The sequence below is a fragment of the Setaria viridis genome, chromosome 4 (genome assembly GCF_005286985.2).
Source record: "Setaria viridis chromosome 4, Setaria_viridis_v4.0, whole genome shotgun sequence".
In the NCBI taxonomy this organism is placed as follows: domain Eukaryota; kingdom Viridiplantae; phylum Streptophyta; class Magnoliopsida; order Poales; family Poaceae; genus Setaria; species Setaria viridis.
In genome coordinates, this window is record NC_048266.2 from 10,859,884 (window position 1) to 10,931,775 (window position 71,892).

The 71,892-nt window shown below is 47.2% G+C and overlaps 2 protein-coding genes and 2 long non-coding RNA genes across 4 annotated transcripts; 2 read left to right on the top strand and 2 right to left on the bottom strand.

Moving 5' to 3' along the window:
- Positions 1-10,059: 10,059 nt before the first annotated feature.
- On the top strand, positions 10,060-23,152 carry LOC117853422 (uncharacterized). Its single transcript, XR_011898017.1, has 4 exons — positions 10,060-10,357; positions 10,476-10,560; positions 22,558-22,649; positions 22,781-23,152. It is a non-coding gene; the product is annotated as an uncharacterized lncRNA (long non-coding RNA).
- A 10,835-nt stretch (positions 23,153-33,987) lies between these two features.
- Positions 33,988-37,048, bottom strand: LOC117851495 (uncharacterized). Its single transcript, XR_004639559.2, has 3 exons — positions 36,595-37,048; positions 34,755-34,793; positions 33,988-34,303 (listed from the first exon to the last, which is right to left on the bottom strand). It is a non-coding gene; the product is annotated as an uncharacterized lncRNA (long non-coding RNA).
- Positions 37,049-37,643: 595 nt separating this feature from the next.
- Positions 37,644-41,816, bottom strand: LOC117854151 (uncharacterized protein At1g66480). Its single transcript, XM_034736448.2, has 2 exons — positions 40,853-41,816; positions 37,644-38,223 (listed from the first exon to the last, which is right to left on the bottom strand). The coding sequence occupies exons 1-2, from the start codon at positions 41,630-41,632 to the stop codon at positions 38,179-38,181; spliced, it is 825 nt and encodes a 274-aa protein (XP_034592339.1). The 5' UTR covers positions 41,633-41,816; the 3' UTR covers positions 37,644-38,178.
- A 12,146-nt stretch (positions 41,817-53,962) lies between these two features.
- On the top strand, positions 53,963-64,277 carry LOC140222563 (zinc finger BED domain-containing protein RICESLEEPER 2-like). The gene is made up of 6 exons (XM_072293406.1): positions 53,963-54,036; positions 62,113-62,703; positions 62,785-62,967; positions 63,054-63,141; positions 63,289-63,392; positions 63,854-64,277. Exons 1-6 carry the CDS (start codon positions 53,963-53,965, stop codon positions 64,275-64,277), a joined length of 1,464 nt encoding a protein of 487 aa, XP_072149507.1.
- Positions 64,278-71,892: the final 7,615 nt, after the last annotated feature.

Genomic DNA, 71,892 nt, shown 5'->3' on the forward strand with positions numbered 1-71,892 from the left:
TCACGAACAACTCGCTTGGATAGCCAGGGGACCTTCTAGCACAATCGTGAAATTTCAAGGTTACGAGATAAATGGTTATACATTTTACATGACAGCCGAAGACCAAAAAAGTACCAACCAAAATAGTGGTGTCTGTATAGATACCATCGACAACAATAGGAGCAAGGACTCGTATTATGGTTTCATAGAGGAGATCTAGGAACTCAAACATGGACCGTTGAACATCTCTCTATTTCGTTGCTAATGGGTGAAGCTAACTAGAGGTGGCGTAACAAAAGATCAGTATGGAATAACAATAGTGGACCTGACCAAGACTGGATACAATAATGAACCATTCATCCTTGCCAATAATGTGCATCAGGTTTTCTATGTGAAGGACATGTCTAGCAAACCCAAGAAAAATTCAGAGATAAAGAAAAACCATGGGAGCTAAAGTGCCACATAGTTCTTCCAGGTAAAAGAAAAATCATGGGAGTCGAGGACAAAATAGACCAGTCAGATAATTATGATCAGTTTGATGGCATGCCTCCATTCGCTGTCGAAGTTAACCCAAGCATCATGCTATCCAAAGAAGAGGCTCCGTACTTACACCGTGATCATGAGCAAGGAATATTTGAATGCACTAAATATGGTGCACCTTTATGTAATGCTCTATAGCCATCAGAACCTTTCAATTATATTGTAATGCTCTATGGTGAACCTTTATTCGATCAATATAACAATGTCAACTTAACCACATACATCAATTGCATTTTTTTGCATGTTAAAATTATTTAATTGAAGAGTTTATTGATGATAGTGATGCATTAAAATAATTATTTTAGAAACTTAGTGAACTAGTATAGAATTAATGACCGATTCAAACTTATTTTAAATATACTTGCTAATTTAATATATTTTTGCATGTTCAAAACATGTAAAGTTTTTATTTTTCTTTAAAAAAACTAGTGCAAAACAACTTAAAACATATATAAATTTAAATTACAAAAGCAGCGGGAAATGAAAGAGGGGGGGGGACTAAAGGGTGCTTTTTTTGATCTCCCGCGCGAAAAGCACCCTTTAGTCTCGGTTGAATTTTCAACCGGGACTAAAGCCCCCCAGTCCCTAGTTGAATTTGCAACTGGGACTAAAGGCCCTTTGGTCCCGGTTGCAAAGTCAACCCGGAACTAGGGGGGTTATAATTGTGGCGAAACCGCCCAAATTAACTTGGCTAAAATGCACTTAAGTCGCCTAACACGCGATCATGCACTTTAAGCAAGTCAACTTGGTCGTTCATCAGATTTCATCCGATAAACCACTTACACTTTAAGCAAATCATGCACTTGGCTTTTTTGAAATATCGGAACTCGTTGGTAGTTAATGTGAACAAAAGGTCATTTAGACTATAAACAGTCATGCACTTGGCTTTTTTGCATCAATATCCAAATATTAGGTATTTTATGAATTTATGGTCGATCAAAGTTCCAGCATGTAACATGCTTTCACTTGTAGTTATCTGAGGGCTTACTATGAGGAATCTTATTAGAGGCATTTCAATTCCTAGTATCTTGTATTTCAAATTTCAAGAGCAAGTAAGATAATTTTAATGTTTGGATGTAAGCAACGGTATATTTCACATGTATCTTATTAGAGGCTTATTGTGAAGATTTATCCTTCCTCGTTAATGGATCCCAATTATATTTCATGTGTGTCTTTCACAAGTTTCTTTTATACATTCTATGATTTCATGTTTATACATTAATTGTACTACTTGATATAATTTTTAAGTTAATGTATATATGATTACACGTGTGTTTAACTAATATCATTATTAGTTGAGATGGGAGACGAAGAGCATGCAAGGTATATAGTGGAGCAGATTATTGCTGGCGGTAGTGGCTCCAACGTTCCAAGAACCTACACTGAGGATGAGAGTAGCTAGACGGACATGTTCCTCAACATGTCCGGTGATGGCAATGATGAGCCTGAGCACGGCGTTGATGACAATGAGGAACAAAATCTTGCCGTGATGGAAGGTTCCAACGAGGTATATATCATTTTCATTGTTTTACCCCATCTATAATTTCATATTCGTTATTACTATGTACTAATTAATGAATCTTGAACTGTTAGCCTTCTTGATCGATGAAGGGAAATAAGCCACGAGGTCGTACATAGATAATGGGGGGAAGGCTTCACATCACCAAAGTGACAGAAGAGGGCCAGCCAATTGCTCTCGAAAATGTGGCTAGAAAGTTTGTGAGTCAATACGGGACTATTGTAAGGGACAACGTGCCCATCAGCATTAGAGAATGGAAGGGTAAACAAATATGATACATACGTGCTCCCGTAGACACCAAAGAATATGTTGTGGGAAGATGTCAAGAAACACTTCACATTTCCTAATAGTGTCGAAGAAATAGTTGTGAAAGACTGGATGCTGAAGAAGATGGCAACCCAATTCCAGACTTTCAAGAATAATCTGGATGCCAACTTTATCAAGAAGGGCCGAACTCTAGATTTGAATGACTTGCCAAAACATTGAAGATGCTAAAGTGGGAAAGTTGAAGGTTGATAGAGAGAACAATGAGCTCACTTTGGCGCTCGGGAATCCTGAACACCCAGGACGTTGCCGAGGTTTCGGGGTCGTTCTGTGGAAGTTTGCTTTCCGTAGGGACATCGACACATACAGAAACCGGAAGAGAAGAAAGGAACAACAAGAAGAGAGCTGGCGGCACATGTTAGAAGCTAAAGTGCATTCACAAGAAGTAAAAATGCAGGAAGAAATTAATCGGCGAGTGGCCCTAGCAGTTACTAAGATGGCCCAATCTAGAGCGCTGCCGGATCCCAACGTCGTCATCAGCCCTTCTCAACGCCGAAGCAACTGTGCTTCCATAGGGGTCCCCGATGAGAACATGCCAAGACTACCCATGGTTGCGTAGGACAACCAACGGTACCCTATGGATGACATCATTCAGTGCACCTCATGTGAGATGTATAGAGCATTTGGTAACATCACTATTAAGGTATATATATATATATATAATTTATGCAATTATCTCAATTGATCCACACCTCGGGAGTTTAATAACTTTTTTATTTCTTATATATGTATAGGTGGCGTACGAAAGTGCTTTACCAATCCTGCCAGGGCAGACAAGCCATGGCATGGAAGTTCCACCTGGCTACTCCAGCGTTCGCCTAGATCAGATTTGTGATAGTCAATATGAAGGCCTAGAGCTCGACCTCCCAAGAGGTGATGGGGAAAGGGCACTAAGAGATGCACTTCACGGTATCATTATATGGCACAAACGCTACATCATCATCCCCAACAAGGAGGCATCATTGCTCCCATAGATCCCCTGCAGCCACCATCTCCTCAGAACTCAAGACCGTCATCTCCAGCACATCCACCTCCAGGACCATCATCACCACCGGGACCGTCGCATCCTGCTCGATCACTGTCTCCATCTCCATCAAATCCTGGTGGTGCGAGCGACGACAACCAAAACACCCCTCCACGATCACCATCGCTGGGATTAAAATCTAGTGCGAGCAAGGAACCTGCAGCACCTCTTAAGAAGTCACGACCGCCGCCTTCCAATCCAAGGCAGCCAAAGGCAAAAGAACCTGTTAAGAAAACAAAGAAGTCTGAACCCATTCAGAAGCTAGCAAGCGATATGACTTCTGAGGAGTTGTAGGAGGCATTTCAAGCATATGTAAGGGAGTGGTTTGGAAAAAAAGTTGCAGAAAGAAAAGCAAAGGAGATGAAGCCTAAGCCGGTAGATCTAGCAAAATAAAAAAATTTATTGGCATGAAAATAGACTTTACTATCGAACTACGAGCATTCGTTAGTTAAGTCTCATCAGAAGAAAAAACGAGGAGAGTCATCTTCCAGTCATACTGTCCCCCAGCTCGGGGAGCAAGCAGATAAAGACGCTCAAGCTATAGCAACAATGCCCTTGGAATAACAAATTAGGGTCATTACATTTATGGAAGATATAGGTATGTCGCTTGCTGAAGTTCTAGGGCAAGCTGAACCACCAGCTCCAGAAAAGATTGTACCTAAATGACCTTTTGAGGTAGGCAAGCCTCTAGTAAATCCTAAATTGGTACAAAAGCTCTCTATGAAGATGTATGAATTCCATCAATGGTACATGGAGCAGTCGGCCAAGGAAAGGGTCGTGTTCGCTCTTCGTGTTAAACCGATTGACTTTTTCGGCGAAGGTGAGAAACTCCTGTGGTACCAATTCAAGGATATATATGAAGTGTACCATCAGGATGCTCTTGATGTCTCTCTCATCGACACCTGGGTTTTGTAAGTGTGTGGTTATCAAGATGTAAATTTTGGCTCAGATTAGTATTTTGTGTGTGTGCGTCGTCCTACTAACTTTGTCTTCCATTTTATGTAGGATGCTAATTCAGAGGTGCCGTAGAGAACCGTACTTCAGCGTTGGCTTCATGGATCCATCGCTCGTTAACCAAGATTAGATACGGGATCAACCAAAGCCTACATTAGATGAAATATACAATTTCTTGAGCAACAAAATTACAAGCAATACATACTACTGCTATACAACTTTAAGTAAGTGTGGGTACCATCTATTTTCGTTTTCCTTTTCCTTATCTAATTAATGTTAGTTAGTTCTAATATGAACATTTATGTATGTAGTTTTCACTGGATTCTCCATGTAATTATGATTGATAAAAGCAATGTTATTGTGTTCGATTCATTGAGGAAACCACCGGTGGAGTACAAAGACATTCAAGACATGCTAAACTTGTAATAATTCTAGACCTTTATCTCTATGCAAAAGTTTGTTTCCTAAATTGTCACCTAACACTGTATCATTCATTATTTTAATTCACAGCGCATGGAAATGATTCCGTAAGACTCACCATGGTGAATTCAAAGAAAAACTTACATTCACTACAACGTTCCCGGTACGTATAAGTTTGCACATTGTGTACATTCTATAACACGAATATTTTATAACTTGTTTTTTCGCACTAAAGTGCTTGAGACAGGAACAAGGCAATAATTTATGTGGATACTACGTCTGTGAGCACATGAACAGTTTTGTGTGGGACAAGGTGATATCGGACAATATAGTTGTACGTAAAATACTACTATTAATAATGAATTGTTTTCTAGCTCCTTATATTTAATTGTTCGTGTAACATTCCAATATTTCCAAATTACAGATGTTGCATATTAAAGAAGAACTCTTGGAGAAGGAGAGCCTTTTGGCAATCCAAGAAGGTCTCATAAGATTTCTGGTCCTAAAAGAGAATTTTATTACGATGGACATTCAGTAGCCGAATGGAGCAGCACCACAACGAGAGGATCCTAAGAATGAACAGGGTCAATTATTGTATATATAGTAATTGTATAAATACTAGTTTGATGTGTATAATATACTAAGAATTGTATATATATAGTACTATCATGAAATATATATACGACTTGCATACAATACAAGCGTATACGTGTAAGTAGTGTACGCTATGGATGTATACATATATATATATGTGAAGCAACAATTAGCATTAATATAGAAAAGAATTTAAAAAGGAAAAAAGATATTTAGTCCCGATTGGGAATACCAATCGGGACTAAAGGGGCGCATGCTTGCGCCTGCTAGCGGCCCCTTTAGTCCCAGGACTAAAGACAACCCCCTTTGTCCTGAATAGATAGTCCCAGTTCAATTTTCGGAATCTATAACCCTATCCAACCGGGAGTAAAGGTGAGTTTTCCACCAGTAGTCCGTACAACTACTAGACCCAAAATGAGAATAATTTGGTGGCAGTGATGCAGTTTGGAGATTAATTTGGTACAGTACTAGTACAACTACTAGTGAAAACCAAGTCAAAAAAATTGGACCAGCCCGAGCCCGTCCAGACAATTTATTTGATTTTATTTTCAATTAAAAAGATCCAGAAGCCCGAGCCTAGCCCGACAACGCCCATAGGATGATCATGGGTATAAATTTTCAGCTCAAAACAAATCAAGCTTTTTTTTCAACTCGGTCCACGAAATGCTCATGTCTACATACAACAATTTTAAAGAAGAGCTCTTGAAAAGCAAAACCAAGTAAGGATACGACTAATTAAGGGCTAAACCTCTCAAAAGACAAGCACCCATGCTTGGTGCAGATCTTCATAGCCATAATCTTCGGCATGCAACAAACCCACTTCAAAAGTAGCATGTTGTTCTTCTTTTGCAGGATGCTCCAGAAGTGTATCCAATAAGTTACCCTGAAAATAACCTACAAGTAAGAGTATAATATTTTTTTATCAAATGTCATGTCATGCATATTATGAAAAAAGTGTATTTTTCATCTCTTAAGTATTGCAAAAGTGTGGGATTCATCCCTCATGTTTCATTAGGAGCAAATCAGCCCTTCAACTAACTAAACTGGGGCATCATCCCCATCTTAGTTTAACAATAATTTAGTATTATATAATATCAGTTTTAGCCATATAATCATTTTTCTAATCACTACTTAGCCACGTCTTATTTTGCGTCAATCGCTATAACAATTCGGTGTGATTCGGTTCCATTGATTTTCTTTAAAAAAAATTTATGGGTATTTACCTAATTTTTTTCTAGGTTTTACTCATTACATCGCTAAACATTGACTCATCATATGATTATGTGGCATAAACTGCCATCAGATGGTGTAAGGAAAATGGCCCTTGACCATAATGATTTTGGTGATTAATGACAACATGGTCATTGAGACTAATGTGTTTGCAAGATGTACCATTGTAGGTGTTTCTAGGTCCCAAGGATGAATCCCAAATCCATCAAAATAAAAAGAAAAAGAAAGATTTAGAAGAATTCTATGACATCCAAATGATAAAAAAAACTTAGAGATAGTCTTTTTCTAAGGCGTATAATTGATGGTAGTGAAGTCGGGATAAAGACACGCGAAGACTTGAAGCGAATCCTGCTGGAAATATGCAGCGACACATTCCACCGATTCATACGGTGACCATTGGATAAGGCACCGAATTAGTCGGTGACATGAAAAACAGCAGCATGTTATAGCCATTCATCATCAGCAGCAAACATCACAGCAGTAACAAGTTTCATAAGATGGCATGTTATATCCATTCATTATAATTTGGCCTGATGAGTGACATTATGCCTTTAATCATCCCTGATGAGTTTTGATGAGTTTTCTTCTATATTTGGCATCCAGCATTGATTGATTGATCATATTCACCACATTGGTGGCCTTGTCCAGGTGTCCCTTTCACCTTCTGAAGCTCAGCGGCAGTCTCTTCAAGCTCCATGCTAGCCTTTTCGTATTTTTTCCTTCCACTTCCTGGCATCTTAATCGTTGTAAGGGTTTTCCATTTTCTTCAGCAATGCATCATTTCTCATTTTCTTCCTCGTGTTCGTCAAGGAATTGGTTGACTCCCCAAAGTATCTCTTCTTCAAGTGCAGTTCATAGGTTGTGTCATTGGCCTCCTTCTTAGCAATTCTCCATGCTTCTTCCCATGATTTTTCCTTCCTCTTCATTAGCTTCATCAGAGCACCTTTAGTCCTAGCATCCCATTCAGGATCAACGCACATTTCTTCCCTTCATTCTACAAACACCGATTACATTCATACAATTCGTCATTTACAACACTAACATCAAAAGTAAAAGCAAGGTTTATTAGAATTGAAACAAGTTATCGTTTACCTCGCAGCAGCATGCATACCGGCGTCCAGGGTTGTCAAATGTCCAATTATACCTCACATAGAAAGGCAACCCGTGCTTGCACTTGTTTTTAGGATCCACAACGATAACATCACGATCGGGCGACGGCGAGCTATAGCTATCAGTGACTCCAAGCACCTGTGGAAGCTAATAAAATACACGAACCTATCAAATTATAAACTACTCCCTCCATTTCAAATTGTCGGTCGTTTATAAATGATTTTTGCTATGCACCTATGGGAGCTGATTCTTTGAGAGAAGTGATTTTGTGGCTGAAAGTGATTCTCTAGCATAAACTCTTAAAATCAGGATGGAGAATCACTTCCTAAACTATAGCCTATCAACTTCTAACACCAATCGGAATGCAAATCTAAGGGTACAACAAAATTAGAATTTAGTATCTTCAACCCAGATCCCCAAATCCAAAAATCCCCTTTCCTAGGACGATAAAGGAAAGTAGCGGCACAAAATAGGGGATTGACCTGACCGGAGCTCCTCCTTGTCCTTCCTTCGCCACTAGGCCCGCTATGATTCGCCATTCCCACTGGGGGAGGTTGCAAATCTGCGCACCGAGGCTAGCTCTAGTCTTTGCCACAACCAACAGGAGCACGGTGCTGGTGAGTCTCTTGTAGTAGTGTACGTTGTGTCGAGAAATGAGAAATATACCCCAGGCTTAGGCCTGTAACTGGCATTTGGACCACACCTATTAGAACCAAAATATATAAAATGTGTTCTTTCAAAAAAACATACATAGTTCATGTCTTAGTGGTAGTGCTGTCTGAGCACATCCAAGAGGTCAAATATTCGAGCCTTGCTATCGACACTATTTCTTTTTTATTTTCCTTTCTTGTTTTCATCTCAGACTAACATAACTTACCAAAACTTCTGCCACCAACTCACCTGAAACTTACATGTGGGATCCGGTTGCGGTAAAAACTTCCCACTCGATCGGTAACAGACGGGAGGAGGACGTTTTCCTTTTTATTTTACCACTCTATTTATGAGCTTAAACATACATATGGGACCCTGGTTAGTTTATGATGTTTTCACGGACCTTACATCATCACAAAACCACCATTTAACAGCGAGTGATGATTTCTTTTTGGCTACAATGGCACATTTTATGACGTTCCGTAACTTTATCATTAAATTTGTTCGGATGTCAAACTTTATAACATTTCATCCAGAAACGTCATAAATCTATGACGAGAATAAATGTGTCATAAAATTTTTGACATAGATCAATATATTTCTCGCAGTGTACCATCCTTCCAGTACTCCCGTCATTTTAGCGTCCTCTTTGATAAATTATATTTCCAACTCGTGATCTGCAATTGCAATTATTTAAACTTCTTATATGTACAAGACCGCGGGCTTTAAGAAAAAACAATGGTTCCAAATAAAATCAACACACTAGCTCAAATTAAAGCAACGACAAGCAAACTCGAGAGCTGCGGTTATGAGACTGTCTTCTTGCGCATCTTCCTTCTAAGTGGTTCGGTTCAGTAGCTACCATACCAAACTTAAAACTGTGTCTTTATCAAATTCAAATAATTGTGAAGCCCAAACAAAATATTGCTCTGCGGCAACACCCCACCCCGTGTTTTCTAGTGCAATCTTCACTTGTGGACAAGTTTTTTTAAATTGCACGCGCAATTAGTTGCCTATTTTTATTCCATTTTCAAGGTGCATACACATTTAATTATCATTATTCTCTTTTTTTCCAAAGTGCATGCACGAATATTTAATCGCTTTTGTTTTGTCCTTTCCAAGTTTCATGCGCATGGCTTCCAATCACAATTAACACATTTAATTAGAGACACAAGATTTTTTTCTCATAACTACTACACTACTTAATTAAGGATGGAGTACTTGTTTTAGATTCACTCAGTACCACACAAGGATTTTAGGACACTTACATATTTACTATAATATTATGCATTAAAACAATTGTATCCTACTTTGTTGTTCTCTTCGTCCCTAAATATAAGGATTTATGGGATCTAAGAATAAATTAAATACATAAGGGAAACTATTTCATGCCTCCAATTAAAGCAATTGTGACAAAATTATGATTGTTAGCTCTTGATTTTATGGCGCAATGAGTGCGGCTCTTGATTAGTTACCTAAAAGTACTTATATTTTTTTTGACGAAATTGAAATGCTAAAAGTTCTATCTCTATCTCTTCTCTACAATTTTACAATTAAAAAATGTAAGAAGGGGACTTTTTTTCTCGTGCGACCCGCGGGTGGCCGAGCCTTCGCTTCGCCAACTTGCAAGTCTTGCCGTTGGATTGATTTTCTTCCGCTAAATCCCTTGATCTCCGCATAAAATTCCTCTCTGTTCCTCTCCGCGCGTGGATGACCGTCCAGCACGCTGCTTCTCCGATCCAGAAAACAATCGAGCCCGTCGGATGGTCCGCGCCGCCCGCGTTGCCTCACCACGCCCCCGCAACACCCGCGAGGCCTCGATGTCATCGTCCAGGAGGGCGCGCTCTGATCCTCCTCCGCCGGGCCCCGATCCGATTAAAGAGAACCGTCGACAGCGAGACGAAGCGGCTCCTCGACTCCCCCGTCTTCCTTCCCCAAACTTCTTCGCCTGTTCGTCTGCGCATTCGATTCGATCTGTCTAGCGCGGCCTCATCAAGACATTCCAATCCAAGGTAAGTCTAGATATGGATGTGTCTTTGTTATTTCGTGAGATTAACCCCTTATCCCTTTCCGATCGAATGTTACTAATTTGCAACTTGCATCTATCTGTCCGATGTCTGCTGGTGCAAGGATGGTCGGCAAGAGAGGACCAGATCGAGGGCGAGGGATCAAGCTCGAATCAAGCGCGGATGTCTTCGTCTTCCAGGCCGTGAAGGTATCGTCCCTGACTGGATGTAAAAAGACCCTAATCTAACATTATTTAGATGTATACGACATATTGCTCTTCTCCATAGTGGCTGCAGTGGCTGTTTCTTTGTTGTGGAGATCAGTTCCTAATGGATAGATCTCATAGCTATTGCCCATCATTGATGAACTAAGAATAGACTGGTTTTAACTGCATGCCTGCACGTCAAAAGGCTTTAACCTATAACTAATCAAGCATGTAGTTATGGGAGCATGATAAAGCCATAGATGAATGCGTGTCAAAATATATCTTTGTCAACCATAGATGGAGAACAGAAATAAATCTTAAACCTACAACTAATCAAGCGTGCAGTTAATGCACATCAACAGGTGATCCAGGCGCTACATTCTCAGGTGGAGCAAAGAAATAAATTTTTAGGATAGCTTTAACCAAATAATGCAATTACTTGGCCTTAATTGTCGGGCCTTAGTTGTTGTCACTGTTGGTATTTCTTAATGCTACGAATAAATCCGCAAATGCATGAATATACCATTGTAATATTTCACCCGGCGTTATTTATATTTTCCTAAGGGATGGCATTGGTGTAAAAGAATTTATCGAATACATATCCAGATCATAAGCTTAACTAATAGGCCAAAATTCATACAGGGGTAAGCCATGATAAATATATGAGGGTAATGTGACACACACAAGCCAATCTCAAGAATAAAGAAGAAAAAGAATAAGCCTAAGGTTAGCGGGAGCAAGGCATACAAGAGGTCCTAGTGGCAACTATCTATACTAGCAAGGGTCATACAAGCATATGGTCAGAGCTAACTCTAAGCATACAGCATAACGTGGAGAATACCCGGCCCTGGTCTACCAAGGCAAAATATCTTTCAGAACTCCTACACCATACTCGAACATGGGGACTACAAGGGACGGACAGGGATGTCACCACCTGCTGCCTACCCCTCAGATCATGGGGCACAATCATATTTGATGGATTCCAATGCGCCCGAGCACCACGCTCGTACACGTGATCACTACTCTAGCCTCTTCGGAACCCCGACTATGATGATCGACATGCATAGAACAAGAGCAAGCCCGAAGGCACAACAAACCGATCGATAAAATAGACTCAGCCTAAGCATATGAGTATAACTTAGTAAAGCACAAGACATGGCATAATATACTACTGAAATAGCATAGCATCTATACTCTTTATAGATAGGATACCGACAAGTCGAGTATAAAGCCATACCGAGAACTGGAGGTTACATCCCCAACCAACCCGAAGAATAGCTTAGCACTACAAGAATTTAACTCTAGCCTAACTCCACTAGCCTAAGGATTACATGAGTAGCAAGAGAGAGGGAGAGAGGCTTCAAGTGTGGTGTGTGTGAGAGGGGGCTCCTCCTCCTCTCTTTATAGGTCTGTAGAGACGGTTCCCGAGAGGCATCTTCGAGGAATATTCCTCCACCACCTTTGGGAGTCAACCAGGGACCGCCACGTGGAGGATGAGGATGAGGGACGCCCATCCAGGTTTAGCCGAACCAAGGGTTCGGCCGACCTTGGGTTGGGCCGCCTCGCCACCACCTTTGTGTGGCGGGCTTCGTGGTAGGCCTTAGTCATTACCCTTGTGGACCCATGCGGGATTGGGTTGATTTGTGTGGCGGAACCGTCCTAATTAACTTAGCTAAAGCACAATTAAGTCGCGTAACACATGATCATGTGCTTTAATCAAGTTAACTCGGCAGTCCATCAAATTTCATCCGATAAACCACTCCACAGGACCGAGAAAGCATAGCTCACATGAAGGTGAGTGGTTCCAGAGAATACAATAGATCATCCAAATTAAACAAGTACATTAATTCATTACAACATCAGGTTCGAAATTCAAACATAGTTTGCAAAGTTCTTAAGCAGCAGAAATAAACAAACGGAAGCTAGCGTCGATGTCGGCCGTCACGACGAGGCCGATCATGACATCAATTGTCCCTGTCCTCGCCATCCGAGGAGGGATCCCACTCGATCGTCCACCCAGGAGGAAGCTGGGGAGGCCAAGTGCCACTTGCAGCAAACTCAGAGATGTCAACATCACCTAAAAGATGTGCCACAAGCAAGGCTGAGCAACTATGCTCAACAAGACTTAACCGTCAGGTGGTAACTACTCCACCAACATCTAGACATGCAAGGCTTTCTGGCTGAGGGGTTTGTTTTTGCCAAAAGCAACTAGTGTAGGTCCTTACTTTCCATATTTTAGCCACAAGTTCTACGTTCAATTACCAATCTAAGTTAGCAGCTATACTAAACAAGCATAGTTTTCCAAACAATTAGTACAAATAACCACATTAGATCATCATCATCTTTCATTCTTACTCAATGTAGCATAGCGATCAAGTAGTCCCAAACTGTGAGAGGCAGACGAATCGATTCGAGTTTCTTAACCATGCATGGTGAACCTAATCTCACAACATCCGCGCACCACGAAGGGTCGCTTCCTTTGTCGGCTGTCGCCATCAATCCCCAGACCCGTGTCGGGCCCACTTCCCTTGGTACAAGGCTCCACAGACCCGGCGTCTGTCGTTCTATGACCGCACTTGTCACCACATGCGGCCACAAGGAAACTTCATTCCAGAGACAGTGGATCGAACTGCTCACGTCTTGGTTCAATCAGGTACTAGGCTTCCCTATCTCATACTAGGTATGAGATTAGTACTTTCAAACACTTGATCACGAACACCAACCCTTTTCGACCTTAATCCAATTTCATGTAGACAGACGGAGCAATCCACCGACCACCAAAATAGTTCACAAAGCCCTACCCCATCCATCATCCCTATGGTTGATGCAAAAAGAAAGCAAGCAACTCCTATAACTCGCGAGTGACAGGAAATCACTCGACTTTTACCGAGTTCTGTTTAAGCATTGCAACTACGCGGCCTATCATACTAGTGTTCAGATCAAAGGAAACTAAGTCATGCATCTACGGTTTCAATCAACTCCTGGCATGCACAAGTTTAGAAAAACCGAGTTATGCTCCGGGGCTTGCCTTCAAGCGGGGCGATAGCGAACTGGTCCTCGGCGTGCACGAGCTCGACTCCTGCAGGCGGCTGCTTAGCTACGACTTCGTCTTCTGGTGCCGGGTGAAGTTCGTACGTTTCGTCTACGAGGTTCAGCTCTACATGAAATGCAATGTAAGGATAAGACACTTAGACGGTGATTTCAACAGTATTTGCAAGGATTTAAACCCAAAACTGTAGCAAAACTACAGGAAAAGGTGCAAAACTCACTTTATTGGACTCTACTCAGAATGAGGATTCCAACCAAAGTGATTTCACGTTTTTTTTTATTTTTTTCCTCAATTTCATATGTAATTTCCAAGTTTCTGTCGATTTAAAACGAGTTAAAAGAGTCGGATCGGGGAAAACTTACGATCTAACCCTTAGACTTAAGGAATAATTGTACCGGGATCCTCAGATTTACACAGAGAAGTCCTCAAAATTTTACACAGATACCCTCGGTCAAAAGAAAAAGACACAACCGAGCCCTCGGGCAAGGCAGACAGCACTCGGGTGAGGCGGACAGCACTCGGGCAAGGCGGACAGCACTCGGGCAAGGCGGACCAGGTCTGATTGCTTTTGCGGATTATTCAGGGTCGGGAAGAGCTGGAAACGGGTCAACAGCTCACCTTCGGTCCTACTGACGAGGTCTCGGGGTCGGGAAGAAACAAGCCGAGGCGGAATGGCGGAAGGCGGTAAGTTTCGGGCGGTGGCGATCCGGCAAGACAGGGGCCTCAGAGCCTCCTTGAGCAGGTCGGCGAGCTCTTCAAACAGGTCGACAAACTCCAAGCCACTCTGTCGCGGCGGCGATTGGTCGGCGCCTCCATTGGTGAGCTTGGACGCAATCTTGCCCTGGTTGGGCAGCAAGGATTTGGGGCTGGGGGGAGCAAAGTGGGTTTGCTGGGCACGCAGATCTGCTAGGTCTGCGCGTATGTGTGGTCGCGGCCATTAATGGCGGTGGCGCCATTGGCGGACAGGAGGGAGGGAAGGGTACTGCAGGCGAGGGCGCTGCAGGCGAGGTGAGAGGACGAGCGGTGTGATGCAAGTATGCGCGGGACTAGCGGCTCTGCCGGGGCATGCTACTGGCGAGGTGGGGCAAGGAGCTATCATTGCCTGCGCGGCGGTTGGTGGAGACGGCTGCGTCACGGGGCGCGCGTGCGAGCAGCGCGACTCGGGTGTGACGGGAGGGCCGGAAGGCGTTGGGGCGCGCGGTCGATTATCCGGGTGGGGTGGATGCGCGCGGGAGGCGAGGTGGTACCGGTGCGGCAGCGGCCGGTCTTCGGTCGCGGAGTGGCCAGGGCGACGGCGGAGCTGCTGGCAGTGCGCCTGGCGCGGTTGACGAGGTCTCGGGCGGGACAAGACGGGACAGAGCAAAGGACTGCGGGTCGTCGTCGCGTGCGACTGGGGAGCGAGGCGCATCAACCCATCTTGTCGCGGCCGGCAACTGGGCGAGGCGGCGCTCGCCAGCGAGGTCATGCCACGCGGCGGCGGCGCTCTGGAGCGCGGCGCACGTGCGCTCTGGCGCTGTCTAGCCAACGGATCCGCGAGATCCTTTGCCGAGCCCATCTTCAAGCCTCTAGATCTCCCAATTTTCAAACTGTGCCATGTTAACTCCCTTTACAAGGGTTGTAGTACATAGACCAAGGTCCAACTTTTATAATTTGACCGAGTTCAAAAACATGGTGGATTTGGAGATTCAAAGCTCCAAAGTTTGGAGGAACGCCAGTTTCAGGGCTTAGAGAAAAGAGGTGGTTTTGACTGGTTTTTAGGGTTTGGGGCTGAGTTGAGCTGTGGATCTGGGAAGCTTCGAAGGTGAATTGGACCATGGTCCAATTAGCAAAGTTGTTGTAGCAACTTAGTTCTCCAACTTTTACAAAGGGACTAACAAAGAATCTTCCAGAGGTTGAAGAAAAGAGGACAACCATTGGATTCAAGGTGAAACCGATCAAAGGAGCCCTTAGGTGGAGGGAGGGACGACTTCTCATGGGCGAGGTGCCCGCGAGCGCTGAGGCGGCCCCCCGCCGGTGACCACCTGGTCCCGGCGTCCACCCCCCATGGACGGTGAGCTTCCTCTCTCCTCTTCCTGGTCGTCTCCATGGACATATCCAATGTGGATCTTCGTCCAGGGCTCAATTTCTCCAGCAAGGTATGGTCCCTTTTGGGTGCTCGGATTTCGGCTCGTCCCTCCTCCACTTCTACGAGTTTTTGGCTCTTGGCTTCCTTTTCTCGGTCAAAGATCAAGCTTTCTGTAAGCAATGTGGCTTTTCTCCTCCAATCGGTCATTGGAGGATCATCGGACCTCTTTCAAGTTTCTGAAGTGGAAGATTGGATCTTCAAGTTTTGTGTTTCTTGCAAAGAAGTTGGGCTTCTCATCTATCAGATGGGATCTTCTCATTGTGATATCTTTAAAGTGGATTTCAACTTGTTTAATGAACGAGGTTTGCACTTCGCCAAATTGGTTATAGCAAATTCTCAAGGAACTCACTTTCCCTGGATTTCTATTTCCTCTAAGAAGACTCCTTTACCTTTAACTGGAGCCAATTCTTTGCCTCTTGGTCGATCTATGTTTCGTCAACGCTCACCACCATCAAAAGGGTTTCATGATGTTCGCTTTCCAGCTTCGGATCTCTCTGGTAATCGTTGGAACCAGATCAATTCTCTTGATGTGCGTACCCGGGTTCATGAACAGAGAGCACAGGAGATTCAAAATTCAAATCAATCCTCTCTTGGCATTAATTTGGACCTTAATTTGGGTCCAACAGGTCAATCTTTTAAGTCTGTCTTAATTGGTAGCTCGGGTCCTATGGCAACGGCTCCATTGGTTACAAATTGGGGAGTGAAGCTGGGCCAAACTCAGTGCTCCAGATGTCTATCTAATACCCATTCCAGAGATTCTTGTTTGAGGCCCATTCGTTGTGGCTCATGTTTTCGCTTGGGCCATTTTGCGGCAACCTGCAGATTTCGTCCACATTTTCCTGGGCTTTCCAAAGATACAGCTTCATTTCTGCCACCATGCCTGGATAACTGGTCATCTTTTCCGGTGAGCACCTGGTTTCGGAACGTGATCCCTATGACCAGTGGGTCCTCCAACGTCCAGGATGTGACAGTTGGTAATTTTTAAGAGTTGGGTCTCTCCCTGTTGGGTATACCGGCAACTGCCCCTAAGGAAACAATTTTTTGGAAACGTCCCCTCAGTGGCGTGGTTCCAGGCGGCGTCCCTTCGTCTTCCTCCCCGACCTCGGAGCCCACGCAAAAAGCTCCGCCACCTCCGCCGCCATTTGCAAACAGTGCACCCTCCACTCGCCCTACCCTCCCGCATTATCCCCAAAACTGCACTGAAGAGAATCCTCTGTCTTCTTTTGGACCATCGCTGGATCTGGCTGATCTCCAAGCAGCATTCATGGCTTACAAGTTCGTTAACCCAACACCCTTCATGCCGCGGGGGTGTCAGCGTCAAATGGTGGGCTTCCGCAAACCAATGTCACGGGTGGTTCTTGGTGGAGCGCGTCGGAATCAAAGTGATGTGGCCATTGCAAAGATTGAACCTCTCCCACAGCTTCAGGTATCTTTTCAGTACATACGGGAGCTTCTAGATGATTTTCTACGAAACCATAAGGGTCTTGCTATTCACTCAATTCAACCCTGTCCATATGGTCAAGCATATGTTCGATTTCACTTTGTGCATGACAAAGATTTTCTCATTGGGGGTGGTCAGCATCAATATGGTCAATACAGGATTTCTTTTTTGGACCACAACAGGGGTTGGAACAATAGACTCACCACTATGAATTGTGAGGCTTGGGTTATGCTTCTGGGACTCAATATTGATTATTGGACAAAATCAGACATAGAAAAAGCTGTGGCGGTTTTTGGGAGATTGTTAGTCTGGGAAGAAGACCCAAATAATCTGGCTCGTGTTATTGTTAAAGTCCGAGTAGTGGACTTAACTGAGATCCCCTGGTTCTTGGTATGTTCAGAGGGAGAAGACTTTGAAGGTAATTCATGGACTGTTCAATGTGAAATTCTGCAATACACATTGTTAGGGGTGGGGCCTGAAGATGAAAACCAACCTCCTGATGAAGTTGACCCACACATGTTTGATTTCTTTGGATATGGTCAACCTTCCAATGCCGCTGACCATAATGTCCAAGGTGCTGGTAATGGTGCAGTGCCTGCGCATGGTCCGGCTCAACAATGGGGTCTCTGGCCAGAGGGGCCTCAAGGACAGAATAATGCCCCTTTTATTGGGCTCCAACCACCCCCAGAAGTGCCTATTGTACAAGCTCTCCCAGCTAATCAGGAGCAACATGTTCCACCACACGATGCTAATCAAGATGTTTTGGTCCAGGATGCTAATCCTAATGGTCTAGATTTTGATCTAAATATGGCGGTGGATGATGATTTAGGAGGCATTGACAATTTAATACAAGCAGCAGATAATGAGGGTGCTGAAGACCCAATGGAGGATAATATGCAAATTATTGATGGGACAGACTTTTCAGGGAGTGATGACATTCCTCCTCATAACTTTAACAATGAACCTGTGCAAGTAGATGTGTTCATTCCCTAGAATAATGGTCAGCCCCTACACATGGTCCAGGATGAGGTCAATGAAAATGAGCTTCTGGGCGAAAATCAAGCTCAGGAAGGACACCATGGGCCTCAAAACATTCCAATGCATTTGAGCTTTGTACAAACTCTTGGGCCCTGTCAGGATCCTGTCTTCTTTCAAATGCAGAGTGTTAAACAATCTCAAGCCATTCAGACATCTGCAGAAATATATAATCATTGGGCAAAGTACTTTTCTTCAGGCACGACAGACTCTCAGGTACAAGTCCCCCCTGGCATGGTCTCATTTTTTTATGGCTCAACTCCTGAACCCTATGAGCTTTGTCTGGGCCAAGAACTTTTTATCTTCACCAGCTATGCTATTCCTCCATTCAGAGCCGGCTGTACAACTCAGTCTACCCAATAAATGTCCAAGGATTCCTCTAATCAGGGTAAGGGGCTCAAATCCAAAGATATCGTGTTTGAAGGGAATTTACACGGTGATATTGCAAGCTCTTCAGCTACTCCTTTCAGAGTTTTTGCAAGGTTCAAGGAAAACAACAAGGGTAAAACACTAGCGGAAGACTTCGTCGGGGTCGGACATCCCTGGTGAGGCCAACCGGGACATCACTGGTTCCTCTCCTCGCCGTCCGAGGAAGGATCCCACTCGACCGTCCAGCCTGGCGGGAGCTGGGGCGGCCAAGCACCAACCAGAGAGGGGTCGGGCGCAGCAACTTCACCTGAAAAACAGGAGCTACAACAAGGCTGAGCTACTAAGCTCAACAAGACTTAACCGATAGGAGTAACTACTCCTCCTTCTAGACATGCAGGGCTGTTTGGCTGAGGGGTTTATTTGCCAAAAGCACTAAGTAACCCTATTTTCAAGTTTTAGCTCCGGTTCTAGGTTCATTTACCAGTCTAGGTTGTGCCACCTATTCTAAGCATTCATAGAACCAAACAAGAGGTATAGATACATCAATAAACATGTCATCATCAGATTTCTCATTTACTCAGGGTGACATAGCGATCAAGCAATCTCAAACTGTGAAAGGCAGACAAATCGATTCGAGTTCTTTAACCATGCATGGTGAACCTAGCCTCACGACATCCACGTACCCGGAGGTCGCTTCCTGTGTCGGCCTTCCCCATCAATCCCCTAACCCGTGTCGGGCCCATTTCCTTTGGTGCAAGGTTCCACAGACCCGGCCTCTGCCGTTCTGTGACCACGCTTGCCACCACGTGCGACAACCAGCAGGGGAAACTCCGTTCCAAGAACAATGGGGCGACCGCTCACGTCTAGGTTCAATCCGGTACTAGGCTTCCTCATCCCATACTAAGTATGAGGCTAGTACTTTCAAACACTTGATCACGAACACCACCACTGTCGGGCCTTAGCAAGTTTTCATAGACAGACGGGGCGACCATCCGTCCACCAAAGAGTTACCAAAACCCTGCCCCATCCATCGTCCTTATAGTTATAACAGGAGAGTAAACATGCAACTCCTACAACTCGCGAGTGACAGGAAATCACTCGACTTTTACCGTCTCCTAGTTAAGCAATGCAGCTACTCGGTCCAACAGCTCGTGCTCAGATCATTGGGATGACTAAGTCATGCATCTAGGGTTTCACACAACTCCTATACGTAAATGCACAAGCATGTTACAGAAGGCATGCGCAAGTCTGGCAAAACACGTAGGATTTTCATGCAACCGGGGCTTGCCTTCAAGCAAGGAGGACGGGAACTGCTCGACTTCGGAGGCGACTTCGGCTTCGGAGGACAGGAGCTCGGCTACAGCTTCTTCTTCTGGCGCCGGGTGAAGCTCGTAGAAGCCGTCGGCGAGGTGCAGCTCTACACGAATGCAATGCAAGGGTTAGCATAGATAGTTATTTCAACAGCAACACTGGCTCGCCTGAGCCCAGAAACTCGCGACAAAGAGCAGGAGGTTATGGTGGTTCAAGAGAGCTGATGATGATCAAGAGGTAAGGGTAGGAAAGGAACTCATGATCTGATCCTTGAACCAGAGGATGTGATATACTGGGGGTCCTTAGACGCAAGCGTTGAAGGGTTCCCCAGTTTTACACATACACCCTCGGGTTGAAGAAAAAGACCACAGCCGAACCCTCGGGCGAGGCGGATATAAGGGTCGGCGGAACAGATAGGGTCGGGCGAGACGAACCCGGGGTCGGGCGGATAGGAGGGGTCGGGCGAGGCGGACTGGGGTCGGCAACTCACCTTCTTCCTGAAAGGAAAGCTTGGGGTCGGGAAGAAGCAGACTTGGGCGGAGGGACTAAAGCTTCGAACAAGGGCTAAGACTGGGAAAGCTACGGCGGCGGCGGTGCTTCTTGCAGATCACAAGAGAGCTTTTACGCAGCACGGAGGAGCACGCGGCTGGGTGACTTGGAGAAACTGAGAGAGAACTGAGAGAAGAACTCCTCAAGAACTGGGTGGGTGGCGCTAGGAGCTTGAGCAGAGAGCGAGAGAATGGCTAGGGCAACAATGGCGGAGGGAACTCCGGCGACGGGGGCATTCCTTTTATAGCTGCTGGAGCAGAGGAAAGGAAGCGGTGCGGGAGAGAGAGAAGGGGAGTGGCGCGAAGGCTGGGGAGAGGCAATGGAGTGCTCTGCCGGGGCGGCGATTGAGCGAAGAGGGCGGTGGTGCAGAACTTCGGGGGTGACGCCAGCGATCATTGCGTTCTGCCGTCAGGGCGGCGTAGGAGCGGGTAGACTGGTGGTTGAGATTTGGCGGAAAGCGTGCATCGTCGTGCGGAAGATTTGATAGAAGCGACCGGTTTAACGGCGCTAGAATCGAGGGCGCACAGGTGAGAAGACAGGCGGACGCGGGCGCGCGGGCGAGCGCGGAACAACAGATTGTCGGGCGGCTTCTGACAGAGCGGGGGAAAGGAGCTGTCGCGGCCGCGGTCGGGGTTGGCGGTGGAGGAATCATCGTGTAGCGGCGACCGGGCGGCGCGACTGTGGCTGAAGGGACGGAAAAGACGGGCGACATCGGGCTCTGGGGCCGGGATCTGGCGGCGTGATGATGGGCGCGGGAGGCGAGGCTCTGCAGAAAGGGGTGCAGAGGGCTTCCGCTGCCATTGGGGAAGGGGGCGCGAGAACCCACTCGGTCGCTTGCCAGAGACAAAGGGACTTTCTGATGTTCTGCTCAACTTTATAAAGATAAACCCGCCCTAAGGCGTCAGGTCGGGCTGATTTTCCAGACTTAGCCGAAATTGCTAAAGGAGACTGAGTTGACCAAACCAGGGAACTTTGACCTGGATTTTGGAGAAAACAACACAGATTGGTATACCGGGTTTTTGATGGGCTTCTTATGAGGGGAAAAAGGGTACTTTCCCTTGCCTGAAAGTTGCCAAAGCTCTTCTCTAAGCACAAGGACTTGTTCTTAAGATTAAAACGCCGTTTAAGCACCCAGGTTGTTACAATTTGCTTTGGCATGTGGGCCTCCTTAACTGTCGTGTACGCGTCAAGTGTTCTATGTGTTTCATCCGCATTTGCATTGGTTTCCTCTCTTGTATACACTTGTATCTCTTAAATAACTTATTTGCCAATACATGTAGAACTGGGTTATTGATAATGAGTAAGGAATGTTAGTTTTGTTCTATTCTTTGAGTAGTGTGACGGTCGGATTTCTGACATAAGTACCGTCAACAGTCACATCATGATATGTGATACATACTTCCACTTAAGGTATATTATACTTTGCTTTTTTAATTCAGCTCCACGTTCGTTTTGACACCTACCTGTCATATGCATTACCAAGTGCTTAGTTTGGCTAGCTTTTAAGAACTGAAATTTCAGACTTCTTTGATGAATGGCATCGGCTCCGGCCGCAGCAATTTCTTGGGTGCATATAAAATACAGATACAAATTTTGCTTAGGTATAGCGGCTTCATGTACTTGTAAATCGATCATCTCCCAACATCACATGGCCTAATCAGTAATTAGCAGTTGACTTATAGTGTACGCTGCTGAACATTGCCAACATCACATGGCCTAATCAGTCATTAAAATTGGAACCTAGGAATTCGTGTATCTGTAGTTTGTACTTCATTTTCCTGCATGCCTCTGTGTTCATATTTAGCTTTATACATAGTTGGTTGCATGCCAATACCAACACTACTTTGTAGCATCAGCCAGTTACTTATCGTCGCCTAGCATCTTACCATGTTGTTGTTGACCCAGTTGTTATCGTGTACTCGGTTGAGGAACCAGTTACTTATCGTCGCCTAGCATCTTACCATGTTGATTCCTATGCAATTATTCATCCCTCTGTTTATGATGCAGTTGTTGACCCAGCTGTTATCGTGTACTCGGTTGAGGAACCAGTTACTTATCGTCGCCTAGCATCTTACCATGTTGATTACTATGCAATTATTCATCCCTCTGCTTATGATGCAGTTGTTGACCCAGTTATTATCGTGTACTCGGTTGAGGATGTAGTCCACGAAGGTGTCCCGGCCCTGCTGTGCTACTTAGTGGTAATCAAGCTGGTAAGTATCCTATTTTTTGTTTCAAAGTGCAAATAGTCTCTCTGCATAATCTCTCTTCTTTTATACAATTATCCGGATGTATTTTGATGCTCATATATTGCCCCAAATAATGTATGTACTTGGTGATGCAGTTTCTCACCCGGTGGTGGCTGCGAATGAGGACCATGTTTCATCGAACGACGAGTTGTTTGATCGGAGGATATCGATGAAGCAAAGAGATTGCACTAAGAAACTTTTGAAAAAGAAATCTGATCCGCTATACATTCATGACAAAGATTTGGATGTGCTATTGGTGCCGAATCAAGACAACGGTCCTTTGGATATCGTACCTAATTTTATTTTGTTTGTTTAATTCAGTAACTACAATCTTGGATTAAATACTTATTTCATATTTATGCTTGTTTTCATATTTATTGCCATGTTGAATCATGTGTATTGCAATATAAATGTTTTACGATCCTAGTTTTGGGATAAAGTTTAAGTTAGAACTTGGGGTCTCTGTATTTAGAGATCGAGGGAGTGTATTACATGAAATTACAACTATAGAGAAAGGTGCCAACATACATTGGATCGGGATTAGACTCAACACAAGCTATATTTGTATATTCGCAATCACATTATCTTCCTAGCTAAATATACTTGCTACTCATCTCTGCTATATTTGTATTCGAATTCTAGATTTCTGGCCAGCGGTGGATAATAAGCAACTTGTAGGTGCTCGATCGCGTACAACTGCGCATGGCATGGGCGCGGGGCGCACGGCACTGTGGTCGGCGGTTAGGCAGGCGCCGGGTCGCCTCCATCCGACGCGGATGCGTGCGGCCAAGTCGGTCGCTGTCCCGGGTCGCCTTTCGGCGACGCTGGCGGGCCCCGCGGCGCTCGCGGCACCAGGTCATCAGGGAGTTCAGAGACGTGCACGCCCGCAAGGCCTGTCTCCTGATGCGCTACGCGATTGCTGGCCGGGTGGCGCTTCGGATACCCAAAGGAAGGCGATTCTGCCTCCGCAGCCTTTCGATCGTCGCCACTTGGTAGGTATTTTATTTGTAGTGGCACTTGCAGTTGTATTCTAGCATTTTAGTACATTTTATTGGGTGTTCAGATCCTGTGATTTGCAATCATTGGAGGAGATGACCAGGAAGTCGACAAGAATGGGGTCATTTCTGTCCCACTCTTAGGTGCCGCTTTTCCACCAAAAACGAAAAAAAACTACTGGACATGACTCGATTGAGGGAAAAATTAAGAAAGTTTTTATGATGTAGCCAATTTTTATTTCTGGACTCTCTGCACAATGATGACCGGTAGAAATCCAAAAAATGACATTTGAATAGCTGGGATTATGCCTTTACTGCTACAATCTTGAACTGATGTTTCAAACGCCCACCAAAATCTCGACATTAGTGAGCCAGCGATGGCTATCCTAGGATGAGAACTGAGGCTCTGATTGTATCCGATTATTTCCCGTTTATTGGTGGAAATAAGCGATAAACCCACCCAAATGCCTTACTTATTTCCCGCTTATCACGTAAGCCGCTTAGTTGAAAATCCGGAATAGAACTAGCAGGGCGCTTATCTCGTGCGCGGGTCTGGATACGCTTCTGGGGCAAGCGGACCGTTTTTCCGCAGTATCCTCAGCCACCGACGCCTCCATCGTCCGCCCCCGAGCCTCCCGCAACCGCCGTCGCTCCCGTCCGCTCCAGATCCCGCCGCCGCCGCCGTTGCTTGGGTCGCTCGGGCCGCCTCCCGACCTCCGTCGGGCTCGGCCCCCGCCACCGGCTGCCCCTGCCACCAGGGCTCGGCCCCCGCCTCCGGCCGCGCCGCCTGGGCTCGGATCCCGCCACCGGACGCCCGTGCCGCCCGCGCTCGGCCCCCGCCACCGGCCGCCCGTGCCGCCCGCGGTCCCTGCCGCATTAGAATATTTGCTCATTGTGATATAACATATAAATATAACATGCAGGTAAGTACTATCTTGTTGACTCTGGATATCCTAATAGAAAAGGATTTCTTGCACCCTACAAGGGACAGAGGTATCATGTTTCTGAATGGCAGCATGGTCAACATCCGGTAGGATTGAAAGCAGTGTTTAATCATGCACATTCATCCCTTAGAAATGTGATTGAGCGATCATTTGGAGTTCTAAAGATGAAGTGGCGCATTCTCTTGAATTTGCCCAGTTATCAGGTTAACAAGCAGTCGAAAATTATAGTTGCTTGTATGGCCCTTCACAATTTCATCAGAGATAGTGCCGTACATGACGTGCATTTTGAAGAGGATTTTCAGGAAGATGATGGTAATTCAACCCAACCTAGCACAGATGGTGGTGGTGGTGCTTTAGGAGATGACATTGATATGGGTGCATTGCGTGATGCTATTGCTGTCACTATGGTTTCGTGATTCGTTGTTGTACCCATGATGGATGTTTCCATACTAGACCGATCTATCGTATGAATTTCATATTATTGTAATGTAATTTCTATTTAACAAACTCCAAAGGTATTAGAAATTTTGTCTTCTCCTCAGATTCATAATAAAAATGAGCTATTATCAGTCTTAGGGGCATTCAGATCAATTTACCAATCAGGACAGACAATCGACACAAAATAATCAGGATTGCCAAACACCCTGCTTATCTAGACAGCAGATTCTCCAGACAGCAGGCTTATCAGATAAGCTTGCTTGCCAGATAAGCGAGTTCCAGAAAAGCGTATACAAATAGGGCTTGAGTAGTTACACGACGTGATTCGTTACCTACCGCAAGATTGCTGCTATAAGTGGTGGTGGCCTCTAATCCAGTACTGAGGACGCAACTCATCATGATGATAGACGGTGAACTACTGTTGTCGGCCAGCTCTCGTGTGGGATACTGCTCAGCTCTATTTAATCCAACCCATGATTTGAGGCCCTCTCTTTAAATAGGATTAGTGAAAGCAAACTGTCGCATATAAAAGGAAAACAATTTTCAATAATTCAAGGAATTGCCAGATGATTAATTAATTTGGATAACGCAGGGAACAATAGAACATATTTGCTACGAGTCCTGCAAGACAGACAACTAATAAAATTCAAACATTTAGCGCTAAGCAGTCGCCATTCGATATGGTAACTTCGCCAACAGAAACAGGTGTGCGTTTATACACATTTATGGAGCGAGTGTACGTGCGTACAGGGCTGTGTGAATCGTGTCGTCATTTGAAGAAAACTGCACGTACGGGTTGTTTGGCTAGTTCCACAAACTCACATTAATAACACTTATAATTCAGGGATTCCACAAAATTGACGTGCAAGGATGCCGCTAATTATAAAGAGCCCTAGAGGTCAAGAATGGATCACCCACCCGATGCCCCTCCCACGGTGGCCGCGCCACCGCTCCCCCCGGATCGGATCTGGCCGCCCAGCCCCACCATCAACCATCCCCGCAGCCAGCCGCCACCCGGATCCAGCCCACCAACTCATTCGCCCAAGCCACCTCCAGCCACAGCACCTGGGAACCCTTCTTCCTTGACTCCCCCCACCACCTCCTCACCATGGCCGGCCGATCCTCGATGAGATGGATTGGGTGCCTGCCACGTCGGATCCACCCGGCGCCATGCCGGATCTTAACCCGTGCCACGTCGGATCTGAAGCCTTCCTACGCAGAGATGGCCCGTTGCGGCAGCCGCACACCGCCGTACCCCACCCCAACGTGTCAACCACCCACAGTATTTACTCCGCCAAGCTACCCCCTCGCCGGGGCAGCATTCACTGCGCCAACCAACAAAGGACGAAGGGCGTTGAGGAGGCACGACACGATGCAGTGAGCAGTGATGAACCGCGACGCGGTGCTCCTACCGAGCAGGGCTGGTCAGAGGTCAGACGGGGGAAAGAGGCGCGCTCCGGAGGTTCGCTCCAACCCACGCCAAAGTGACGGTTGACATGACCGGCCTTCATGGCTACGCAGGGCTAGCCAACAACCTGCTAGAAGAACCACCCCCCCCCCCCCCGTGGTGCTCAAGGCCTTCCAGAGAGCCACCGCGGGCCGCTGCTTCGTGTGCCTCAGCTCTGGCCATCGCGCTTCCGCCTGCAGAGATTCGCTGCTTCCGCTATCATTGTTCCGGGCACAAAGAACGCGCCTGCCGCTCCACGCCACGCCACCAACCTCAGTCATCAGGTTCACGGCTGCACCCTACACCACCACCTCCTCCACCTCCACCTCCCCCTCTGCTGCTGCCGCCACCCCTCCTCCCACGCCACCACCTCCTCCACCTCCTCCACCTCCTCCCCCGCTGCCGAGGCAACAACCCACCAGGATGGCGATTGGCGACCCCCACACGCGGCCGGACGAGGAGACAGTTTTCATCCCCAACTCCTTCGACCTAGAGCGTGACGTCCCCGACTGGGAGGGCTGCTCGATGGTGCCTTGGGCCCTGCACCTACCGCGGGGAGCAGGAGCTAGCGACATCTATCAAAGACCTGCTGCTGGAGAAGCTCCACCTACAGCGAGGCGATGTCGTCATCACCGCTCACCAGCATGAGCCATTTCTGGTTCGCTTCCAGAACATGGCGCAGTGTGCAGTGGCAAGAGACCGTGGCCGCTTCAAGGGCCATGGCATCGACATCTGCCTGTGGCAGTGGCGCAACCTGAGTCACACACTGGGGATCAGGCTCTTCTTCCGAGTGCGCCTATACCTCGACGGCATCCTCGGCCATGCTTGAACGCTGGATATCGTCGAACGCGTCATCAGCTCCAAATGCGCTCTCCAGTGCATCAACACCGACCTCGTCCAGCCGGCGGACACACGCCACATCGACCTATATGCCTGGTCTGCCAACCCGAGCGACATCCCCAAGCGGGTGTGGCTGGTCTTCACCCACAAATCGTCGGCCAAGTCTTCGCTGGTGACTGTTCTACGTTCACCTCCGGAGAAATGGCAGCAAGGCATAAGGTACGAGGTCTTCATCCACCTTGACCTCTTGGAAGACTACATGACAGCCTCTTATGACCTGCAAGGGGCAGTCAACAACTCGGAGAAGTTCACCCCGATGAGGCGGCCGTATGCATGGCGCTACAGCATCGTAGACGGCGCGCTGGTGGAAGGGCGCTCCGCCTTTCTGGCGAGGCTCCCGCTACCACCGTCCGAGCCTGAATCGGACAAACGCCCTAGGCAGCGCAGCCATGACATGCGTGACAGCGACCACAGGCGGGAGGCCAAAGGCGGTCGGGACCACGAAGCCGATGACCGTCATCGCGACGGCAGCAACCGGTAAGGCCGTCGCACCTGCAGGGACGACAGCTTCTCGTGGCTGTCGTGTCAAGAGGAGGACGACGGTGACTACGACCACCCGGGCCATGGCGGTAGGACATGCAAGTACAAGGAGCGTCGGGCGCCTGACCTGGCCCGCCGCGAGCACTCCAGATCACCTCGGGATGCCGATTTCCGTGGAGGCCGTAGAAGGATGGACGCGGGCGGCCCAGACGCTGGTTTCCAGCGGCCTGACGGGAGGGACGTTCACCGCTGCTTTAGCGTGCTCCACCCTCTGCCTACAGCAGGGGACCTCCTAACCAAGACGCCGGCGCAGCTGTAGACCCTCTTCAGCGTGCAAGCAACAGCGCTCAAGAACAGCATTGGCACGATCATAGGTGAACTGGTCCACATCACTCCCTACGACATATAGGAACGCACGACACCAATGGAGAGCTGGCTCTGTAGCATTGGTAAATACATCAGCAAGGCCTACTTCCTTGCTGACAGGATTGGCCTGGAATCCTCCCCCATGCTACTGCGATGCAGACCTGGAGGGGGTGGAGCCTGGTTCGCGGGGTCAAGGCAAGCCAATGGCCTAATGTTGGTAACTCGAATCTTCACGCGCCTACACGATGACTTGCCGGTCTCCGTGGCCGACGTCGAGCGCGCACTCGATGTGTTGGAGCTCGCCAGCACGGAGGAACAGCGATGGCAACCAGCCGACGCACTAGAGCCCTGCTGGGCCCTGCTTGGCTCCAGAAGGTGACGGCAACCGGCCGGCACAGTAGGCCGCTGATGGGCCCTACCTAGCTCTAGCCCAACAGGCATCTGGGTTGAGCCTAGCTTTTGGGGTTGCAGCAGCGGTGGCCGGATCCGACTTCGGCTCCGACCAGGAGCCACAGCAGGAGGAGGCACACAAGCTGGATGTCGAGCATGAAACGCCATAGGCCAACGATCCGCAGGTGGATGATCTCTTCACCAACCTGACGCCGGCGTTCCTCCACGACAAGCCCAAGCCACAGCAACACCCGCGTCAACACCGCACCTTCGACATGACGGTGCTAAGAAGGAGCGTCCGTCTGTCTAAGAATCCGGCAATGCCGGCCATTGAGCGGGCGCAGCTCAACATCTGGAGCAAGCTAGGCCTCAATGACAATGAGTTTGCCCTAGCGGAGTAGGTTCTGCAGGACTACACCAACACCTTCACCAGGCCGTTGCTGGAGCATATTGTGGCGGCAATGACAACTTTGTTCGGCCTGGACGACGAAGACGCCAACGCGGTGATAGAAGCAATCCTCCATCAGACAGGTGAGGCTGTTGTGGACATTAGTCTGCAGGAGCTGGAGTCCCCAGAGGCAAGATGATGCAAGCCGACCTAAGAGTACATCTACTCTTATGTATCTGCACTACGTGAACTTCATGCCACGCTCTGCTGACTACGACCTTCGGGCAATACACAAGCGACCTGATCTAAGCCCTACTAGCACCGACCTTCGGGCAATCTATAAGCAAAACCAATGCTGCCCAGCTGGATTCAACCTTCGAGCAAGACAAAAACGTCACCAACGATGTCACCGATGACGACGCATCTTCACTCCTCTTCCCACTCCCGCTCCCACTGGCAAAAGTGGACACAAAATTCCAAGTGCGGCCAAACGTTACTTCCATGATGATCGCCAATTTTGACATTCTATGTTGGAACGTGAGAGGCCTCAACGCAGTGGCACGATGCCTCACGGTGCGCAGGACTCTTAAGACAACTACCTGCCACATTGCATGTCTCCAAGAAACTAAATTACAAGCGATAGACGCCCCTCTGGACCTCTTTTTGGGTGGATACCGCCTCAACAGCTATGCCTACAAGCCAGCGTCAGGAACGAGAGGAGGAATTCTCATCTTATGGAATGACGACGTCGTCGACCTGCAGGATATTAATTTAGGCAGCTATTCCATCATAGCTCTGTGACTGTGTGAAGCTGCGCATCCCAGTTCCTCCTCACCTTGATTTATGGGCCTTCACGGCGCAACAAGAAAATAGCCTTCCTACAACATTTGCGCTCCTTGAAGCCAGACGACACCACTAGATGGATCATTGCTGGTGACTTTAACCTCTTCTACCGGGTGTGGGACAAGAACAATAGGAACTTAAATCTACAGCTTATGCGATGTTTTCGATCAGCGCTAAACTACTATAAGTTGAAGGAGATTCACCTACAGAATAGAAAATTCACGTGGAGCAATGAGCGCCGGAGGCCAACCCTGTGCTTGCTAGATAGGTTCTTCTGCAACGAAAATTGGGACCTCACCTTCGGCGATCACGTCCTACATGCCCTATCTACGAGCCTCCTGAACCACTGCCCGCTACTGCTTGCAGAACAATCTGGGCCGCGTCGACCATTGCCTTTCAAATTTAAAAACTTCTGGATTGTTCTGCCTCGTTTCCAAGAAGTGGTAGCCTCTGCATGGAATAAGCCAACGCAACACACTGAGCCGTTCCACAGGCTAGGAGACAAGCTGCACACAACAGCCAAGGCGCTAAGATCATGGTGTAGGACGATCATCTCATATGCACGCTTAAAGTTCCACATGGCTCAGGAAGTTATTATATTACTTGATATGGTGCAAGACTATAGAACTTTCAGAGGCTGAATTCCTCCTTCGCTCAAAGCTTAAAAAACGTCTGTTAGGATGGGCGGTTATCGAGCATGCACATAAGCGCCAGTGCTCACGTATAACAAACCTCAAGGAAGGCGATGCCAACACCAGATTCTTCCACCTAAAGGCAAATGGACGGCGAAGGAAAAACTTCATCCAACGCCTTCGAAAAGTGCAAGGATGGGTGGTCTCACATCAAGACAAGACCAATGTTGTCATTGAACACTTTACAGCTTCTATGAGCGCGCCGCAAGAAAGAACAAGGGATCTCAACTGGGACACCTTAATTCAGCCCAGCGTTGACCTCTCGGGTCTAGACACCCCCTTCATTGAGGAAGAAATAGTCCGGGCCATATCGCAACTCCCAAGAGATAAAGCACCAGGCCTTGATGGATTCACTGGACACTTCTTCGTCAAATGTTAGGACACCATCAGGCGACATGATTGCGGCTATCAAATCCTTCTACAACTTACGCTGCAACGACTTAAATCTGCTAAACTCTGCGAACATCATACTAATCCCCAAGAAATATAGGGCAGAATCTATCAGGGATTACAGGCCTATCAGCCTTATCCACGCCTTCGCGAAGATCATATGCAAAATACTAGCATTACGACTGGCACCCCTGCTCCAACAGCTCATCTCGCCATGTCAAAGCACCTTCATAAAAGGACGTAGTATCCATGACAACTTTCATATGTTAGAAACATGGCGAGGAAATTTCAGAGAACAAATTCCCCAGCCCTTCTCATGAAGCTCGACATTTCCAAGGCTTTTGACTCTGTATGGGATTATCTGTTGTCGCTAATGCAGCATAGAGGCTTCCTACCAAGATGGAGGAATTGGATAACCGCGATGCTCAAGATGTCCTCCTCCAAGGTGCTCCTCAATAGTATACCACTGACTCGATACAACACGGGCGTGGCCTACGCCAAGGCGACCCACTCTCACCAATGCTATTCATTCTCGTCATCAAACCTCTACATAAACTGCTCAGTCGTGCGACCGAACTTGGCCTCCTAAGTAAACTTGGAGGATGGGTAGCACAATTTTGTGTGTCAATGTACGTGGAGGACATGGCCATATTCATCAAGCTGACTCAAAGCGATATGACAAATTTGATGAGGCTACTATGACTCTTTGGGGAAGCATCAAGCCTAAGCACGAACCTAAAAAATGAGTGTCGCGCCCATCAGCTGCACTTCCATCGACCTTGACAACGTCCTCGTAGGCATTCCAATAGCAAGAACCGGCTTCCCGTTGTGGTATCTTGGTCTTCCTCTTGCGGATAGATGGCTACACAAGATGGACTTTCAACCATTCATGGACAAAGTAGCAGGCAAGCTCTCCGTGTGGAACGGAAGGAACCTCACGCAAGTAGGTAGAGTCAGCCTCACCAAGTCGGTATTATCTTCTCAGCTAGTATACCTGCTCATGGTGCTTAAAGCTACAAAAGAAGTCTTGGAAGATCTTGACAAAATTGTAAATGTTTCCTGTGGGCTAGCGACAAAAACATGATGGACAGAAAATGCAAACTCAACTGGATCCGCAGCTGCCTGCCAAAAGAAAATGGAGGGTTAGGGTCCTCAAGGTGGAGAAATTTGCGAGAGCACTACGACTAAGATGGCTTTGGCATGAGTGGGTGTCACCAGAAAAGTCTTCGGTGGGCACTAAAATCCCCTGTGACAACACCGACCAACTACTGTTTGCGGCTTGCACCTCCATCATAGTCGGAAACGGTTGGAAAATGAGTTTCTGGCATTCAGGATGGGTGCAGGTCTGGCGGCTGAGGGACACCGCCCCTCTACTGTTCGCCATTTCCAGAAACAAAAGAAGAAAGCTCGACGACGCCTTCACAAACAACAACTGGATCAGAGATCTCAACATCTCCAGGGGCACCACTGTTGCCCACCTTGGCCAATTCGCGACACTATGGAACATGCTATGCCAAGTTGAACTCAATCCGCTTTAGGATGACCAAATACGTTGGGTCCTTGCCCCCACCGGCGAATACGGCCTACAGAGCCCAATTCATCGGTACCACAAAGAACCTGAAGCTTGCTATTCTATGGAAGAGTTGGGCACTGCCAAAATGCAAATTCTTCGCGTGGTTCATTCTCCAAAACAGAGTTTGGACCTCAGACCGACTAGCAAAAGGGGATGGCCACATAGTCCGGTCTGCCCTCTATGCAAGTAAACAGGGGAATCTGCTCTACATCTGCTGACCCAATTCAGGTACACAAGGAAAATCTGGAGCTTGGTGGCAACATGGACAGTGCAACACGAAATACACATGTGGCACCAATATAACTCCACCTTACAATGATGGAACAACATGACAACAACGCCAAACATCCCACGGAGTGGAATGCGTAGCTTGACACTCCTTGTCATATGGGAAATTTGGGGGAACGAAACGCAAGAGTCTTCAAACGACAAGCATCCTTCGCGCTGATGGCAAAAATTAAAGCAGAGGCTGCCACATGGGCAATGGCAAGGGCGAAAAACCTAGCAGCTTCTTTTTCCGGTATATAATTTTTTCTTTCTTCTCGATTAGCTGGTTGTACTCTTCTCTATCAATGAAATAGGTACAATATCATACCGGTTCGTTAAAAAAATAAAGAGGCCTAAGGTTCTCGATCGGGCCGAGCCTTGACCAGTTAATCCAAGCACCAACCGAGAGCTCGCTAGGCGCGCGTACCTCCACCGTTCCACTCTTCTTGCAGCACCGTCCTGACGCGAAAGGTACGGTATGTTAGTTAACACATGGGGGCTCCTTTTCGTCGCCACTGATTGCATTGGTTAAGTGGTCAACTTGCTGAGCGTGCGCCCATGCGGCCATGCCTAACCTCCGACGCCGCCGGCCGGCCGGTTCCCCGCCGGTCCTACATGTAAAGCGAGCCGTCGCAAGTCACCGTCCACGGACGTACACGTACCGGCGGCCAATCGGACGGCCGCCTCGAGTCGTCGCGGAGGCTGTACACGGGTTGAGTTCCATGAAGATTCCGCCAGATCAGGGTGGGGGTGTGGAGCTGGCTGGCGCTGGTCCCCTGGTCGGGATGGGTGACGGCATTGACGAGGCAAAGCGCCGCCGCCACGTGAGGGAATGGAATTGGATAGAGCTCCTGTTCATGGCTGCCCAGCTTTTTCATCCTCGCAGTCGCAGGACGGCAGGACCAAGCGTGGAAAACATGGCTCGCGCGTGTTCCTTTTTGCTAATTGGGCTGTAACCTGACTGCAACCCCACCAACCCATTCTCACAAGAGAAATAAATATAACCCACTCCAATTCAAACCACCACCACCATACAACCCCAAACTATTCATCACCATAGAAGTATACAAAGTGCTGGCCAAATATGAATACAACCCAGTAAGAACACATTAGCTAGCTAGTAGCCAAACCACTGCAAGCTGCCGAGCTTAGTAAAACTGCCGTTACACATCCACAATGACACTTCAACTTGCCACACAAGCACAATGATACATCTCTAGAATATATGTTTGCAATATGCAACGAATTAACCAGCATAACCTTCCGTGAAAGTTATAGAGCACAGCATAACATTTGATTCTAAACAACATAGCCAAATACTCGTATGAACCGGGAACACGGGGTCGTTTGTAACAATTTAAGAGCACAAATTTTCAGGTTCACAAGCCACTGGCTCGTGCCAGACAGGACATCAAAATTAACTTCCTTCCTTCTCCTCCTTGGGGGCCTCAGCCTCAGCACCCACCTGAGGAAGCGCCGCCACCACCAACAGCACCAACGATCACCTGCATTAGAACCAAAAACAACATCAGGATTCAGGATACATCAACATGGAATAAGTTGTGGCACTAAGCAACTCAACAGCATCGAGCAAACAACATCTCCAGGCTAAGATCCAGTATTATCACTAATTTAACAGGACAAGTAAGCAGCCAAAATAAAAACAAAGATAAGACAAGCAATCAGTCAAATTTAAGAGATTTTGCAACCATTATAGTAAAGACAAAGGCATAGAAGTGAACAGAAAGAAGTTCCTGTACTCAAGAAAAAACTAGCAGATACTGTGTTGTCTGCACAGACCTATACAGACCAAAGTGCTGGACCCACACCATCCTGACAGTTAGCAAATGGCAATCGAAACTGCTAATTCCATTGTAGCACGGTAGCACCAAAAGCCATATCAACTGAACTAAACTACTAATCAGGAGTCAGGAGAATCAGGAGGGGAGGGGAGACCTTGGAGCTGAGTGGGACTAGACCTCCTGAGATCAGTTCCTGTTTTTCAGAGAAAACAATCATTAGAAAATATGAAATGACATGTTGCACATTAGCTACTGACTATTTGCACTCGCACTAGAATCAGTGGCTGTATAGTAGGAGAGAAACTGAAACTATGGCAAGACTTGGTAGGGAAAGTTCTAAGCGTACAGTTAGATGAACAGAATGACACTTTTATTCGGAACGTATACCTTTTCTGTGAGCTCTATGTATAAGGACTTAATGAGTCAGGAAGGAATCCCTTCTAAGTGTATATTCTGGAAGCTAAAGCTTCCACTCAAAATCAAAATATTTTTGTGGTACTTGAGAAAAGGAGTCATTCTCACTAAAGACAATCTTGTGAAAAGGAAATGGAAAGGATGCACTAAATGTGTTTTCTGCAGTTCAGAGGAAACCATTCAGCATCTTTTTTCTTTGAACACCATGTGGCTAGGTTCTTTTGGAATATTGCTTACATCTCCTTTGGTTTTCAACAGCCACATTCCATAGCTAATTTGTTTGGCTCTTGCATTAGAAGTTTTCCATCTAAGTTGAGATCTCAAATTTTAGTTGAAGCATCAGTGCTATGCTGGGCTATTTGGTTATGTAGGAATGATGTAGTTTTCAAAAGAACAAATCCTAACTTGTATCTGCAGATCATCTTTAGGGGGACTTATTGGATTAGGTGTTGGGCACAACTGTCCAAAGAGGAAGCAAAGAAAAGGCTAATGGAGAGTAGCCGAAGGATGGAGGTCACAGCCATGGAGCTCTTCAACGATCTTGGCTAGAATTGCAGGAATAGAATCAAAGACTAGATCTTGGTGTCCATTTGTTTTAGTCTGTTAAGTGCCCCGGTGATTTCTGTTTCGTCTGGAGTTGTAAGCAGTCTTAGCACTGCAGTTTGGTGTAACCTTTTGGCTGCAAGCTTTCAAACCTGAAAGTGGAGGCCAGAACTATTTTTTCCTTAATCTAAAAAGGAAATTTAATTGGATGTGTTCCAATTACAGGTCACAGCAGATTTAATTAAGTGGGACTTGATGGATCTTTTAATGACTTAGAATCTAACTATCTACATTTTGGAGAATATTTTTGACAAAAGGATAGGAGCTCACTAACAATTTTAAGCATCGAACCATAAGCAAATCTCAAAATCTGCAGGCAATTAACAGAGCTAGATGATTAAAATACTAGCTGTTCATATGATCAGTTCTATCCTCCAGATTTTGTTACCAACCTAACTAATGAGCCTGCAGTTTAGAAATTAAGCAATTTCTTCAAAAGAACATAAAAACTCTACAAGAATCTAACATTAAAATTCAAGTTCTTGTAAAAGCTAAGATTATGCATTGATGTATGAACTCCATACTGTACTGATCCCATGACTTGAGACATCCTTTTGTTTCCACTAGCTAGTTAGGAGTGTATGTACACTCCGAAAAAGGAAAGGAAAAGGCAGAGAGATAGCTAGTGTTGAGTTGAGAGCATGAATCAAAGAGGTAGCCAAGCAGAATTTTGAAACCGAATGAAGTAAGGCCAGGCCATACATGAGGTGACAACCGATACTCATTGATTCACTCATATTTGATAATATTTGATAGGTACAATACAATGCAGAAAAAAAGAGTTAGCTAGTTGCCTACTTGCACAAGCACCGCCACACTCAATGGCCGTAGAATCAGATCCACATCACAAGAAAATGGGCAACAGCTAAGAAATAAGAAATAGGACAATGGTGATGTAGATGGATCTTTGGAATCCAACGCAGGAAATAGGACATGGGGACAGATAAAATCAAGGGGAAAGGGGAAGGTGACAATACCTGAGCAGCATCTCCTATCGCCCTCAAGAACCGCAGCTTCTAAAGGCCGCGCCTGGATCCCGATGTCGTCGGACTCTACGGTCCCACAGGAAATCTTCTTGCAGCGGTGCCCGCTGGCGGCGGATGTGGAGGAGCCTGGACGAGTTTGCTTCGCAGCCACCGCCAGCCACACTTCATTTGTGGCGCCGCCGCAATTGAGGCGCAGAAACTGGGCGCCACAACCACGGCAAAAAACATGAAGGGAAAATCTGCCACCGCCTAACCTCCGTCACCAACCAAGCAGCAGCCACAGACTCGTGTGGCGTGGCGATTTGCGGCGGGCAACCAAGCAGCAGCGCAGGCGGGGCGGCGGCAGGAGGGAGGAGGAGGCGAGGCGAAGCCAACCCGAACCGACGACGAAAGCAACGGCGCGGCCTTCTATTTCCCCGTGTCGGCCGCGCAGAACGGAATGTAAAGCCCACCAGATCTCGCGCGAGTTTGCAGCCCACGAGTTGGACTGGGAGGCGATACGGCCGAGGCGGTTCCGCTGGACTGGACCTGTACTCAACACTACATCACGGCCTGACCAAAAAGGCCGAAGAAACTGGCTGTCCACTGTGTTCTTCTGATCATGGCCACGGGCCCAACATTGGAGGCTTTGTAACTTCCACGATAAAGTCTGTTCGGAACAGAGTTTCTGAAATTTGTAGTTGGGACCAATTTTGTCTCAGGATTCGCTAAATCATTTTTTCGAACAGATTGCAAAAGATTTGCTATGGTTTTTATTAGAAGAGAGAAAAGGCAAAATAAAAATAGAGAAAAAGCATACAATGCCAGTATGCCACAATGGGGCTTACACTCCCAAACACGCAGTATAAGAACATAAGATAGGGACAAGTAGTACTCGCTGAATCATCATCAGTTCATCCATCTGGTATGCAGCGTTCACACTTTCAGCTCACCGTTATGACTAGTGTAGCACAAACAACGGTTGCCTATCAGCCTATGCATAACTGCAAAGTGCTAACTTGCTCAAAGTAGTTCAAAAAAAAAATGTTCACGAGGCAATCGAACCACCAAAGCATGCAATTCCTTGTTCCTCTTTGACGGAATATTTACGCAAACAGAATCATAAACTGGACGATGACACGCCCAAGCTGTTGGCTACATAGGTATAACTGTCATCTCCACAAAAGTATGTTCATACTTCATACTTCATATACATGTAGAACTACTTTTTTATACTCTAAGCTTCTTCAGCTACCTACATCTAGAGACGACGGGCAAGAGAGCCTTACAGATGCAGCACATACATACACCACACAGCAAGAGAAGAAGGAAGAGAGAGAGAAAAAGAGAAAAAGAAATTGAGTAAATGACAGACACCCCAGTCCATGTCGCCGGAAGCGAGGCAGGAAGCCGCCGCCGCGGACCGCCCGCAGCAGCCGGCGATCATCATCTTTAGCCCGCAACCAAGGAAAACGACCATGGGACCGAGCGCGGATCAGTCTACATCTTCTGGCTCTCTGACCTCGTCTCGCCAGCGTGCTTGCCATGTCGCAAGCAACCACCGATCTCGATCTTGTTTCATCGGGGAAGACGAAGTCACGCGATTATCTCGTCTGGCAGCGCCACGAACCGCGTTCGCTTCTGAAACACCACACACACACAGATAAAAACCCGTCAGCAAAAGCGACCAACGAAATTAATTTCAAATCGATTGTCAATCTGCACATGTATTAGGGGATAATGATGTGCCGGAAATTTAAATTATGCTGGGAAAACAAGCAAAGTAAAACGCATGACAGAAGCCACACCCCAATAATGCGGTTTTCAAAAATGACGGAGGAAGGGAATGAATGTCTCCAAAACGTCCTTTTATCTTGACATGGAAAAAAGACGAGGAGAGATTATATAAAAAGGACCGGCGATGGCGATAAGGTTAACTGCGATGAGATCATGAGAAAGGGTCATGGGACGGTCGACCACCCGTGCTGCTTACTATGCCAGATTAATTGCACGAGTTCTTGTCAATTTGACCTTTTTTAGCTGCCAAGAAACAGATAGGATTGTGGTGAATGAACGCAATGCTGCATCAGTGACGGCGACTGGAAAGATCAGCAGGGGATGAACTGATGGGTGCAAGATGAGCAACTTGTAGTATTGTGATCCGTCATCCGTGGAAGCGTTCTCAATTTGGTTTGGTTTCCAATTGAAGGCGGTGATCTGGCTCTCGCGGCGTGTTTTGTGCTGCCACCACAGGAGAATTCCACAAATTCTTTTTCCTATTGAAATAGGAACTTATGAATATTTTTGTGTACGTAACACATATTGACTGCCAATCAATCTGACTTTGCCACTTCGAGACGCTTTAATCAATACGTTTTTAGATGCTTCTATATCATCTCTAGACTTCCTGCAACGATGAGACTGAAAGAACATCCTGACCTTGAACTGATAAGCAGCTGACAAATTAACTAGCGAAATTAGTTTGGGGTTTCACCATCTGAAGTGCAATTTTTACGACTGCAGAAAAGCTACTGAAAACCCTAAGCGAGATTTTCAGCTACTTGAACCGTGAAATATCTGCTGACCACATCGATAACCTAAACAAACTTGTTTGGAACTTTCAGCAGCAAGACCAAGTCTTATTCCTCTGCAGATTAACGTAACTTCTCTTTTATCTAACAAATTAAATCAACGTCTACGACTACGACTCCTAACCCGCAGAGAGAAACTAAAGCAGAGAATTCAACTTCCGATACATATACCCAAGTACGAGAGTGACAAGCAACTGTATTTTGCTTAGTCACTCGAGTACTCGACCAGTCAAAATCTTGAAAAATTCTCGCATCATACCCGTCCCCAGCCGCCTCCTGCTGCCGCACCCGCAACCAACAAGGCGGCGCCGGACCTGACAGCACATAAAACCATGGCGTGCCAGGAACGGCATCAACTCGTCTCTTCAGGCATTGCTCGAGTGCTCGGCACCGCCTCTCGCCTTTTTTTACCTTCACGCGACGATGGCAACATCCATGGTGGCGTCGGCCTCGCCTTTTTCCCTTTTTCCGTGAGGTTTCCCCGGGAAGCTTTTGCCAGTGTGGTGATTGGTGACCACTGACCACCTCCTTCCCCTCGTGGGATATGCTTTGATGCATACAGCTTGTGTATTGCCCAGAACACAATGGAAAAGGGTTGGAAAGCTAACCCCATCAACAATGACCCTTTTTCTGAATTCTAGTAATTATATCTAATGTTATCTACTGGCACAAGAAGTTGGGGTTTTAGTTTATCTGATTGATCGGGATAGGGATTAGCTAGCTAACCTGATGATTATTTAAAGTCTTAACTTTAGTAAGCAAAAGGTGAGGCAGACTGCATTTGGGTTTGAGCATAAAACGGGAGTTACAATGGTGTTGGATTCCTTTTGGATTTCTTGGGGGAAATTGTTAGTCATTTCTTGTGTAAGCATGATCAGGAACCTTTGTCATCCAGTTGTAGGCCTGGGCGGTGACATGGAATGGGTCCCAAGCTTAATAGTGGTGCTTAGGTTAGCCTGGCGTATTGGACACACTCCTGAAAACATTCAGTTCCAGATCGGTGCCCGAGAGGACACGTAAGGGATCCGAGTGGTTTCAGACCCTTTTTTTTTTTTGTTGATATGCGGTTTCAGACAAAGCTATCGCTGCTCTCAGATCTCACTCACTTTCATCTCAGTTGGAGAATTTTCACGCAATGCACAGGATAAACACAAACGTACCATTTGACTGCTACCGAATAATCCAAATAGATTTCGACTATTGCAGTGCTCTGTTTTTGTGCACTCTGCTTCATGCATGCATGCTATAAAAAACAATGCTATTCTCGAGTTCCCTAAAATTTTAATATAACTTTAGCTATTGATCTCATTTTGTGTTTTAACTATTTTTTTTTAAAAAAGAGAGATTTGAAAGTATTTCTAAATATAAAAATCGGTTATTTTGGTGCAGTCTGCCAGTTCGTATATATACTCCAGGAGGGTTGCTGGTCAAAACCAGTAGCAACTTTACCACGTGCTTCTCACAAGGATGGTATGTGCGAAAAATCAGTTGATCTAGTTTCAGCTTCGTGCAGAGAATTAATCAAGATATTTCCAAAAGGTGACGCTGGTATTAGAAATTAACTTGGGATTTTTTTTCCCTGTTGCAACCTTGAAACAGCAAGGACGGCGAGAAGGTTGGAGGCTAGGAATCGTTCTGCAATAGTAAATAATCTGGGAGAGATCGGTGCCGTGCATTACCTCTTTCCGGCTAGCCTTGACGTCCGGCGACGCGTACTCCGGCATGCGGGGCAGCGCGGGCCACCTCTCCGGCGTCCTCGGCGCCGTCCCCGCGCCCGCCGGCATCATGAACCCGGTCCCCCAGTCTGGCGTTGCCGCGAACCTCGGGCTCCGCTCCGGCGTCTGCGGGAACGCGCCGGCGCCGACGCCCCAGTCCGGCGTGGGCACGAACCGCGGGCTCCGCTCGGGCGTCCGCAGTATCCCCCTCTCCGGCGTGGCGGCGCCGCTGCCGGCGTTGGCCGCGCACAGCTGCATGATCCTGGCGGCGGCTTCGGCGCCGTCCCGGCTCTCGGCCATGAGCTTCTCGACCTGCGCCTTGGGCAGGCGCATCCGGAGCCGGACGGGCCCACCCTCGGAGGCGGTGGAGAGAGGCGACGCCGGCGCCGTGGCGGCGGACGCTGGGAGGGAGAGGTCGGAGGTGGACCGGCGCGTGAGCATGAGCGACTCGAGTCGCTCCCGCGCGCCGACGTGGAGCGCGCCGGACCACGCGCGGCGCGGCGGGACCGCCGGCCGGGGCAGCGCGACGAGGAAGTAGAGCCGGCCCGGGCGGAGCTGCGCGTCGTGCGCGAGCGGGCGGGCGCGGACGCCCAGGAGCTTGACCTCCTCGGACTCGAGGAGCTGGAACCCCGGGTGGTCGCGCAGCACCGTGCCCGCGAACGCCGGCGGCTTGACGCGGAACGCCGTGCCGTCCAGCTGCATGACCTTGGCGCCCTTGCGCCGGCCGCCGATGCTGTTGCCCATTGCCGGCGCGCGGCTGCTGCTGCTGCTTCTGCTCTTCCCTTGGCTCCGGGTGGGTGGGTGGCGCGCGCGGCTTGTGTTTCTCTTGGGTTTGGCCTCCGCCTCTTCCCTCGAAGAGCGCTCGCGCTGGGTTTGGCTCGCTTTGTTGTATGTGGTGTTTGAGCGTAGCCGCGTAGGGCGTGAGGAGGAATTTAAAAGGGGGAGGGGAAAAGGCAAAGGGAGGGAGGGGCTTTGGAGTCAAAGGTGATGGTGGTATTCGGCTCAAGGACAAGGAGGGATGTATTTTTGTAAGTAAATCCTTTTGTAACGTAGTTGATTTTCTTTTATTTGCAAGAGGTCGAAGAAATATTTATCAGGCCACAACTCATAACTAGTAGATTACATATGACCAAAATTGCTAATTTCGTCGATCCATGTGTGTGAACATGCCATGATTTATTTTTTACCATGTAGCGTGATAACACGGTAGTTGCGGCAGAACCGCCAAATTAAACCAAATCAAATGTAATGGTTGTTATTTAAACACATTAGGCATGTACGCACTTAGTGGGCTTAATGTAGCAGTATGCATTCAACCATACAACCAATCGAAACATACATCCGTAGATAACCAATCGAACACGGTAGTGTTTACGTAAATTAACGTACAACAGAAGTAATTAGAAAGTTATTAGCAAACATCCACCAAATGTGGTTCTTCAAACCGGCAATATATGCATGGTAGGGTGGGTGGTACTTAGTGGAGGAAGCGAGAAAGGCATTGGGCACGGTAGGGGTAATGGCGCGTGATGAAAATTTGACGACCAATAAAGTTTAGCAGGACCGTGTAGTGCGGTCTGTAAAATTGCGGGTGGATAACCATGTGCGAGATGCGACTAGAGTTAATTACTTAATTATCATGGAGTCTGCTCGGAAAACATAGGAGGTAAGATTAAGAAGTGGTAGACGTAATCTCTGGCGCAAGGCGGACTAAAAATGTGGGGGGTCAGGCCGATCCGATGCTGGACGAACACAATCTGTGCACACAAAATTTGACGGTACAAAAATAATGAAATTTTGAACCCACCTCGATAATTTATCTATTAAAATTTGATCTTCTTAGATTGTATTTTTTTTCTTTCCTGTGGCTTCGTCCCCTCCGATGAGACTAAGGGGGAAATTATAAAATCAATTACACAGATGGAGACTAATTTGCGAGACGAATCTATTAAACCCAATTAGTTCATGGTTTGACAATATGGTGATATAGTAAACATGTGTTAATTATGGATTAAGTAGGCTTAATAGATTCGTCTCGTGAATTAGCCTCCATCTATGCAATTAGTTTTATAACTAGGTTATATTTAATCCTCCTAATTAACGTCCGAATATTCAATGTGACATAAATTTTAATCTGAACTAAGATCAAACCACCCCCAACCCGCAAACATCACTGGTCTTTCAGAACGTGACATCCAAAGTTCCAAACTTGCAGGTACCGGCCGTTCTGCCACATGGCGGACGCCAGATGGTCGCCTGTCCCGTCTCCCGAAGAGTTCGTCCATTCTCTCCGCCTGTCACGGCAGGGACGAGCGCGGAGCGCCCAGCGGCAAAGGTCAATCACGCCGGGACGCCCGGGCGCCTGCGCCGCTCGGGGTTGATCGTTTGATGCAGCTAGCCGCGCGCGTGACGACGCGACGGTGTCAATAGAATGCGTGGCAACGATCGGCCGGCGCCGGAGGAGGGCCGGGAGGTCGGTCGAGACCTGACCTGCCACAACCTGCCGTACAGTACGTGTCGCGCGCGTTTCGTTGTTCGGGCACGCGACGGACTCGGGCCATGGTCTTCTCTGTGAGCAACGTGTGATGAACTCGTGCCCGGTGGTACGCCGGCCGATGCCGGAAAACGTACGGGATGGTGCACGTGTTCCTCGTAGAATTCGGGGGGCCGGTCGTCCTGCGTGTGTACGCCTTTGAATCTTGCTTTGTTCCTCGGCATGGAGAGCGAAGTGTGTACCGTGGTCGTTTTCTTTCGGTATGTGCTCGTACTTCAGCTTTGATGTACGTTGTGTAAACGAGAATTAAAGGATATATGGTTTGTTATTACAAGAAAATGGGTTTCGCAAACACAGGGAACGAAGGTACCAGAAGAAGTTTTGGTGTGTCGCAGCGGCCTGTTTTGACCAGTGCAGCATTAATCGAGTACACAGTTCGTACTACGGGAGTGTTTGGACGCGGGGTACTAAACTTTAGGAGGGGTCACATCGGATGTTCGGACGCTAATTAGGAAGAGTAAACATGAGCTAATTATAAAACTAACTACAGAACTCCTATACTAATTCGCGAGACGAATCTATTAAGCCTATTTAATCCATCATTAGCAAATGGTTACTGTAGCACCACATTGTCAAATCATGGACTAATTAGGCTTAATAGATTCGTCTCGCGAATTAGACTCCATCTGTGTAATTAGTTTTGTAATTGAACTATATTTAATACTCCTAATTAGTGTCCAAACATCCGATGTGATAGGTGAACATGTATCAAACAGGCCCTACATAACGGTGTACTGTTTACCTGCACTCCTAGCTGCCCACTATAGTTGTAAACGGAATCTCGATTTCCGGCAGTAACGGCCGCACGTCCCCCTACCAAACCTGCCGCAATTGTCAGGCCCCTCGATACCCTACCGGACACGAGGTGACTTTTCGCTCCAGGATCGGAAGGATCCCAACCAGCTCTCCCTAGCTGCAAGGCTGCAAACATGATATCCGCCGCGTCGTCGAGGCACGCCTCCCGGCGAGCGAGCACCCAACACATGGCCCTGCCCGTGGCCCGTGCCCCGGGTGACGCAGTGCTTGCGCCGCCGGTCGTTGCGTCTTATCCGCTCGATCTCGACCCGTTTTGTTTGCCAGGGAATCTGCAACCATTCACAACCAAAGCCGCCGCGGCGCTTGGTTCCCCGCTCGCGGTGTGGGTGGGTCTCGTCGTTTTCGGCGGTTGCGCTCGCGGAGACGGCTCCCGTGTCGTGGCAGCCGGGGCCATCTTCAGTTCTTCACGCCATCGCCCCGCGCTCCCCTGCTCTCTGTTCTTTCCATTTCCATCAGGCCCCACCTGTGTGTATCCATCGATATATTAAGCTCCTGCTTGGATACACCCTCCTAAAGATTAGGAGTCCAATTTTTAGGACACTTTTAGGACTTGGGCATCCAAATATGGGTTCTAAAAGTGCATTTCTAAACTTTAGGAGGGTCATTTTCATTAGGAGGACCAAGGGGTACTAATGGATCATATTTCTCCTAAAAGTGGTCCCCAAATCCCCTTTTACCCTCGCATGCATTAATGACGTGAACAGTGCAGGGGTAGTTTAGAGGAGTAATTGGGGGGTAAAAATGATATTTTTCCTCTAAGGTTAGTAGTCCATCCAAATAGCTCTGTACTAAACTTTAGGACTAGCAATTTGAGGGTGCTAAACTTAAGTACACTATTAAACTTTAGGAGTTTGTATCAAACAGAACTTAAGATTAAAGCCGGCTGCTAGCTCTTGGTTTGTTGGTGCGCGTGTGTATGCGGCTGCGGATGAGTTTGATGCCGTCGTTCTTGTTTTTTGTTTTTCGTGTCCGTGTGGTCAATAAGTACGTTCGCGCTCCGTGACTGCTGGCTTGTTAGCTCGAGGGGCTCTCGGCGAGCGTACGTCACGAAAGAGACTTTTGAGGCAGAGGAATGTGAACGTTCAGGGGTATTGCACACTTGCGGTAGTACGAATGATCGGACGCCCAGCGTGGCCGGTCAGCCGAGCCGGATGGCGGCGGCGGCGGCCGTGGCGACTGCCTGACCAACCGACCGGCTATCTCACGGTTGGTGGAGGAGCCCGAACTCGCGGCCTCGCACGGCAGGCACGGACACCCCACCGTAACGTGGCGCGCGCGAGAGAGGCGAACTGGTGCGATTAGCCGAGGTTGCATTGTTTGGCGTGCCGGGGGGCTAGCTGCATTGATTTCGCCGGCGGGTTATGTTCGGGCTGTGCCGGCCGGCCGGCCGGCGGGACTCCTCGACTCGTACCACGTTGCGCGCCGGCGCCGGCCGCGCACGGCGATGTTGAAACACCTGAGCCCTGCCGGTGTGACGTGACGGAACGGACGGATGGTTGGCGGCCTGGCGTGGTTGTTGGGGGTCAAACTGTGGCAGTCCACGTATGACGCACCTGCTTCGGGTTTTTGGTTAACGTGGAACGAAGGCCAAGTCAAAACAGAGGATTCGTTGCAGGGACGGAGTTGAATAGGAGTACGCGAGTTTCGCGAAACGTGAGAAATCGACGGCGGGTCTTTAAAGGGTAAAAGACTTACTGTAAAAGAGTGACGCGACACAGTGGCTACAGGGGAGCTTGTTTCAGCAGGTATGCGTAGTCGACTCACTCCATGACCATCCTACATAGTATTCAAAGTTTTTCATGACGTGTGCTCCTACCCCTCCCTCGTGCACCCATCGGCCGGCGTGCCGTGCGATCCGGCGCCGGCGGGGAAGATCCGGTTCGTTCCGCACGGTTCTGTTTTCTTTTCTCTCCCATGAATAATGGAAGTACGGGACCTCAGGGTGACGCAGGAGCGTAACCGCCTAACCATCCGGCGCGTAAATGCTGACGTCCGCGGAACAGCCTCACACGTCGTAGAGTACAGGGGGCGATTCGGAGGCCGACATCGCGCGCTGCACACGTGAGCCTGAGCGGGAAGTACGCGACACCTGGCCCGGTACCTGCCCGGACGCGTCGGCCTCGGCCCCCGTTTGTGTGGTGTGCTACTGTGCTGTGTTTTCGCGACCGACCGACGGGGACGGCAAATTCTCGACGGCCCCCGAACGCGACCGCGCACCGAACCGAGAGGTGATTTCCGGCGAAGTGCACGGCGCACACCGCACCCCGACCGGCCGGGGGTTCCACACCGCCGCCGAGACTCCGTTCGGCCGCCGCTGCTGGATCCGCTCGGAATCCAGCTGCGGGAGCGGGGACCGTGAGGCCGAGGCGCGAGCAAGCCCTCTGCGACTTCTCCAGGTGACCATCATTTTCAAAGCCGCGGCGCGGCGCGGGCGCGCGCTCCGTGATGCGCGGAGCGAATGGCTCCACGGATGGTCAGTCAGTATGTGTGTGCAGCGGGCCAATTGTGTTCTTGCGCGCACGTCTGTCTGTCCGTTCGTCGTCTTTTGCTTGCATGAGAAGAGATCGTGAAGCAGGAGCGGAATCAGTTCAACACACCCCATGTGCCCCGTTTGTGCCGGTGGTGCTTGATCAACTCCGATCCGGCTGCAGGAATATTTGGTCAGGTTTGGAGACCGGAAATTTTCCGCAAAAAACAAATGGTAGTACGAGAGAATGGCACATTACGCGGATAAACGTGAGGGTTTGGCAGGCTCAGTTCGTGTGTAATGCCGTGATAATCTCAGCCCAGCACAGTGGAGTCAAATGTGCACCGGTGACACCGATAGAAAATTGAGCATTAGTTCAAGTTGGTAAGGGTCATATCTCTCCAATGTTCAATCAGGACTAAACAGTTTCGAAAAAAAAGTGCCCGCGCCCCCACCTGCCCGCTGGCTGGCTGCCTCTGCCTCCGCCCGCGCTCGCGCCGGCCTCCGTCCGCCGGCGCCACTCCGCCCCGCACCGCCAGCCGGCCCGCCCTCGCCCCGCTACCGCTCGTCACTGCCAGTAGAGCGGCAAGCAGAGGGGGAGGGGGCGGGAGAGGAAGAGAAGGAGGCGCCTGCGTGAGAGAGGAGGAGAGAGAGGAGATAGGCCGGATCCGGTGAAGAAGGGAAAGGAGATAGGCGCCGGTGGAGAAGGAAAAGGAGAAAGAGAGAGAGAGAGAGGAGAAGATATTAACGTAGAGAGGGAGGGCGCGTGGGGGGTGTTTTGTCTCGGTTGGAATTACCAACTAGGATGGGGGGCTTTTGTTCCGGTTGAAATTTCTAATCGGGACACGCGTGGGGGGGGGGCGGGTATCGGTGCCTAATTTTTTTAGTGGTTACAACCAGGACTAAAGGGGGTTTTAGTCCCAGTTGGTATTTACAATCAGGACTAAGGTCCTGTTTGGCATGACTCCAACTCTAGGTGGAGCTGCTCCACTCCAGAACTCCAGGTGGAGCCAGCTCTGGGTGAAGTTGGAGCTGTCTGGTGAGGGTGTTTGGCTGGAAGGGTGTCCCTAGCTCCAGAAAAGAGGAGTTTGAGGGTAGATTGCCTTTCTTGCCCCTGGTTCAAATTGAACTACTTATCATAGATATAAAATGAAAGTACATGCATTGAAGTTCAAAATAATAATAAATTACATGTTCCAAAAATTTAAAATTTCGAAATAAATTCATAGTTCCATAATAAGGTCGTTACAATAATCATTGCACTAATTCCATGTTAGGGCAGCCATACTATCACGAAAGATGTACATGCGGGGGGATGCTGCCGGCGGCGGGGGGGGGGGGGGGGGGGAGGGGGGGCGCCTCCGGCGATAGGAGCCTGCGGCCGGCGGGGGTGCTCCTGCTGCAGGCGGCGGCCGGCGGCGGCCCTCGTGCAGATTGGGCGGGAGGCGGAGGAAGGCGGCCGAGCTGGGGTAGGAGACCGGCGGCGGGGCTGGGCCGGCCACCGGCGGGGTTGGTCCGGCCGGCAGCGGAGGTGGACGGCGGCCGCCGGTCTGCCTGGCAGCGGCAGTAGAAACTTCGGGACGGAGGGAGGCGCGGGATGAGGAAAATGAGATGCGCGGGGTGACTGGAGAATAGAATCAAACCGTTTTTTTTTCATAACCAGTGGCATTGGTGGGTAATTACCCACCAACTCCACGAGGAGGTTCAAAAGAGAGGGTTCTGGAGCAGCAAAAGAGGTGCTCCAAAACTCCACCTCCATTTGCACTACAGCTCCATGGAGTTGGCAGCTCCATGGAGTTTTGGAGTTGAGGTGTTTGGCTAGATTTTTTGGTGGAGTTGCTGGATTTCTGGAGTGGAGCCATGCCAAACAGGACCTAAAGCTCCCCCGCGGTGACCTTCGCTGGTATATTTTTGATCCGGACTAAAATTATTTTAGTCACGAGTCTCATGTTAACCGGGATAAAAAGAGTTGGATGGAAGATCCAGTTCTTTAGATTAAAATTAAGTTGAAAGGATTATTCAATGAATCTGTTTGTACTATGAATAGGTAGCAAGTTCCATCGTGCTAATTTGCTAGGACCTCCTGAGGGTTTTTTTTAAGCAGAGATCAGTACCTCCTTGGTACTTGTCTAGTGGTTCGTTCACATCGCAATGGTGATTTAAGTAGCCTGACGGTCTCTCTTTTCGTGAGAAGACTTCAAGGGAAGTACAGATGAACATAGCTTAATCAACTCCGGTTCAGAGTCGCGTTTGTAAATTGGAGTATCGCAACATCGCAAAAATAAAGAACAGATAAGAATTCGGAAAAAAAATGTGTGTATAGATTTTCGCATGCTCCTTACGTCAGCACAGGGAAGTCAAATACGCAAAAAAAAAAAAATCGTTCCAGGAATATATTTGCATCGTAAATAAACTAACATGCTCTCCATCGTCATAATTTGATAGGACCCTCACTGATTCCTTTAGCTAGACTCGGACCTCTTTAAACTTCAGCAAATAGTAGTCTTTGTGGTCTATTCACATTGTAATGATGGTTATACCCTGATTATCTTTCCTTGCATGGGAAAAGTTCATGCGATGCGCAGATTGAACGCACTTAATTGGGCTGGAGCAAAATCAACTCCAGTTGCAGGAATCTTCAGTCAACACTTGTATGTTAGAATCATGCGTAAAAGTGGATTTTTGAACATTAGAAAAGGTACATTTTGGCAAATAATCATGCAGCACTGGCATACATCTTTTGCAATCTTCTTCTATAACAGTGAAGTCAAATTAAAAAAACTAAAAAGAGGAGACGTTGAGCGACTTATTTGCATAATATATACTACATCCATTCTAGAATATAGCTACTTTTAGAGTTTTTCAGATAGATTAAGGAGTACAATAAAAGTCTTATTGCCCTTCATTAGTTTTCATGCGCTAATTAAATAATTGATTTGCATGTATGGAGGGTATTATACCATCATGCCAAATAACCCACTTGGGAATTAAAAAATAGCTAAAAATAGCTATATTATGCGATAAAATTTGAATGCTAAAAGTAGCTATATTCTGGGACAAGGCAGTACGTAAAACCTAAACAGACCAAGAAATTTGATCAACCAAATTTGTTAGGACCCTCATTAGATTCTGTTTGGCACAACTGAAACCTCCTTAGAAGTAATATGGTGATTGTTCACATTGCGATGGCGATCAGTGTTCTGACTGTCTTTCCTATCGTAATAAAAGTTGATCAGAAGAGATTTAAACACACTCCACTCCATGTGAAACGATTGGGCATGCATGGCCTGGAGTATAATCAACTCAAGCTGGAGGAATGTTCAGTAGCATTTATATGTTAGAATAATCTCATGGGAAGGTATTCCAAGTTTTACTGGTACATTTCTGCATATGAACATGTGGGTTTTGCACACAAGTCTGTTTACATGATTTTATTCTAGAAGACTGGATGCACAAACAATCAGGAAAAAGGAAAAAAGAGTGAACTATTCGTGGCATATCTTAGTTTCATCATGCTAACTTGCTGCTAGGATCTGTGTACCATTTTTTAATTTTTAATTGCAACCACCGAAATATAACCACATGGGTATACCACTGTGTATTACTAACTTTTTGCAGATAAACATGTCGGTTTTGCATACCTTTCATGCATAGTCTAAGGGGTGTTTGGATACGATGTGCTAAACTTTAACAGTGTCACATCGGATGTTCGGATGCTAATTAGGAGAACTAAACATGAGCTAATTAAAAACTAATTGCAGAACCCTGTGCTAATTCGCGAGACAAATCTATTAAGCCTAATTAATCCATCATTAGCAAATGGTTACTGTAGCACCACATTCTCAAATCATGGACTAATTAGGTTTAATAGATTCATCTCGCGAATTACACTCCATCTGTGCAATTAGTTTTGTAATTAGTCTATGTTTAATACTACTCATTAGCATCCAAACATTTGATGTGACGGGTGTTAAACTTTAACACCATGAAGCCAAACAGGCCCTAAGCCAAGCACAATGAAGTCAAAATTACGCAAAGAAAGTAGAACGAGTTGTTCAGTCACAAGAAACCCAATCCAATTATTCCATTGCATATCCATTAATCAAAAACAAATTGTGTTGTTTCGTCATGCTAATTAACTTCTTAGACCATCCTACTAGTTCATGCATAACTGCTTTCTAGCATAATAAAGTCAACCTTTTCTTAAAAAAATATGAAGTTGAATGAACTATTTGAAGCACACATAGCACAATCAACAAATTTCAATGTGCTAACTTGCGAATAGATCCTTTCCTTTTATCCATTTAGGAAAAACGTAACATATCTATTTGTGCTTCAGAGGTTGCCGTCTTGCTAAATACTTAATTACTCTTACACAAAAGAAATTCCAGTGAATTAGTAGGTTTGAAAAGAAAAAAAGATCTAGAAAATTAATTCAAAGCTAGTCTTTTGCCAAAAAGGGGCTAGAGTATACATCAGTTGTAAACAAAAATCAGGGTGGGCAACTGCCCTGTGCTCATAAAATCCACTCTCATTTCATTATTGTAACTTAAAACAAGACCTCCTTAACTTTTTATCAACTAGGCCAAAGACCTCCTATGAGATCTTGGGCAATTTTCTTTGAGATCTTGGTCTTACTATGGTGATCTAGTAGGTGACTATCTTACCTTTCTTGAGAAAACTTCAAGAGAAGTACATATTCAAACACACTCCATGTTTACGGATTGGGGTGGAGCTGAAATCAACTCTGGTTGCAGGAATCTTCGATCACGTTTGCAGATTGGAACTCCAGAACAGCAGAAAAAGAAAATATAGGAATTCCACCAAAAAAACAAATGTTTGTATGTGTACTGGAATGAGCATTTTGCCAATTAAAACCTGTGGGCATGTACTGCTCTGTGTGTAATCTGAGTACAGCACAGTGAAGTCAAACACACAAAAAATGAAAAGAATCTGATTGAATTATTCATGGGAATCTATTTGTACCCTAAACTAATTAAGAAGTTCCATTGTGCTAATTCGCTAGGACCCTCATTAGATTCGTTTATCTAGATTTAGACCTCCTTAGTAGTAGTCTTGTGTGGTCTTTTCACATTGCCATGAGCTAATGATGATTGCTATATTTTATTTGCCTTTCCTTTCATGGGAAAAGTTCATGAGAAGTGCATATTAGACACACACTATGTGCCCTCAATAGGGCCAGTCCGATTGCAGGAATCTTCAGTTACACTTAAATATATGTTGGTTTCACTCAGGGAAAACATTTTTATATTGGAAAACATTTTTATATTAGAAAGAATGGCATATTTTGGCAAATCTGAATGTATTATTGTGGGGGCATACCTATAACTGGAACAACTCCTGAAGTTTCACCATGCTAAAACTTGTATGGTCTTACTTCTTCATGTGTAATCTAGCCATTTCTATCACAACGAAACCAATTATTTTTTTCTAATTTTTTTTTGAAGTTGAACTATTTTATTTGAGGCATATATAGCTCAATCCACAAATTTCATTGTGCTAATAACTTGCGAACACCTCCTCACTTTCATAGGAAAAGCATAGTAAATTGTGCTTCAGAAGTTGTGGTCTTGCTAAAATCTACTCTTACACAAAAGAAAGCCTAGAGAACAATTAGTTTGAAAATGAAAATATTCAAGAAAATTATTTTAGGAACTAGAGTATCTATCAACCGCAAACAACATAAGAAGTCCCATTATTGTAATTTGTAAGACCTCCTTACCTTTCTCAGCAAGAGACATACTTACTACTCCTTTGGTTTGTTCACATAAACCCATGATGATTTAGTGTACATTATGGCCCCTTCTTTGAGATCTCGAGCAGTTCTTTCAAACTAGTTAAGATTTGGCAAATAGACATTCGCATTTGAGATGCTAGGGTGCACTCGTAAGAGGCAAAGGTTTGAGGAGTGTAGATTCGAACACTTCTATATTAGATAATGAATCAACTGTAAGAATCATGCAAAACATTTCTATATTAGGTAATGAATTTGGCAAATAAACATTCATGTTTGTATACTTCTTGAGTCTTCTTATTCTAGAATGTTGAAATCAAATAAAAAAGAAAATGAATAAATTGGACGAATTACTCAGGAAACATATATAGCATAAACACATTTCCGTCATGCTACTTTGTTAGGATCCTCGTTAGTAGTATGGTTTGTTCACAAGGCAATGGAAATTCGTGATGGCCTTTCCTTTCACGGGAGAAGTTGCACTTTTGTCTGTTTCAATATCATGAAAATACATTTTATATATTAGAGTGGTATATTTTAGTGAATAAACGTGTGTTTTCCTTTCTCATGTAATTTTATTCTAGAACAACGAGGTAAAATTTACAAAAAAAAAGGAATTTGAATGAATTATTCGCAGCATACAACAGCGTATCTCCGTTTCAGCGTTGTACCCTGCTAAGAATCTTAGCCAGGCTGTATATATTAGAGAAGCGATTTGCAGAAAATAAGATAAACATGTCAGTGCAGCATACTTTTCATGTATAACATATGTCCATCACAATGGAGTTAAATTAGCACTTGGAAAAGGTCGAATGAAATGCTCGGCCTCAAAGAACCCATGCGGATTACCCCACTTGCATTGGCGGAGGGGAGGGGTGGCTGGACTACCACTTATTGCAAACAAGAAGGCCATCTGATCTTACTTCACCACGTACAATCATTTCCTACAACAACGAAGTCGATTTTTTTTTTGACATGCAACGAAGTCGATTATTTCTGAACATTTATCCAGGATAAACTCTAGAATAATGGACAGGTTCGATCGTGCTACTAACTTGCTAAGACCTCGTTACGTACTTTTACCAAGACTGCAACCTCCGAAGCATAATTGACTAAGTTTGCAAGAACATTAGTCACGTTTTATATTTTGGACAGGAAATACTCCCTCCATTCTCTTTTGATAAAGATATTTCAAAAAAAATTAGATTTTCACAAATGATAGTACTATTTACTATTAATGTGGACTGTAGAAATATTCGGAGGAAGGGGCTAAAGTTTAGCCCACTCAAATGGAATGCTAAACTTTAGCCCTTTGGGGTATTTTGGTGGAAGCTAAACTTTAGCACGTGTATTGACAAAAGACTTATTTACCCTTCCTTTCTCTCCTATCCTTTACCCCTCCTCTCCTTCCTTTGACTCAGTGCAAACTCTCCATCCGAAAGGGCCCGTCGTCGTCTCCGATCGAGTCCAATACACGCATGCATGGTCGCCGTCATGCTCCTCTGCTTCATCCTCCCGGTCGTCATGCTCCTCCGCTTCATCCTCCTGCTCCTTGGGTGATGGCGCACTTAGGCCGGCTCCGACGCGCAGGACGGTGCAGTCGGTGCCCCATCCGCCGGGGCCGGATCCAGCTCCAGAGGCTTCGTGGCGGTGGTGGCGACAGCTGTGGGCACCAGAGCCCCGCGGCCGCGGCAGCAGCGAGGACCGCGGTGAGGCAGCAGCGATAGCAGCGGAGTGCCGGGTGGAGGCGGCGAGGTGTCGGGTGGAGTCGGCAAGGCCGGGCGGAGGCAGTGAGGTGCTAGGTGGAGGCGGTGAGGTTCCGAGCGGAGGCGGCGAGGCCGGGTGGAGGAGAACGGCCGCGGGGTCTAGTGGGGAGGAGTGAGAGGGAGGAGAGAGAGAGGGGGGCAACCAGGGAAATTTTGGATAGGGGACCACTTTTAGCCCCTTTAGCCCATTTTAGCACCCCTTAAAGGACCTAAAGGATTTTTTTGGGGGAGCAAATAGGAGGGCTAAAATAGGGGTGCTAAACTTTAGCCCCCTCCCAAACACCCCCTTGCTAGATGATAAGCAGGGTTGTTTTCCTTGATCTTTGTGTCAAGGTGAAATATCTCTATCCAAAGAGAATAGAGGGAGCAGTAAGCATGTGGGTTCGGCATACCTTTTCATCTGTAATTAAAGAATGGTGTGTCAATTTTACATAATGAAAGTCTACCGATTATTTGTCATCGAAAACAAAGCAATGGAGCGAATTATTTCAGAGCAAATCTATTCTAGAAACTTTAGGAGTCCCATCATTCTAACTTGTACCACCCACCTCCCTAGCTAGTTTCCTCTTACAAGCTCGAGACCTCCTTAGCACTAGTTTTCCGCCGTGTTCACATAATCACATAGCAATGACAACTTAGCATACATGTTGCTCGGGGAAATATTCTGAGATCTTGGGCAATTTCTTTCAGAGTAGGGGTATGTAAAGTCTCCAAGGAACACGGGAAAGGAGTAAAGAAACGGAATCTGTGGAGTTAATTTTGGCGTACTTGGGTTGGGGCTAGTACAATATTCTTGCACAATCATGGTTACCAATAACAAACATTTGTGGGGCTTAGGTTTAGACAGCTTATAGCTTAAAATAAAGCCAGGGCTTGGCCTAACTGCAAGCTCTCTTACTGTGGCCAAGTGTGTACTGGCCTGGGATCCTTGCGGCGCAGCAACGAGCACATGTTCCTCCCTACGGTTTTAGGTCGTTGGTCGTGCTCAAGATGAGGCAGTTTTCCTTGAAAGGAACGAGGTGAACATGGACAGGTCAAACGCCGGCTCTCTGATTCAGAATTGGTCACCGGTCAATTCCTTAAGAGTTTTTTTTATAAAGTACTGTATAAGATTTTCAAGAGGTTAGTGGTAATAGTATATGAACTTGAAGGACGGGGTTAGGGGTACGGTGTGTGCAATGAGATCGGCCTTAATTTCAATGTTCCCTGCCTCTGACCTCAAACCCTGCTGATGGGGATCTGGCTGTGCAAAGGCAAACAGTACTCAACATGTTGAGGAATTTCAGTGACTCGGCGGTTTGTCAGTTAGCACATACTATAAGAAGCTGCAAACTGTTGCTTTCGTTAGACCACCTAGCATTAGGCATCGATCTTTTCGGGGTTTGTACGCTTGCCGCTCTGCTCTACGCGCCACGGACAGCCGCGTGTTGTTTGTGATGCTAGTTTAACTCCAAGTCACTGTCAGGGATGGAGACCAGCAGCGTCTCATACGTGTCTTTTCCTTTTGAGAAACATACGCCTCAAATTTTGTTGTGCATAAGCAGGATTGAAATAAGGGTTGCATGGAAGCGTAACAGTAAAAATGTTCAGTGCGTTATCGTTTTTTTTACCGAAGTCAGCGGAAGAAGCCCCTACCTATATTTTTTTATAATTTTTTTATTTTAGACCCATTTAATTTGCTCCCACGGATAGTGGAACCAGAGCCCGCAGAGTGCTACTAGGTCCTTTCGCTATGTTAGAGCTATCTTGCATATTCAGATCTTCAGCTGTTTGATCTTCGCTGATGCAATGCAAAGGCGCACCGTGTACCTTTTCAACCATAGTACTAATGTTCGTTCCATACCCACATCGCGGTGTCCTTCAACTGGCAACTGCTGTGGACTCTGAAAGCTTGAATACTGTGGCAGCTGTTCTGAATTCTGATCGAGTCATATGCACCTGGGCCTTCTAGAAGTTGGGGACAGATCTGCAGGACCCCAGAGCTGACGATCATCTGTTCAGTCCTATTGGGTATCAATAGGCCGGGGCACTGACAGGCTCAGCGGTAGTTGCTTCACCAACCGGGAGTTTAAACGGCTTAACTAGCCTGTCGCTACCACTCGAACACTTCCCAACTCACACGGGTCGTCATGTGAGGGACCGCTCGTGACTGGTGTCTGGTGAGCTCCTGCTCCTCTACTCCTACCCTGTCTGCAGCGTGCAGCCTGCACAACGGGACATGGAAGATCTGCCGCCTCCTTGTTCTCTTTCGAGCTCCAACAATATCAAAATGGCTGGCCTTCCAAACATTTTCTTGGGCTTATTTTGTCCGGCGTAGTGGCAGGGTTCCGTGGTTCCATCGCGTCTGTAGAAAATACAGGAAGGGAGGTATGCGTCGTCTGACTTTTTCCTGGACGTTTGCACAATGAATCAATGATAAAACCGGTGAAAGGACGCATGAAATAAAATTTGTGAACATTGGTGCAATTTCCTCGTCAGTTTGCACCAAGGTTCAACAAGGAAAGGATAGGAGAGAAACGGACGAGAAACTGACATGGACTGGAACTAGATCACCTCGTGCTTATTCTGGTCTCCGGTTACCGAAGTCTGCCAGCAACTGTGCGACCGTGACGGGCGGTCGCCGGAGATGAGTCCAACTCAACGAGCACGATGCTGGACTGCACGAGCACAGAGGCGACGCTGCTTCCTACTCCCGATCATGTTGCGTGCATGGCAATGGCATCACGGTCGCGTCATTGCTGGATCAGAAGTTGGGCGCAGAGACGTGGGGAAATGCTAGTGCTTGTCCACAAATGATTGCGACGGCGAACTATGATTGAGTGAGCGTCGGAAAGGCGACCGTCGGTGGGCCCTTGCGCCAACAATCCGCAAGCCGAGACTTCCTGATTGCAGGGCGAGAGCCGGAAGCAATTGGGAAGTTGCAAGAGAGATGGAAGGATAGGTGATTGGTGCGAGGGACCCCTTTGGGCCACAAAATCAGAGACTAACTAAAGGCAGTGCTGAAAGTGGCAGTGTTCTGGGTTGCAGACTTGCAGTTTGTGGTTCGCCTTCGTGTAGGTGTAGTCAGAGTCTTTGCAATTTACACACGCTTCAAACTGGAGCACTACGCGCCATTAACGTGGGGGTTGGAAAACTGAAGTAAATTCTTTGCACCAGTGCGATTTCAGCTCCTTCGGCAATTGACCACACCAACTTGTACATCAGGATCTCAGGAGCCAATTTTTTTTTTTGAAAGGAACGGCAAAATCTTTGCCGTAAATTTTATTAGAAGAGAAAAAAAGAAAAAAGAACAAGTCTGTACAACAGGCAGTATCTCATCTACTGCCGTTCAAACACAACAAAACAAAAACTCCCAAGCAAACTAGACAACTAAATTCCCTGAAAACTGAAGAACGAAAGCAAGAAACAGTGCTACAATTCCGGTGCTTCTTTCACCAGCTTTATATTTAGTTTGACGAGGGTGATCGAACCAGCGAGATGCTCGACTACTGATTTGTTGGTCCTTGTGTAGCAAAGCTAAATTGCTGGACGTCTTCTTTGATTAAGTACGCTACCTCTTCAGTTGATTTGGATTCATGATTAAAGACTCTCCTGTTTCTTTCCTTCCATATGTTCCACCAGAAATAGATGATGAGGCCATCAAAGGTCGGTCTCGATTGCTTATCCAGTTTTGCTCTGCATTTCTTCCACCATCCACTTACCGAGGGGGTTGAATCACTTGCTGGTAGGCCTTGCAGGCTATACCAGGTTGTAAGCTTGGACCACACTGTCTTAGTGTATGGGCAATCTTTGCAAATGTGCGTTGGTGTTTCGGCTTCAGAGTTACATAGTTTGCATTGGGGGTCATGCGGCCAGCCTCTTTTTGCTAGGTTGTTAGCTGTGAGAATCTTCTTGTGTAGTAGGATCCATGCGAAAAAACGACATTTGGGTTCGGTCTTTGCCTTCCATATCGGGCATATATTTCGTGTCTTTGTCTTGCCCTGAAATTGTATGCGATAAGCACTCTTTGTTGTGTACTCTCCTGTCTGTGTCCATCTCCATGTGATTTGGTCCTCGCCCTCCGGGTCACGTTCCAGTAACTGAATTTCTTCCCATAGATTGACATATTCACAAATTTCATCCTCGGTTGTCAGCGGGCAGACCTGCGGGATCCAGAAATTGTTTCGTAGTGCTTGTTGTACGGTGAAATTTTTTCTTCTTGATTTAATGAAAAGTGACGGTGCCAAATTTTTTGGTGCTCTCCCATCGAGCCAGCTGGAATGCCAGAAATTCATCCTTGCTCCCTTGCCCACTTTGACTATTGTTGACGCATTGAATAGGTCTTTATCAGTTTTGTCACAAGGGATCTCTAGTCCCGCCCATGGTTTATCGTTGTTTCTCCACTAGAACCAGAGCCATCTCCCAATTTTCAGAACTGCAAAACCAGTAGTTGAAATCCAGAACCTAAATTCAGATTGTTATCACACCAGAGTCTGAATTTTCGAAGGAAGTAACGGAAGTACGACAAGCTAGCACGAGCAGAGAGCTGGAAAAGGTGAATAATTTCCATGCCAAACCAAACCATGAGCTCCTTATCGCCAAGACCAAGAGTGTTTCGGTCAGTTTTCAGACCATCTCTGGGCCATATGTGTAGGCATCACGCATTGACAAATCCAGATGCAACTGTTTTGGCATCTCGCGAGCCACGTCTCGGTCCCACTCTCACCAATGGAGAAATCGACGATGGCATGCAGCGTCGTTTTTCTTCCCGGAACGCTGTGCAGTTTGACCCATCAGGAAACCTGACAAGTTCTTTTCCTCCCTCTGCATCAGCTCGTCTCACGATTTCGTCAGCTAACGAGTCATACAAGGAGGAGGTGCGATAAGATGTGTGAACACATGATCGAAGCAGTCAAAATGATAGAACAGAGTTCGTCAATGAATAACAAGCACGCACGAATCCGACCGATATTTTTTATTCGTCACACCATCCCTTGCATAGAATAGTAGCATTCTATTTGGTAGTTATCTTCAGGTATTAGCACGCGCCGGCGCACTCATTTTCTGAAGATTTGGAGAATCCTTTATGGACAAAGAAAGGGCAATTAGCACAAAGATAGCGCTGTTATGATGCTTTTTGTGACGAGATTGTATTGTTTAATCGAGTCCAAACGAGTATAGTGGGGTCAAAAACATTAGGTAAGTAGGGGCAATGTGACCATAGTCTATAGAAGATTAAAAGCAGCAGTGAAAGCAGCTCTCCAATTCTTCAAAAAAGGTAGCAGGGCACGCTGGTAAAGGGCCTTGACGCTTTCAAAAAGCGCCGGGATTGAATTAGACCTAGCCGCTGGTAAATTTCGGGTTAAGTGAGTTGCATGTGGAGTTCGAGCTTATGAGCAGTCACCGAAGGGAGCATAATGCGCGCTATGGACGCTGCAAGCTCAAAAGGAGGAAGAAAATTCTGTTTGGATGAGCACCAGCGGCAACACTTTTTATTTTGGTGTTCATTGAATCATGCACTAGTGCGTGAAGGTAAGATGGAGAACTGATTTACCTAGAATAACTCAAAGGACTTCTTTTTCATGTGCTGTGGACTGTGGTTTATCCGGAAAGCGGGGGATTTTTTTTTTCACTCATTGAAAGGGAATTGGGTAATTCAATCAAGCCTTTCTAGACTTAGAAGGCAGACACACTTTTCTACTCAATGTCCTAATATCTGAGTATCCAACTGTTAACGCTCAGGTTAGCTACAAACCACTAGCTGCCACCGTGACGCGTCTCAGATGAACCCAGTTCATACTGGCTAAGGAGTGGTGATTCTCTGTGGTCATACTCATACTTGTCCTTTTAATTGCAGGTTGTAATTCTAGTTGAAGTTGCATGCCTCCACTTAAAAAAAAAAATGAAGTTGCATGTCTGATCTGTACTCAAAGCAGGGGTCATCTACTACAGTTGAGAGGTGGGACTACCATTTACGAAACAATTTCATTTGAGGAAAGTACTAATCAGCCTCTTAAGAATTCTGGTCACGGGCCGGCCTGTCCAATTTAACATTCTTTGAGAGGCCTACCAAATTTATTATCTAAACTAAGCAGCATCTTTGCTGGGCCTACAGTGTTTATTTCGGAGCGTGGGCCGTCGTTTGGTGGTCTTGTTGTTTTGAGGAAAAAGTCCATTCGAGGGGGAAAGATATCTAGATAGTTTTTTTTTAAATAGCTAATATTGCTACGGGCAATAAAAAGTGCATGAACCTAATTTTTTTGCATGAGAATTATGCAGGTTTCGAAGAGTCAAAACTTCCACAAATTGCAACTCAAGCCTTACATAATTTGGCAACTATTAGCTTTTTTCCTGACGTAAGCCAAGAATAAAGGCCTAGAGGGTGATGTAGCAGGCGAAATGCGGAAGAGTATGGTACCGGGAATGGAAGAATGCACGTAATTGGTTACTTATTTTCCCCGCACAAGGAACGATGCTGCTGCTTGCCTATCGCATTTTAAAATTTTCCAAAATCAATCACTACTTTATCACCGCGTCATTGCCCGCATACCGACGACACCTCCTCACCCATCGTTACCTCCTTTCCTACATGCGCAACATGGCCTCGACTCCGGTAGGCCACTTTCCACTCGCCCTTGTGCCACAAGGCACCAGAGCATGGTCTTGACCGCTAATGGGATTAGGGATGACAATGGGCCCCGATCCCCGATCCCTGATTTCAGGTGGGGAATTCATCCATCAGGGGATGCAAATGGGATATTTTTAGTCCCCACGGGAAGCTTAATGGGCAAATTTCTATCCCACGGGTGAAGCGGGGGGCAGAACGTATTAGTCATCCCCGTCCCCGTTACCCAACGGGGGCTCGAGTAAATCTTCCAGCCTAGCCCAACTGCCAAGCGCCCAAGCTGCGAAGCCCACCAAATGGAGGTCAAACCCTAACTTGGCGAGCTGCGAGCGCTCCTTCCTGCGACCCTGCCTCCCGACTCCCCGTCTGGCCGTCTCCCCGAGTCCACCCGCCGCCACCAGTTCTCGAATCGTCACGAATCGCGACTTTCCATCTCTCGGCCGGCGGCAGTCGCTTGCCATTTCCGCTTCACCTCCATGGCCTCATCTTCTTCTTCTAATCGTCTCCCCCCCACACGCCAGAGTGAAGAAGAGCAGAACATTGTCGTCCACCAAAGCCGCCATTGTTGCAGGTGACTCCAAGCGACTTCCCGACCACTTGTGGCCAAAGCTGCTGACCCAAAGCGCCGCCGCTTGAAGGAAGGGTGCAATATTATTCAATCACTAGGGTTAGTACACAAGCTTGCATTTGATTCATGTTGTTGTTGTTTTGCTTAAAATCCTAGTTACTTAGTCTGATGGAATTGCTAAATGAAACCTGTGATTTGGGCCCATGCTGCTTGTTTTGAATTGGTAGTGACGTCACTTTATCCTGATATAGCATACAAGACTACAAGTTCATCAGAGTATCAGACCCCTATGGTATCTAATAGGCTGATTTGATATATGTTGGTAGAAACGAACTATATTGTGCATTTTTGTCCTGAAACAGGAACAATGGATACATTATAGTATGATAAATATTCACATGTTTTCATCTGACAATATACTCATGTATCTTTGATTTCAAGTATTCTTTTCTGTAATGGTGGTCATAGACTAGCGAGTTACATATTAGTTTGTATCTTCATTTTACCAGTTTATTAGCAGTCATAGATTACCAGTTTATTATTAGCCTAAACATTCATGGATATCCGTGGGTGCATAAAGAAAGCAATTGAACTGTGGCTAGATAAGTGCATACACCTGTATTTGTAATGGTATTTTCTATTCAGAAATAGTGATTTCAATAATATTGAATGTTAAATGTTGAATGAACTGCAGGTTGCAGAAGCAAAAGAAGATGTCAGAAGGTAGCAGCCAAGTTCCCGTTTCTCTTGGCTCACAGCCAGAAACTGATTCACATCCTGAATCTTTCAATGAATCTGAAGCAAATCAATCCGAAGCAATTGAAATGGATGATGACGAAGATGAGGAGGTTGAAGAGGAAGAAGAAGATGGTGTCGAGGTGGGTTCGAAGAGGAAGCTGACCTCAGTTGTTTGGAAGGAATTCAAGAGAGTGAGATGGAATGGAAAAATAAAGGCGAAGTGCATGTATTGCTCCAGCAAGCTTGGAGGAGAAACAAGGAGTGGAACTAAGCACCTTCATGATCACTTAAAGATTTGTACACTTAGAAAGATTCATCTGTCCAGAAATAAGACATTATCACAAGCGTCATTGAGGTTCAATGCCACAGATTCAGGGAAAGTTTCAGTGGAGAACTACACCTTTGATCAAGAAATAGAAAGAAAGGAACTTGGTGCTATGATGGTGCTGCATGAATACCCCCTTTCCATGGTTGATCATGCAGGCTTTCGAAGATTTGTACATGCACTTCAACCACTCTTCAAGATTGGGACCAGAAACACACTAAGGTATATAGCTGCAAGTTATTTTTTTTATGTTGCTAGAATTTTGTTAATGCATATCTAAAGGTGTTCTATATTTTTTTTCAGAAAGCACACCATTGATCAATATGAGCTTGAGAGGAAGAAGGCCATTCAATACATGGCTGGAATCAAATCTAGAGTGGCCATTACTAGTGACATGTGGACCTCTGACAACCAAAAGAGAGGTTACATGGCCATCACAACACACTTTATTGATGAATCTTGGGCTTTTAGAAACATTATCATGAGGTGAGCATTCTGGATCTAGATCACAGCGCACAGTTTAATTTGTTTGCATTTTAATGATTCACTAAATGCTATCTATTCTTGTACAGGTTTATTTATGTGCTAGCTCCTCACACTCATGATGTCATTGGCGATGAACTTTATGAATCCCTTGTTAATTGGAATCTTGATGAAAAGGTATCCACTATCACCCTTGACAATTACAGTACAAATGATAGTGCAATTCCTTATCTGGTCAGGAAAATTGGAAAAAGTAAGCTGTTGGGTGAAGGGAAATTCTTACACATGCGTTGTTGTGCTCGTATCTTGAATTTGATTGTTAAGGATGGATTAGAAATGCTAAAAGATGCAATTGAAAACTTGAGAGATAGTGTAGCTTACTGGACAGCAACACCAAAAAGGATTGAAAAGTTTGAGGAGATAGCAAAGTATGTTCATGTTAAGATTGATAAGAAGATAGGCCTTGATTGCAAAACACGATGGAATTCAACTTATACAATGCTTAGTACTGCACTGCCGTACAAGGCTATTTTCATTAGAGCAACTCGTGTGGATAGGCAATACACTTGATGCCCTACTGAGCAAGAATGGGAATTTGCTGGTTATGTTGTAGAAAGGCTTAAACTGTTTAGTGACATATCAACACTATTTTCTGGAACTGATTATGTCACAACAAACATGTTCTTCTACAAAATTTGTGAGATTAGAAGTACATTAAGGAGTGGTCAGTTTGTGGTAATTTTTTGATTGAAGAAATGTCAGTTAATATGGAAGCAAAGTTTAAGAAATATTGGACTGATATTCAAGGCCTGATGGGCATTGCTACTTTTCTTGATCCTCGATTCAAACATATCATGCTGCTTCAATGTTTTGAGGTGTTACTTGGAAGACATGGAGTGGATTGTGAGGATGAGGTTACGAAAGTGAAGGAATCACTGAGTGATTTGATGCTTGAGTACCATTTGGAAGAGGATGATGAACCTAGAGTTAACAAGGCATCGGCACCTGCAGTAGGGAATTCAGGCTTCATGTCTTCCTTTAGTGCACGTGTTGCAAGTACAAAGTCAGCTGCCATAAGATTCAGATCTGAGTTGGTTCGCTACTTGAAGGATGAGATGGTGGACATACTTACAAAGGACTTTGATATTATAGATTGGTGGAAAGTGGCAGGAACACGCTATCCTACTTTGAGATTGATAGCAATTCCTATAACCACAGTTGCTTCAGAATCTGCATTTAGCACTAGTGGGCGAGTTCTTAGTGAGCATCACAGCAGGCTCACTTCTCAAATGCTGGAGGCTCTAATGTGCTAACAAGATTGGATTAGAAACAAGTATAAAGGTAAATTTTTTGGGCAATTTACAATTCTTTTTGTCCAGTTATTCAATGCTTTTTTCCTCATGTAGTTTATACTTGATAGCTTCTAATTGAAAAAAATATTATTGCAATCCTATGCAGGCCTTGTTAATGATGAAGGACAACCTGCTAGCTTTTGGTGTGTTCTTTAAGAAGTCCACAAAGGCCTTCAGGTGATTGATCCAGTACAACAACATTCCTCTATTTTTTGTATCTTCTCTTTTCAGTCAGTAACTTGTGTCAATGTATATCTATGTAGGATCTTGCAATTTAACTCCAATAGGAGCACGGAGCACAGCAAATTCCTCCCTGTCAAGAACTCAAGATGGCATGCTGTCCAAGTACAATGGGATCATACTGTTCGACCAATGCTTCAGCATTAACAGTTTAAAATAACTATTTATGTAAGCTTTGGTTGTAACGAATGATGTGTGATAACACTACTACTATCTTGCTTTTGCTGCAGCCATGAACTTGATAGCTGATACTTATTACTAAGTTGAATTATTGTTCGTCAGTTGATACTAAGCTGTTGTTATTCACAATTTTATGTGATTTATGCTACTGGTTTGTGGGGAATTATCGGGGATGAGGCCCCCGTTGGGTGAGAATTCCCCACTCGGGGATGGGGACGGGGAAAATCTTTCCCCGCGAACAGAAATGGGGATGGGGGTGGGTAAATTTTTCTATAATGGGGATAGCCCCGTTAAGGTCAAACTCGACGGAGATAGCCCCATTGCCATCTCTCAATGGGATGTCGCGTATCGTGAGAAGTGAAGTAGTCATTCGCCACTTGCCTCCATTGGGAGGTTATTGGCCTAGGTTGAACTATGTTGATGCCATGCCTTGATCGAACCTTTGTGGCTTGTGCGGTGGATATGATGGTTCCCACACAGAGGAAGATGACCCTTTCTTGTTCATGCATGACTACTCTGTCCTTCTAGGATTGACCATTCCGACAACGGTGGCCATCACTACGATCGCGAGAGCCCAAACTCCATTGCCTGCAACCATAGCAAGTTGAACAGTGGGAGTTGCCACTCCAATCTTGGGGGACTAGCTCCAATGGCAGGGGACTCATTTTGAAGATGGGAGTTGTCATTCTTGATGTGTGCCATGGTGGTGGTAGCCACACAGCATGCTCACATGCAGCTTTTGTGTGCTGGGCCTCCGCATTCTCACGCACCACCTCTTCATATGACTCTTCAGGTTCTATGCCACCTCCAATCCACTCTCCGCTAAGATGCCTGCTGCCCACGATCCTGGCATCATGAGAGGTGTGTGTGTAGATACGGTAGTGTGAGATCATGTTCTTTTGTTGCATGTCACGGATGCTGAGAAACTGACAATAATGGCGGCAAACCATATGGGCAGTCTTCACAAACAGGTCCATAAGGAGCGTTAATGGTAGCCTTGTCTTGTCATGCGAATGTAGGCAGGAAGCCATGATGTTGTTGGCAGTGCCATAATGCCCTCTAAGGGATCAATCGTAGGACTAAGGCAAATAGTAAGGAATCGGGACATCCAAAGAGGAGGATGAATATGTGTTCTAATACTAAGGCTTTAAGCACATAAAAACCTATTCCAATTTCTACTAGATGTATACTGGGTTTTTCCTAGGTCTTGCTATTCTACTGCTCTATAGTTTTTGTAACGCCCACGAAAATCACTAACAAAAATCACCCGTTAAAAACCGTCTTTAAAATCTTTTACCGCTGAGCTCCCGGAAATCGGAACCCTTCCCGGCAATTTCGCCGTCCCGATACCCATGCCGACCCCCACCTATCTTTTTATCTGTGCCCGCGAATCTCGCCGCGTGCCGGTGTCAGACGCCGTGCGCGTGCTCCGACCGCGTGCCGCGAGTGCCGCCGGTCTCCTCCTTTTTCCTTCTCTTTTTTCTTCCCCTTTTCTCCTTTTTCTTTTTCCTTCTTCTTTCTTCCTCCTTCTCCTTTCTTCTTCCTCCCTCCTTCTCTCTCCTCCTTCTTCTTCCTGGCACCCGGACCGGCCCCAACTCATTTACTCCCCGGCGCCCCTCCCTCCTGGAGCCACGCCGCCCGGCCACCTTGGGCCCGCCGGCCACTCCGCACGGCGCCTGGCGCCCGACCCCGCCCGCGCCTGAACCCGGCCCCGCCCACGACAGGCGCGTCGCGCCGGTCCGCCCGGCCCTGCCGGCGCGCCTGGCGCCACGCCGCCTGGCCGCCTTGGCCCGCGCCCGGGGGGGGGGGGGGGGGCACGTGCCGCCGCCCGGCGCCACTCCCCGGCCGGCCCGCCCGGCCCCTACCCCGCCGTACGCCGCCGCCACTCCGCCCGGCACCTGGCGCCACGCCGCGCCCCGACCCGCACGCCACCGCCGGCGCCCTCCCCTCCGCCTATAAAAAGCCACCCGGCCTCCCCACTCTCCACCCACCAGCACCCCCACCGCACCCACTACGAGCCGCCGCCGCCGCTGTGCACCACCGCCGCCGCCGTGAGCCCCGCCGCCGCCTTCCTTCGCCCAAAGACCGGCGCCCGGTCCACCCCTCCCCAAGGTGAGGGGCAAAACGGGGCCCCCTCCTCTTCCTCCACCACCCGCCGCCCCCGGCTCGCCGCCGGCGACGCCCGGCCGGCCGGCCGCCGGCCACTCTCTCCCTCCCTCTCTCTTCCTCTGTTTCCTGGAAGAAGAAGGAGCCAAAACTCCAAGAATTCCGATCTAACCCCCAAGTTTCCCCAAATTACACATAAGCCCCTCCACTTCCGAAAGAAATTACAAATAGGTCCCTAGTTTATTAAAAATCAGCCCTAAACCTCCATTTAAGCCCCTAATCAATGATTAACCCGTCATTTCATGCGCCAAACTCCCTCCAATTAATCCCAAATTTTACCACGTCACCCTCCAGAATACTTTCGCCGATCCATATCCAAATTTCCCAAAAATAATCCCTCTACCTATTTTCCGTTCGCGTTTCCTGTTCGGAGCTCACGGTTAAAAATCGTTTTCTCTTTTATTTATTCGTGTGCCTGTTTGTGCGTGCCGTAGATCGCGGATTGCCCGAGGAGGAGCCCGAGGAAGAGTTTGACCGCGAGCCCGAGCCCGAGGACCAGTACCGCGAGCCGGAACCCCCGGAAGGCTTTGAAGACGGCAAGTCCAATCTCACCCTTTTGATGCATACTTAATACCTAGTTTTTCAAACACAACCTATTGGCCTGTTTTACAAAATGCATATTATTTTATCGCAAGACATGGTTGGTTAGCCACCCCTTGATTGATATAAACATTCCTTGTTGTCCTATGCTTATCTCTAAATATGACTCGCTCTGTTTAGATGATAACCACTGCTAGAACGCTTAGGAAATTGTTACTCAATTGCAATCCTTATTACAATGGTGTTTTCGGAAAATAAATGTGTGTGTGTGTCCAAGTAAGAGGAATGGCTTTTCGGTTCGGGAAAAGAAATGTGTGGACGGGATGGATGGGTGTTCCTTGTGTGGGATGCCATGTTGTTGTGCTCGTACATTGGTGGTTGAGCAATGTCGGGGGATATCCATCCGGTCGAAATTAAGGACCGAGTTAATGTGTCATCTTGCCTAATTCCACTATCGTGCAACCACTCGACCGTTGTATGGGCAACGGCTTAGCATAAATCCCACTAGCTGGATGGTTAGTCCTCAGGAGTGCTGGTGAGCAACGGGAACCCACGGAAAAGGATTAAGGTCTTGGTGACTTAAGTCCCGGTTACGGTCTCCTGAGCGAGCCGTGAACCCCTTGGGTGTTTCCGTGAGAACTAGCCAGTCTTAGCTAAGGTGGGTAATGGCTTTGTTAGGATCCGTACCGTCACTAAGGTGATTGTGCTACGGTACCCTACTTGTGGGAAAAGTGTACACCCTCTGCAGAGTTAAAACCTATCCGGGTAGCCGTGTCCACGGAATTGGACGAATTACGGCTTGGTCACATAACTAGTGTTTGGGTAAGGATGTCATGAGTGTGTGTGTGTGGGATTTCAGAAGAGTCCGGCAGTTGTGCCGTGCGCTATGACGGACGGGGAGTCCGATAGCGATAAAAGTTGGATCCTTTGTGTAGGATCAACCCCACCCAGTATTTCGGGTATTAAAGGCAACTTTACAAAAATCCTTCCGAAAACGATCCCCTGCATGTGTTGAAAATTAGCTTTTCCGCAAAATAAACCCTAGCCTATCCTTGTTATACTTGTGCATAATCTTGCTTGTATCCCCTCCGTGGATGGGGTTGGACTTGTTGAGTACGTTAGTACTCACCCTTGCTTCATTGCTACAGAGGAAGACCCTGAGTTCGTCGCAGAAGACCTCGAGTAGAGGTTGTGTCCGCACCCGACGCTGCCTGTGGTGTTGCCCTGCCCAAGATGCTGCTGCTGCCGTGTAGTCCCGAGTGCTGTCTTTTGGCAGTCGCTTGGTTAGCCGCCGTTATCTATTTACTGTTTATCGCTGCGTGGCTTTCACGCCCACTCCCTCGGGAGTTGTACGGTAACTGAATTATCTGTCGAATAAATGTGTTATCAGCCTCCTGGGACTGATATTTGTATCACATTTAGTCTCTACTTATGTGGGGACGCTTCAGGTGGTATCAGAGCCGTCGTTGGCTGTAGGACGCAACCTTAGGACTGGATTAACCCTTTTTGACCAAAACAAAAGAATTACAAAATTTCTCCCTACCCTTGCTCTATTGGAAAACTAATTTGTGCCCCGGGTCTTTTCCAGATGGCCGAGGAAGGATGGGTCAACAGCCACTGCCTGGAGGAGCCTGGTTTTCCCAGGTTGCTGTTCGCCTGCATGGACCGCCTTGGGATTTATGAGCGTCCGGAGTACACCAGCAGGGAGTACGAGGACCGCGGGACCCCTCGGTGTGAGATGATTATCTACATCGGGCGGAGTAGCCGCTACCCGGACATCCAGCCATGGAATGTGACTGCCACTGGCTTCCGACACAAGGATACTTATCAGGTGGCAGCCCGGAAGGCCCTCCGTTTCCTGTGCCAGATCTATGAGAGGCACATTGGCCGCACTCCGATGAGGTTCTACCCGCTTGTCAAGAAGAACCGCCCGGTTTGGCTGGCCCGGGTTCGGACCTTGGAAGGACGTGGACAGCGCGAGGATGACCCCACTGTGCTACACATGGCTGCCTACCTTCTCACCTTGGATGAGCTCTACGACGAGCAGGCTGCTAAGTTGAAGCAGCAACTCCGTAGGGCCGAGGATGCAGAAATCATGGTGAGGAGGCTTCAGGTGAAGTTAGCCGCTGCCGAAGCTCGAGCCGCGGCCGCTCAAAGCAACGAGGCCATTGCCGTTGAGGCTCTCAAGGAGGCTGAGGATCGGCACTCCAAGGAACTGAAGGATGCCCACCTCACCATTCGTGCCAGAAGGAGGATGGTGGCCATCGAGGATGACGAGGCCCCGATCCTTGAAGGGATTCCCATTGCCCCAGGGCCCAGTAAGCGGAAAAGCCCGGATGCCACCCCGACACCACCACCTTCAGAAAGGGACTCCGAGGTGTCCGATGGAGTGGTTCCCGAGACCCCTCCCACGGGCGGGACACTGAAGGACGAGGTGCTGGCCCTTCTCCTTCCGATAGAAGATCACTCAGTCCAGGGAGAAGACTCGCCCCGCGAGTAGCATGCCCAGCCAGAATTGCCCAAGGGATGAAGCCATCATGGTCCACAGTTGAGAGTTGTACCCCTTCAGTTGTGTTGCTGTAACCGGTCGTGTAGTGCGTGTTTTGGCCTTACCCCAGCAGTGTTGTACCCCCGTGGCAAAATAAATAAAATCGCTTGCGTTTGTTGCTTGTTAGTCTGTGTGTTTGTCGACAGGAGGTGGATTCTGTCTCTTCGAAAATACGAAATAACCACTTTAAAGATCACTAAAATCCAAATCATACTCTCATGAAAAGGTCTCACTCAATCTGCAGATGCCGCCCAAGCGTGCCACCAGGACTTCCCCAAGTCAGGCTCATGCCTCCCCCAGTGCAGAGAGGCAGCCCGAAAGGCAAGAACCGCCTCCGGCAGTACTCCCTGAGGAGCAGGAAGTAAGCCAGCCAGAAGGAAGGGGAGAAAGCCAAGTGGGAACGCAGCAGCCACCGCCCCCACCGGTCATCGATCTGGTTCAAGTGATGAACAACCAGACCCTTCTGCTGGAAGCTTTAGCCAACGCCGTTACCCGCCAGAGGCCCCGCGGGCAGAATATGAATGAGAAGTTGACGGACTTTCTCCGAACCAAGCCACCTACTTTTGGCGGGTCTGTCAACCCTCTGGACGCGGATGACTGGCTGCGCGTCATCCAGAGGAAGCTGGAACCCTTTGGGTGTGAGAGCAGGGACAAAGTTCTCTTGGCTGCCCACCAGCTCACTGGGACTGCCCTAGCCTGGTGGGAGAACTACTGCTCGGCTGCCCAGGACGCCTCCACTATCACCTGGGATGAGTTCGTGACGGAATTCCATCGCTACCACATCCCCGCCACCACCATGAAGCGCAAGGCGGATGAGTTCCGTGAACTCCGCCAGGGCAACCGCTCGGTGGAGGAGTACACCTTCCAGTTCATGGAGCTGGCCCGTTATGCTCCGGAAGAGGTGGACAAGGACGAGAAGAAGCAGGACATGTTCAAGAAGGGCTTGAACGCGGAGTTAAGGACCCTGCTCACTCCTCAGATCTACCCCGACTTCAACACCTTGATGAACATGGCCATCTTGACTGAGAGGGCCAAGGCAGAAGAGCGGAGGGACAACAAGCGTCGGTTCCTGGAAAACAAGGCACACCAGCAGGACCGCTTCCAGAAGCCAAGGAGCTTCGGTCATCCCTTGCCCAGATCCCAAGCTCCCATGCATTATCGGACCCAGTCCCAAACACCTGGCTCACATCAGACTGCTGCCCCATTCCGGAGCCAGAACTCCATCAAGGCCCCACAGAGCAGCGCCAGCCAGGTCACCAGTAATGGAAGGGCATGCTTCAACTGCAGAGAGCCAGGGCATTTCATCGCCAACTGCCCCTATGCCAACAAGCCAGCAGCATCAGCCTTGTCCAACTCAGTAGCTGGGCCCAGGGCCGCATTGTCAGGAGCCAACCGTGTGCCAGTCCGCAGCAGTGGCAACCCCAGCAACAACAACAGCCAGCAGATGAGGCCGCCCCAGCAGTCATTTGGTCGAGCCCGCGTCAACCACATCGGCGCGCAGGAGGCTCGCGACGCTCAGGGCGTGGTGCTCGATGAGTTCCTAGTCAGCTCAGTCTTGGCAACAGTAATTTTTGATTCTGGAGCATCACATTCCTTCATATCCTCAAGTTTTGTGGAGAAACATCATATACCTACAGTACTACTAAAGTTACCCCTATTAACCCGGACTCCTGGGGCCGACATTCAGTGTCGACTAGGCTGTTCTCGGGTAAGGATCAATTTAAGTGGGGTAGAATTTCTAGCGGATCTAGTAGTACTTAAGTCTAAGGGGATAGATATGATCCTTGGGATGGACTGGTTAAGCCTACATGACAGTCATATAGGGTGTGCTGATAAGGTAGTGCACCTGACCAATCAAGATGGTGTGCAAGTAACCTGTCACACTAAGGGAAGTGGTCCAGA

Excerpts from the sequence above, each read along its gene's own strand:
- LOC140222563 (XM_072293406.1), top strand. The coding sequence starts at position 53,963 with ATGGTCGCCGTCATGCTCCTCTGCTTCATCCTCCCGGTCGTCATGCTC. Across the intron at positions 62,968-63,053 it reads TTTAGAAACATTATCATGAG|GTTTATTTATGTGCTAGCTC; the intron begins GTGAGCATTCTG and ends ATTCTTGTACAG. Across the intron at positions 63,393-63,853 it reads AAGTTTGAGGAGATAGCAAA|ACATGGAGTGGATTGTGAGG; the intron begins GTATGTTCATGT and ends GTTACTTGGAAG.
- LOC117854151 (XM_034736448.2), bottom strand. The coding sequence starts at position 41,632 with ATGGGCAACAGCATCGGCGGCCGGCGCAAGGGCGCCAAGGTCATGCAG. Across the intron at positions 38,224-40,852 it reads TCAAGGCTAGCCGGAAAGAG|AAGCGAACGCGGTTCGTGGC; the intron begins GTAATGCACGGC and ends GTGGTGTTTCAG.